At 39.8% G+C, this 70,986-nt stretch overlaps 5 protein-coding genes across 20 annotated transcripts in view; 2 read left to right on the top strand and 3 right to left on the bottom strand.

The window, feature by feature from the left end:
- LOC138943615 (dual 3',5'-cyclic-AMP and -GMP phosphodiesterase 11) overlaps nt 1–17,242 on the top strand; it is a 26,896-nt gene extending 9,654 nt beyond the window's left edge. For 4 of the 5 annotated variants that reach the window (XM_070314599.1, XM_070314591.1, XM_070314585.1 and 1 more), the window contains 14 exons: nt 10,910–11,162; nt 11,524–11,887; nt 11,950–12,333; nt 12,711–12,959; nt 13,039–13,149; nt 13,236–13,333; nt 13,415–13,478; nt 13,555–13,790; nt 13,870–13,969; nt 14,047–14,301; nt 14,380–14,489; nt 14,568–14,973; nt 15,056–15,139; nt 15,227–17,242. In XM_070314599.1, the coding sequence (XP_070170700.1) occupies nt 10,942–11,162; nt 11,524–11,887; nt 11,950–12,333; nt 12,711–12,959; nt 13,039–13,149; nt 13,236–13,333; nt 13,415–13,478; nt 13,555–13,790; nt 13,870–13,969; nt 14,047–14,301; nt 14,380–14,489; nt 14,568–14,973; nt 15,056–15,139; nt 15,227–15,406 (2,862 nt within the window). In that variant the 5' untranslated portion in view covers nt 10,910–10,941 and the 3' untranslated portion in view covers nt 15,407–17,242. Of the gene's footprint in view, nt 1–2,608; nt 3,154–10,909; nt 11,163–11,523; nt 11,888–11,949; nt 12,334–12,710; nt 12,960–13,038; nt 13,150–13,235; nt 13,334–13,414; nt 13,479–13,554; nt 13,791–13,869; nt 13,970–14,046; nt 14,302–14,379; nt 14,490–14,567; nt 14,974–15,055; nt 15,140–15,226 lie in introns of all 5 variants that reach the window. The other variant, XM_070314594.1, reaches the window with a different exon arrangement.
- A 1,450-nt stretch (nt 17,243–18,692) lies between these two features.
- On the top strand, nt 18,693–30,818 carry LOC138943574 (probable G-protein coupled receptor CG31760). Of its 6 annotated transcripts, none has more exons than XM_070314521.1 (19): nt 18,694–18,959; nt 19,519–19,616; nt 20,730–20,881; nt 21,542–21,681; nt 21,777–21,981; nt 22,389–22,623; nt 23,945–24,079; nt 24,162–24,324; nt 24,408–24,552; nt 24,623–24,755; nt 24,828–24,981; nt 25,062–25,171; nt 25,489–25,703; nt 25,797–25,935; nt 26,020–26,125; nt 26,368–26,511; nt 26,634–26,816; nt 27,094–27,333; nt 27,428–30,818. In XM_070314521.1, the coding sequence occupies exons 4-18, from the start codon at nt 21,550–21,552 to the stop codon at nt 27,310–27,312; spliced, it is 2,418 nt and encodes an 805-aa protein (XP_070170622.1). In that variant the 5' UTR covers nt 18,694–18,959; nt 19,519–19,616; nt 20,730–20,881; nt 21,542–21,549; the 3' UTR covers nt 27,313–27,333; nt 27,428–30,818. The 6 variants fall into 6 exon arrangements, with proteins under 6 accessions (XP_070170651.1, XP_070170622.1, XP_070170637.1 ...); XM_070314536.1 differs by having other exon boundaries at nt 21,529–21,681; nt 22,398–22,623; XM_070314510.1 differs by having other exon boundaries at nt 21,529–21,681.
- Nucleotides 30,819–30,923: 105 nt separating this feature from the next.
- LOC138943594 (zinc finger and BTB domain-containing protein 14) lies at nt 30,924–36,616 on the bottom strand. 5 transcript variants are annotated; one of them, XM_070314563.1, is made up of 6 exons: nt 36,533–36,616; nt 34,073–34,317; nt 33,335–33,726; nt 32,968–33,177; nt 32,460–32,822; nt 30,924–32,382 (listed from the first exon to the last, which is right to left on the bottom strand). In XM_070314563.1, the coding sequence occupies exons 2-6, from the start codon at nt 34,290–34,292 to the stop codon at nt 32,158–32,160; spliced, it is 1,410 nt and encodes a 469-aa protein (XP_070170664.1). In that variant the 5' UTR covers nt 34,293–34,317; nt 36,533–36,616; the 3' UTR covers nt 30,924–32,157. The 5 variants fall into 5 exon arrangements, with proteins under 5 accessions (XP_070170664.1, XP_070170675.1, XP_070170672.1 ...); XM_070314574.1 differs by having other exon boundaries at nt 36,519–36,573; XM_070314571.1 differs by lacking the exon at nt 36,533–36,616 and adding an exon at nt 35,259–36,238.
- A 2,240-nt stretch (nt 36,617–38,856) lies between these two features.
- Nucleotides 38,857–41,618, bottom strand: Hd (humpty dumpty). 2 transcript variants are annotated; one of them, XM_070310800.1, is made up of 8 exons: nt 41,391–41,618; nt 40,933–41,313; nt 40,670–40,851; nt 40,259–40,587; nt 39,946–40,160; nt 39,673–39,876; nt 39,375–39,561; nt 38,857–39,304 (listed from the first exon to the last, which is right to left on the bottom strand). In XM_070310800.1, exons 2-8 carry the CDS (start codon nt 41,305–41,307, stop codon nt 39,111–39,113), a joined length of 1,686 nt encoding a protein of 561 aa, XP_070166901.1. In that variant the 5' UTR covers nt 41,308–41,313; nt 41,391–41,618; the 3' UTR covers nt 38,857–39,110. The 2 variants fall into 2 exon arrangements, with proteins under 2 accessions (XP_070166901.1, XP_070166892.1); XM_070310791.1 differs by having other exon boundaries at nt 40,670–41,313.
- A 2,319-nt stretch (nt 41,619–43,937) lies between these two features.
- Nucleotides 43,938–70,743, bottom strand: LOC138943563 (lachesin). 2 transcript variants are annotated; one of them, XM_070314497.1, is made up of 10 exons: nt 70,120–70,182; nt 62,961–63,132; nt 51,036–51,157; nt 49,813–50,101; nt 48,239–48,397; nt 46,056–46,205; nt 45,342–45,492; nt 44,570–44,718; nt 44,419–44,478; nt 43,938–44,226 (listed from the first exon to the last, which is right to left on the bottom strand). In XM_070314497.1, the coding sequence occupies exons 2-10, from the start codon at nt 63,040–63,042 to the stop codon at nt 44,102–44,104; spliced, it is 1,287 nt and encodes a 428-aa protein (XP_070170598.1). In that variant the 5' UTR covers nt 63,043–63,132; nt 70,120–70,182; the 3' UTR covers nt 43,938–44,101. The 2 variants fall into 2 exon arrangements, with proteins under 2 accessions (XP_070170598.1, XP_070170590.1); XM_070314489.1 differs by lacking the exon at nt 62,961–63,132 and having other exon boundaries at nt 70,120–70,743.
- Nucleotides 70,744–70,986: the final 243 nt, after the last annotated feature.

Raw genomic sequence — 70,986 nt, 5'->3', positions numbered from 1 at the left:
TCAGACTCATCGTCGTTAATGCGTTATTTCCAAAACGTACAATTTTCTTGCCCACGATGAAAATACATGCCGAAATTGCAATAAATAAATTACCATAATAAGAGGGGAAAAACATGAAAAAGAGGGGAGGGAAATAATACGTACGTAGGGGAGAGCCAGTCCGGAATGCGAGCGCGATAAAAATATTTGCGTTAATTATGACTCTTGAGATAATGATCATGCAAGAATGTTAATCAGTCTCGATACATCTAGAATCCGTTGTGTTTGTCGCGGATCGAATCCGCGGGTAAATCATCGCTGAATCGTAGAAACGGATGATACATGCGGAAAAAGAAGAATAACGACGCGATGATTTACGAACGCGAGAAGCATACATATTCCTCGGCGAGTCGCGATTAGAGGAGAGAGAGGAGAGAGAGAGAGAGTCGCGAGCGTCGCTCTCGCGAAACGCATCATCCGCGAAGAGAAATCCGTCTGTTCGCGAGCCAGTGTTGCTCGGCTATAACGACGCGCGAAACTCTTCGCCGGGAGGAGCGGATAAAAGATGCGTTCTTCGAATCGACTCGTCGGCGATTATTACAGCTAAACGTGTCGGTGTAGTGACAATTGTAATCGCAAAAGTGCGCGAGTGTCTCGCGGACCGCGAGTTTCTTCCTCTCGAAGAACTCTCGCTCCCTCGCCTCGGCTCTGCTGACGCGCCCAACTCACGCCGGACTCTTATCACGATGTGTACCGTGCGATACCACGAACGCTACCTCATCAGTTGCATAATCCGACGCGACATGGCGCGTCGCGTATGTATGCGGGTACGTGCATCGGTACGGCACGCTCACGCGTGCTTATCGCACGCAAGTTTACCGAGTAACAGAGTGGGAAAGCGTGCGCTGCGTCTCTTCTAGCCTCGCTTTGTCTCTCGGTCTAAAGACGATTTTTTTTTTCTCCGTTTTAAATCCGCGAGCAGCGAGTGATTAACTCTTTTTTTTTTTTTTTTCTTACTTGATCATTCACGCGAGCGTCGCGGGGAGAAAAAAGAACCTGATTTATCTCGACGCCTCTGGCGTAAGAAAGAGATTTATAAAATTTTTCTCTTCCGACGTTGTAATCCAATATGGATGCGATGAGCGATGAGAAGTCTTGAAAGGATAAAAATGAAATGCGGATATAACGTATGCGTTATCCGAAAACGTAGCCTTAGATAAATCTATATCCTCTGTCTTTCGAATAGAACGAAGAAGGTGGGAGATGTGACTACTCGCTATATAACGAGGTCTTGTCTGGTATGGACGCTTCTTTAATTCTGCCTCTCTCTCTCTCTCTCTCTGCCTCTCTCTGCCTCCCGTTCTTCTTCTCCCTCCTTCTATCTGGTGACGCGTGCACGGGTAACACGCATTCGTACACGCGCGCGTACTTATCGCACGAATGTGACGATGCAAGCGCATTATGTACAATGGTGAGCGAGATAAAAAAATGTATTTATCTCGTGTCAGCTCGCGCTAAAGATCGACAAAACTTTTTTTCCACGAATACCGCTCATGCTCCGTGTAATGATTTTCGTTTGTCATTCGGTGTGTCACATGTTATACACTGATGCGGTTCGTGTTTCTCCGATAAGTCCGCAACATCTCGTCTTCCGATTACGCTCGATAATTTGATTTACCCTGAAAATACGATGCAGTACTTAATCGGAATTAGAAACTTTGTCTCCTTCTCTCTCTCTCTCTCTTTCTTTCTTCCCCCTCTTAGGGTTCGAAACGTCACAACGCGCCGCACCACGACTCGGTTGAACTCGACTCGACTGACTCGACTCGACTCCATTCGATCAGGCTCGTAACAGTCGCGACTAAACTTGCGTGCAGCTCGCCACGTGCGTAGTCGATGCATCGCGCCAGTGTCTCGTAACACGCGAAGCAGCGAATTTTGCTCGGTGCACTGACAATGAGTTTTCCATTTTTCCAAAGCTCGCTCAACGATGTGACTTTGTAGGAAAAAAAAAAAGAAGAAAAAAGCGATCAGTAGTGCGTAGACGAAGCGATGAAACGCGATTTCTCTCGCGCGACAACGTTCGCCGCCCGAATACGAAAACATCGATGATCGAGCGATATTTCGTGATACTCGCGAAAGAGAGAGAGAGAGAGAGAGAGAGAGAGAGAGAGAGAGAGAGAGAGAGAGAGAGAGAGAGAGAGAGAGGAAAGAGTGTACGCGCAGCTACGGAATCTCACGATAAATACCGAATTCTTCGAAGAACAAACGCGCCTTTCGAGCAGCGTGAAATCTTACGCGGTTGTTCGCTTTATAATAGTGTGGTTTTTTTTTTTTGTGATCGCATCGAGTCTTCCATCTTCGTTTTGGAGGCACGATTAAAAAATTGTCCTTGAAGGTGGACGGATTGTAAACGGATTCAGTTGACTTTTCCGTTGACTTTGTCGGTTTCCGTGTTGCATCGCGAACGTAGCGAGTCGGGCAACTCGCGTATACGTATATCAGGCGCGATAAGATGTGACCAGGGCGAGCTGCAATCGGTTTCCCAGAGCGAAACGAGCATATTCGCCAAGTGTAACTAGGCAGCTGCGATCACTTTGTCGATCGTACTTTAAAGCTCTCTCTGTAGCTCCGGTCCGGCCACGTGTCGATGTTATCGGATAGAATTCGCACGTAGGGAGCGATTATGCGAACGAGTTCATTCATCGTGCGGATTCCAGCTCGCCGGAAGTGACGACTTCCTCGCTACGTGGTGGTGGTGGTGGTGGTGGTGGTGGTACGCGCACACAGTGTATCCTCCAGTCGTGAATGCATCGTGCACGCACGAACGCACGCAACGAGCGCACGTATACGCGCGCGTACATACGGACACGTGCGCGCGCGCTCGCTCTGACCTAGAGGAAGCGAAAGGAGAAGAAAGAGAGGATGTCGACTCGCCGCCGAGCGATCGCGACCGCGTCGTGCGGCGAGATGCAGCGTCCTGTTGTCGGTCGACGGTCAGTGGCTCTTTGAAGGTTTCGCCTTATCGACGATGGACATCATCAGGATCGATCGAGCGAACCACTGTACGGCAGAGATCGTGCTTCGTATCGTTGTTATTGTTGTTCCTCGACGCCGCGCTCACCAGCACGATTATGCAGCTGAAGAAAGCGATGCTTAAGATATTCGATCAATGTAAGTTCATCCCGTAGCTGCACCCGCAAACGTTCCGCGCTAATAATAATAATTTTCTTTCCTCGTCGCTAACGAATCTCTCTTCTCGCTCTCCCTCTCTCTCCCTTCACCTATCCTATAACCGTTGCTAATCTCACCGCATGTGCAGAATTAGCTCGAAAATCGTCACCGCTCGCCGTAAGCGTGAACGGTGGGTCCAATGTCTGGATGCACGCATGTTTCTCGTTCATCCGTATGCGCAACGATGCGTTGAGACGTGCGTGCATTACGCGGCAACGTGATTCCGTCGTGCGTAGCATCGGCGGCCCCCGTTAAAAGCCCCCTAGATCGTAATAGCGTAATAACGTAGGGCGCGCAGGTCGGATTACATTGTAAGACACATTGACGAAAATTTTATAATATCCGTGTATACGCCACACGAACTTGGCGCGTGTAGCGTTATACATCCGGAGGTGAGATATCTCGTCTTTTAAATGCACGACTCGTTAACCTTCGCGTTGCATCGTCAATGTAGACACACTCTCGCGGCAATATATCCGTAAAACGAATTTTCTAGCTACAGAGAAATATATGTATATATTTATAAAAAGTATTTCTCTCTTTTTCTCTCTCTCTCTCTCTCTCTCTCTCTCTCTCTTTCTATATATATATAAATATCGATACGTAATGCGTATGTGTGTGTGAAGTTGTTTTCGTTTCTTGTTATCGCCCTCAACAATCCGGCGTTATCTTTTCGATGTAAATTACTAAGCTATGTAACATATGCTAGTTTGTGTAAAAAAACTGATACGTCATAAAGAATCGTGTCTAAAATAAAAAGTTGGCGACCGAAGGAAAGTGAGACGAGCGACGACTTCTTCATATATGTCGCTTTCTCTCTCTCTCTCTCTCTCTCTCTTTCTTTCTGTAATTAAATGATGGGCACGTTCCCGCAAAGGACAGGCTATTGCATTCGTGTGCACGAATACGCGCCGTTGCCGATTTTTGATCGGGCACGATGCTAATGTCACGATAAGATTTACAGTTAACGATAAGCGCTTTATATCTCCGGCACAAGAGAATCGCGTAAACTTTGAATTTAATGTGGAATTTCCATCGCGAGGAGAGATATCGGAGCGCACTTTTGCGCTCCGATCCGATCCGATATCGCGATTTATCGACGAGACTGTTTATTTACGCATTTGACGATTGCGTCAACAACTCCCGTTATCCGAAAGAATGACAACAATGGCCAATCCGTGTCATCGATTGACCAAATCTTATCGTCCCGTGTTTTCATACGCGAAAAAGAAACAAATAATAGATGATCTTACAAGTCGTGGAAATCTATTGTTTAGAAATTTTGTCCGATTTCTAAAAGTAAACTTGGCCTGATCTCGATACGAGAAAAGATTCACACGCGCGAGACGAGATAATAAATTTCATATAATTTTTCGCACAAGTACGCGGGGAAGGGGAAATGTGATCGGGATGATCTTGTTCGATTTTTGTCTTCCAAATACACCGCAACTAATCGATCGCGAGAGCGTGTGGTCGCGACGCTTACCGATTGCAGGAGCAATCGTACGGGACGAATAACGACGACTTATTTGCATTGGCCAAGGTAACTCCCGCTATTTCGTTGCGTAACTTGGCAGATTACGAGAAAAGCGTCGTTGGCTCCTCGACGACGTGCGATATTCGTGTGCAATTTCCTTCGAGTGTCACGAGAGCGTTGCTCTTTGCCTTCGATATTTTCTTCGCTCCACGTGTACGATTTAAATGAATTTTTTATCAGAAATAATCGCGAAACAATTCGACTTGGATTATCTCGCAATCTCTTCTTCCACGACTTACAAGATGACTTTACGTAACGGAGTAACTTTTTCACACGTACGAGTGAAATATCGATGAAATATGCGATGGAAGAGAACCGGGAGTAAAGCGAGAAAAGTGTAACGCTTTAAACTCAGATATATAGATATATCTCGTGTTTGTCGATCGTTTCGTGTGGGCTACGAATCTCTTTTGCAACGAGACGACGTGACGATACGCACGCTCACACGTGTTGGTCGAGTTTAATATAGCTGCGTGTGTCGCCTTGCGTAGCTCAAACGTTTACCTCGACGCATGCCGAAAGTGGAGCTCGATGACGAGCTTCCTCTTCTCCTTGGAATTAAAGCTGGCTGCGAAGAATGCCGCATACTTCCTCCAGAGTCGATTTCGATTTCCTCAGCCGCTATGCCGCTCGAATCTTGCGCTGTAAAAAATTTTCCAAACATTCAGACACGTTTTTGTCTGAATTTTCTCGGTGTCTCAAACAGGGTGTCTGCTCTCTGGAAAAACATGGAAAACCTGGAATTGTCGGGGAATTTTTTTGTACCTGGAGAAATCAGGGAATTCTCGTGGAATCTTTTTGAGACTCGGGGAATTAAAAAAAAATTTTTCTCTTTCATAATTTTGCTCTTATACTGTAAGCAATAAACAATCCGCTAAAATATATTATAAATATATATCTATCTCTGTTCAATATCTTAACAAAACATTGAATATGCAATAGATTTTCTTTATTTTAATTTTTAGTAACAAAAAATAAAAATGTTATACAAGTTAAAAATCTGACACTTGAAACTTAAGTGATTTTATGTTTTCCTTCGTATAAGAGAAAAAAACATTAGAAAACGCGTAGAATAAAAAAATTTATATTAGGAAATTGCATCGAAAAATCTTTAAATTATTTTCTTTACTTGGAATTTTGAACAAAAATATCTGGAAGATAAGGGAATTTTTTTATAAGATTCGAATATAGACACCCTGTGAAAGAAATTTCCGGCAATCTGTCTTAATCGTCAGAGTCGTTTCTCTAAAAGTTTAGAGGAGTTTGTCTGAAAATTGAAACGGATCTGAAAATTCAGATGCAAAAAAGCGGCAGACACTTTGTCTAAAGTTTCAGTCCAAATTTTTTTTTTTACAGTATGGATACAAGAAAAGTTCGGTCCAGCCAATCCGCATTACTCTTGACAGACACTTATGTATATATTTTAAATACTTTAGATATTTATGTTATTTGATAATTATTTGGTCACTTATTATTCAACGTACAAGAGAAATTTCTTGCGATATTAACATTTTTGGATTAGGCTGATTTTTCAAATCTCTTTTTTAAATGTATCGGAAATTCGACAACGAGATTCTTTGTGAAAGAATCGAGCAAATATATCGAAATTCTGAAAATAGCTTTTGCTAACTTTGCAGAAATTACGGTAATCACGATGAGATTGAACTTTAAAAGAAATCTCAAATGTATGTATCGCGATCTAAGCGGATCGTCTACAATACTAATCGCAGATTTAAATGAGTGTTCCATCGCAATATGTGCTGGCTTTAAAAGATGATTGATCCCTGTTTAAAATCGCGAACTGGAAATATTCTGGATATTTGCACGATACGTTTTCAAAGTAGAAATTGAAGAGCGTGCGTAGATGACACGCGATTACTAATTTCGCGGCTATTAATGACATAAGATTTGAGTGGAACAAACAACTACGAGAGATAAGATCGCGAATCGATTTAATTCGTTTTCATACGCGGATTTGAAAGAAAACGGTAGCATTGAACTTGACGGCAGTGACGACCGAGTACGCAGACTTGGCGGGTAGACGGCAGGGGGGGGGGGGAAGAGAGTCTGTGATGCTGTCAGAAAACGAAGAACCGGCGACCGGTCCGAGAGCAGGTTTCAACGGCCTCTTCTTGGTATCACGTACATTTGAACGCGAACGCGGGGGAATCGACGCCTGGCCAAAAGACGATAAATCCTTTTTTCGCCTCGTTGTCCTTCCACCTTTCGAGTCCTTCGACCTTGCCGACCCGATCTCGGTTACATGGAACGCGCGGTTTCAGTCGCTTCCGCTTTCTGGGAAACTGGTCCGTCCGCTATATTTGCGTCATCAGTTCTAAGAATCCATATAAAATTTGGTTCCGCCAGATTTCTATTTCGCTCTTTAAACGAAGCATCGAATTATCGTTGATCGATTAACGCGAAAACAGCGAGAAATCTTCCGACAATTTTCAAGTCCTTATCTATCTCGAATACAAGATTTATGATTCTTAGAAAATGATTTAGCGATTTATAGCTTCACTCAATTTTTCGCTTTTCTGAAAAAGTAGTAAATTTCCCATCTGGCAAGTACCAAATCGATGTAATCTATAGCGGATTTAATTCGATTCCCGAACTAATCGATCATATGCTTTTTATTATTCGCACGCTTCATCTCTTCAAGGTCTCGTTCCATAAAATCTCCTTATTAGATTAGTCGCGACACGCTTTATCTTCGTAATACGTAATTCCGGGAAAATTTCTTTAATGATACCTATAATGAGGAACGACGATCGGATGGTTGATCGATCTGCGACCGGTCGAAGTAAAGTAAGACCGCGGCCAGCTCGGTGGCGAGCAGATAGGTCAGCTTGGCGCCATCGGGCCTCGGGCCGAGGCGAAGGCGCGTGAAGGCCGGTCGGTCGGTTTCTCAGCTTTCCGACCGTGCCGTTTGCTACAAGCGTGCGAAACGCCAGCGTGTTCGCCTTTTGTATAACTGTGCCTTTCGTACTCGTGCATATAGCAGTCTGTCGTACGAGGAAGAGGAGCGTTTACGTATCCGAAAGACGAAATAATCACTTGGAGAGATGCGAAGATTCGAAAATACTCGATAAATTATGCGTTTATTTATTCATAACCATCCAATGTTCAATATTTAGCATCTAATTTTTTTAGTAATTTCAAGTATACTAGTGAGAGAAAATGTTTACGAATGTCTCTGGACCCTAGGCGACGACCGACGACGCATTATCGGAATAACTTTGCCGCATAGATAACTTCATCGAACTTTAAAACGGGTATGATTATCAGCTGACTTGTAAGCTTTAATTTCAGTGTTGTTTGGCTTCTACTATCTCCCAGTAGTATATCCAATAGTTATCGTTTTCCCTGTTGCGTGTGTCATCGACGAATAGCGAAAGCAATGACGTTCACGAGGACTCGTTAAACGTAAAGTGTATTCATTATAATCGCGATCGTCCTCAACATAATAAAAAGGCGTCGCAACGAAAAGAACATTCGTTGTAGGCGCGTATGGAGATACGGAAGCTGATCAAAACTTCGCGATATCTTCTGTCTTGTTTTCGTTCGATTATTTTATACTTCGCTTGTTTGATTTTTTTCATGGACATTCGTATAAAGGATGTCCTTCGACGCATTTTCTTTGAATCGCGGATTCTTTGAACAAATTTATGAATGGATTATTTTCTTTATAAAAATATCGAGACACGTAAATCTCGAATTATTGTATATGCGATTGTCGATAGAAAGGATTTTGGAAAATTTAGTTTTAGAGGGATAAAAAGATAATTATATTTTTCAATTAGATTCTCGAGTAAACTTTACTTTGACAGAATTTCTATGGAGATTTAATTACAAAAACATGATATTGAGAGTTTGTAATGAATGATCTTCCTTTTTGATATCTTCGTTGTAGAAAAAGTTACTCGAATTTCGGGTAAGAATTCGTAGATTATTAAATGACGTACGCTTTGGCAGGGATATCTCGTATAACGATTTTTAAAATGCACGTCGCGTTCGCACTCGCTCGTCCACACAATCCGTAACTTATTTAAGCGGACTATCGATATTCAGCACGCGTTTAAGAATCGAATAGTTTGAAATTGCTAGTAACATCAGAGAAAAAGAGAAAGAGAAAGAGAGAAAAGGAGAGGGAAAGGAAGCGCGGGAACATAGAGGAAAATCAGCCCACCCACGTGTACCATGCTGTTTTTACATAAAATATTGTCAATCGGGCATAATTCAAATCTAATTTATCGAAGGTTAAATTTTTCTAACACGAGATGATCTGTAACGTAATGTTCGGAGAGAAAAATGTATACTTCGAACTGATTTAACCCGTACAGAATCTTTCAGTCACACATCGCAGCAACATTAGAATTCTGCAAATTATAGCTACGTCGCAGAGACATTGTAGAGGAATTGCAAGATTCTGATAAAAATGCAGCGACATTGCGTAACGTATTTGCCTTGCTGCAAACCTGCAATAAAAAATTCCTGTGATTTTCCCGCGCGTGTGATATGGAAGATAATGAAACTTTGGGGGGGGAAAAAAAACAATTAGGCAATACATATCGATCACTTAATATCACGCAATAAATTAATGAATAAGAATAAATTGATGTATGTCTTGTAGCACGGAACAAACGGTATATAAAATATAATTCTACTTCGAACAAATTCGAAAATGTAGAACAAGATTTCGATCCGTTATATCGTGTGTGGAGAATCATTGTCTTTTCCAACGGGGTAATTCGTCAGTTACACACAGAGCTTCCTGCATTACGCTGCGTCGCCGAGAAAGCTAATATTTCACGCGATTACACTCCGCTATAGCCGATTATCGTGGCGACATCCGTACACGTATACGACATCAGTCGGTAGTTGATAATCGACAGTTCGAATGAGCAGGACCAATGCGACATGCGGCAACTCACCCGTGAAGAGAACGCGCGCTCACGTTTCGTAGGAAATTTACCCGGTATAATCCGTATCGTGTTTTTCCACGGATTTCGTTTACATTTGGTCGCCAGATCACTCCTCGCTCCTCCGACGAACTCTACATTTTCTTGCATGGATTTAAAAAAGATATAGATTTAGATAAACGAAAAATGAATATCTTCTTTACAAGATATTTCATATTGTATTTTATATCGAAATGTACGATACGTGGTACAATATAAAATATTAATGTATATTCACTTTATTCGCATCATTTTAATACAATACTACTTCTTTAATATCACGCGCGAAAGGAATTTATTCATATAAAATATGAAAGAATCGTAATCATTGAAAAAAGAAACATCGATTATAAAGTTTCGAGAAAAAATTGTGACCATGGAAAAAAAATTTCTTTACCACGATAAGCATCCGTTCATTCAAAATAATTTCTCCCCGAAATACATTTTCGTATTATCAAAAAATCATCAGATATATTTGAAGCACAATCACGATAAGAGGGATCGCGTATATATCAAAATACGAATCGACGATCGATGGGAATATCCCAGCTGATAGAGGTAAAATTTGGCTTCGATCGAACCAAAGATTAAAAGCCTACGAATAAAATACGCATCTTACACTTTAGACATCATGACGAGCGCGCGCCTTACCTTTGCGTCAAGTCGGAGCAGAGAAGTGCGAGGGGGAGGGGAGGGCGATGACGATGACGTTACCATGTGGTTTTCCTTTGATGTGCAATATCCGCTCTCACAGCCGTACGCGATGTGTCGTGTCGTGTCGTGTCGTGTCGTGTCGTGTGTGCGTGCGTGCGTGCGTGCGTGCGATGAGCGTACGCATGACGGAATCGCTACGTCGAGAGATGTGAGCGAATAAATCTCGTTGCCTCGAAATATGTTGAAAAGGAAAACGCGTTTCTCTTCGCGATTCTCTTCCATCTATCCACTTGAAAGATACGTTACAATTGTAAGACTTCTCCGGGATTAAAATTAACATTCTATTAAAACTTTGTTATAATTGATATACGACTTCTCAGAGTTCTCCACAGTTATCGAATTCTCGTTACGTTTCGGCAAGAGTGAGCGAGCGAGAAATTAAATTGCTAACTTGTAACGGATAATCGCGATGATTTACGTGAAACAAAATGTTCTTGATGAAATGATGAATGATTCTGTAATTAATACAACGGCATAAATGCAGGCCTGCACTTGCGGAGCATCGAGGAGCCGAGGATGACGGCGGAAACGGCGGCTCCCTGCGTACAGGGGGTGCAAGGAGCACAGAGCGGCATGGTCAACCAGAGTATGTTGCAACAGGTGCAAGATGGAAGTGGCGGCAGCGGTGGCAGCGGTGCTTATTACTCCTCAACGTCGACGGTGTACGATCCAGAGTACGCTCGTATGGAGGCTTGGCTCGACGAGCATCCCGACTTCGTTAACGATTACTTTTTACGGTATTATTCTCCCTCTGATTTGATGATTTAGACGAAAAAGATTCGCCCCAGGTAGAAAACGCACGTTATTTGGACGTTAAATAACGTATCATGTGCGTTTGTTACTTGGGGCGTTACTGTTTCTTCGACATCATCAAATCCTTTACTCGTTATCACGTTTGTTAAATGACAATTGAATCGCTTTGCTGTATACGTTTATTATTTAACAATGTTCTTTTTTTAAAGCGGTATGGTTTTTTTTTCTTCTTTTTGTATTATTGCTCCTTTTCTTCTGATACTATAATCTTAATCTTTAGACAAGTATTCCCAAAAATTGCTATTATTAGATTTTTACTAGTGTTTTTGACTTCTGGATCATTAGGAAGGCGACACGACAGACTGTAGACATGTGGCTGGTGTCACACGCGACGCCGACTTCGTCGTCCAGCAGCTGCATGGAGCTCTCTAGCCCGACTCACGGCGGCAACTCGTCCTCCGGACGTGGCGGTGGTTCGGGAGCCACGACACCCGTGCGCAAGATCTCGGCGCATGAATTTGAACGAGGGGGCCTTCTCAAACCGATCGTCAACACGATCGACGGAACGCCGACTTTTCTGAGTGTGTCGCCAGGTGAAATGGGTCAATCGGGTAATACCCAAGTCGGATCCGGTAATTCGAATCGACCTCAGAGACGATCCAGGCACGAGCTCAGGCATCTCGACGAGAAGGATCTCATTTTCGAGTTGGTAGGTAGTTGCGCGGAAGTACATCGTCGAGCTTCTATCCTTAAGACGTTTAATTCCATCAGGTCAAGGACATATGCAACGAGCTGGATGTGAGATCGTTGTGCCATAAAATCTTGCAGAATGTGAGCACGCTTCTCCACGCGGATCGTGGCTCACTGTTTCTCGTCCAGGGCGAGAGAAGCGGTACCGCTGTCAGTGTGTCGTCTTCTCGTGTCGAAAATCACGAGAACGCCGTCAACGACATTGACAACGGGGATCCGCAACGTAATGATCAATCATCCTGTCCGAGGAACCGATGTCTAGTATCGAAGCTCTTCGATGTTTGTTCGAGATCGACTTTGCTGGAGATGGAAAAGAAAGATGAAATTAAAATTCCCTGGGGCACCGGAATCGTTGGCTATGTCGCTGAGAGCGGGGAACCCGTCAATATACCAGATGCTTATAAGGTAAGGACTTGGAATTACTGTTTATCTATCTTTTCTATCTAATGAGAGCGCGTGATGCGTTTTGCACCACCTGGTCGATTATTATATATAATCATTGGAAATTCTCGATGAATCATGATAATTTGCGTATCCGAAATGCGATCGTTTCTGATATAAATAAATATGCACGAATATATACCTTATCTGATGCGCTTTTTAATCTCTATTTTGATTATCATTAATTGGCAAGAATAATTTGATTTAATTTTGTACTCCTGAAGAAAAAATCGAACAGAAATATTTTGATAACAGGAATACTTTGATGATATATGCATATATATAATGTAACATACATGTAATTAATATAATGTGTATAAAATAATTTCGATATATTCCAGGACTCCAGATTTAATCGCGAAATTGACGCATTAACGGGATACCGTACGCGTGCCTTACTGTGCATGCCTATTAAAGATTGCAATAGTGACGTCATCGGCGTAGCACAGGTAATCAACAAGCTCGGTGGCGAAGGACAATTCACTGCGCAGGACGAAAAGGTTTTCGCCGGTTATTTACAGTTCTGTGGTATCGGCTTGAGAAACGCGCAGCTTTACGAAAAAAGTCAATTGGAAGTGAAAAGAAATCAGGTAAATGCCGATTTTATTGATCAGAATTACGAGACGGAAGATATATAATTGTATTTTGTCTAATACATATTAACATTAGGTTCTATTGGATCTGGCTCGAATGATTTTCGAGGAACAAAGCACGATAGAGCACATGGTTTTGAGAATTCTTACGCATACGCAATCGTTGATTCAATGCCAACGTGTTCAGGTAATTAACATAAACGTTTACTGCGAGAATGAGATATGTTTATATGAGCGAAAGAGAACGTGTTAGAAGGTCATGATTGTTTTCAGGTGTTGCTCGTGCACAAAGCTTCAAAAGGCAGTTTCTCGCGTGTCTTCGACTTCGAGGCAAACGATCTCGCTGGCGAGGATTCTGATTCTCGTACTAGGTAAATAAAGGCATTTATAATTATCATTTCGGTTATTTTTTCGATAAATTCTACAAATCTTTTTTTTTTTTTTTTTTGCAGTCCGTTTGAGAGTAGATTTCCTATTAATGTTGGCATCACGGGTTACGTAGCGACAACCGGTGAAGTGAGTATCATTCTTCTATTTCGACACGATTGCGAAAATATTAGTGTTCAAGATGATAAAAAAAAGCGATTTATAGACTGTCAACATACCAAGCGCTTATGAGGATCCGAGATTCGATCCGTTAGTAGATGATGGTACCGGTTTTAGGCATCGTACAATTCTTTGCATGGCCATCAAGAATTCCTCCGGTCAGATAATCGGTGTCATTCAGTTGATCAATAAATTCGACGATCTGCTTTTTACAAAGAATGATGAGAATTTCGTCGAAGCGTTCGCGATATTCTGCGGGATGGGGATTCATAATACGCACATGTAAGTATATACGTACATCTCTTGAATCTACTCTTTGAATATACAATCTGATGTATTGTGTCATTTGTTTATTACTCAGGTATGAGAAGGCTATAATAGCAATGGCGAAACAGAGCGTCACTTTAGAAGTATTGAGTTACCATGCAACGGCGTCATTGGAAGACGCGCAGCGATTGAGGGTAGGTATGCTTCTAGCTATTTGCTTGCCGATATCTTGTAATTTTTTAAACGTTTATTATCCATTCTTTGCCAACAGAATTTAAGAGTTCCGTCATCAGTGCATTTTCAATTGCACGATTTCAAGTTTGACGATATACACATGGAGGATGACGAGACTCTCATCGCGTGTCTCAGAATGTTTCTCGATTTGGACTTTGTCGAACGGTTTCACATCGATTACGACGTACTTTGTCGTTGGTTGCTGAGTGTGAAGAAAAACTATCGAAACGTTACGTATCACAATTGGCGACACGCTTTTAATGTGGCTCAAATGATGTTCGCTATTCTGACAGTAAGTCCTTTTTTTAAATGAGTGCAATATCGAGATTCTTATTTACGAAATGAGAATATAATTTTTCCGTCGTTTTAGGCTACGCAATGGTGGAAGATCTTTGGTGAAATTGAATGTCTTGCGCTTATCATTGCCTGCTTATGTCACGATCTTGATCATCGTGGAACAAACAATTCTTTTCAAATAAAGTGAGCACTATTATTTATTTTCGAATCAATTATGAGAAATTCCTTACTTATACTGAAATACTATTTCATCGTTTTCAGAGCCTCTTCGCCATTGGCACAGTTATATTCGACCTCGACGATGGAACATCATCACTTTGATCAATGCCTGATGATCTTGAGCAGTCAAGGCAATCAAATTCTATCGAATCTTTCACCGGAAGAATATTCACGCGTAGTGAAGGTTCTCGAAGAAGCGATACTCTCAACCGATTTGGCCGTTTACTTTAGAAAGCGTGGCGCTTTTCTTAGTTTAGCACGCAGTGGTGGTTACAACTGGGCTTACAGTGATCACCGAGATCTTTTGCGCGGAATGCTGATGACAGTCTGCGATCTGGCCGCGATTACGAAACCGTGGGAAGTCGAAAAAAGAGTAGCCGAGCTCGTTAGTAGCGAGTTTTTCGAGCAGGGCGACATAGAGAGACGGACGCTCAACATTACGCCTATAGTGAGTAATATCAATATGTATACATAATAGATGTATAGATTTTGAAAACGCTCTTTTATGCGAACGCGTTTGTATTTTATAGGATATTATGAATCGAGAGAAAGAGGATCAATTGCCAATGATGCAAGTCGGCTTTATCGATTCAATCTGCCTTCCTATTTACGAGGTGCGTATGATCTGATAAATTGATATCATTTAATAAAATATTTTATCTTTCCGTATATTTTATTACTCTTCGCGTTTACTTTGATAGGCATTTGCCCAACTATCGGATAAACTTGTACCGCTCGTTGATGGGGTCAGGATGAATAAGCAACATTGGCTGGAAATCGCCGAGAGCAAGTGTCAAGCGGAGAACTGCACAAATCACGATAGGATGCCGTCAATGTCGGTGTCTGATAACGAGGAGACCAGCGAACAAGCGGACCAATAGTCATTATATTGACGCCACTGATTGCTAGAACGCACAAAACGGAGCCGTAGTGATCGTCCTACAGTTACATCAAAAAGAGAAAAAAATACGGCATATAGTTTATCTTTTACAGATCGTATCCAGTGGCAACTGGTTTCCTTGTCTCAATTATCAGGGCTTGTGTCCTGCGCGAAACAGGTGATATACATACATATATACATATATAATGTTTATATGTATAATAGACTCTACACTACTTCATTTCCGTCAATTAGATTTTTACGGATTCCACAGATCTGCTGATCAAATAGACCAAACATTCAACTTTTTCGCGTTGAACTCGTATATCTTAATCAAAATTGTTCTATATATTTAACATATAAGTTGAAGAAGTTATAAATACGTCGATCTTGCGAAATACGATGAGAAAAATTTTTGTTCTCTTTCTCTCTCTCTCTCTCTCTCTCTCTCTCTCTCTCTGTCTTACCTTGTCTCTTAATTCTCCTCCCTCTTCGTTCTCACCATCGTTCCCCCTCCTTCATCCATCTATTTCTCTCTGTTCGTCTTCCTAGAAAGTGATCAATCTCCATATACGCTACTATTGTACCTGATTGTATTGTACATATATTTACTACGACAGACTTTCGATGTAGAGAGAGAATGAAGACAGGGAGAGGGAGTTGATTTTCTAAAATATATGTTGTACAATAGTTTTCGACACAAATCGACTCGTCGAAGGACACAACTGAATGGAACGGCGCCTATACGCGCTAATTAGATTATATATTTGTATACCAAAGTGTAAATTTATATGTATATCGAGATCGATTGCGGTCAGATGGTAAAATAGCAATTTGAACGGTCTGTGACACATGCTAATTAATTAATTAGCGGTTAATTGCGGCGGACATGGTACCTGCCAGGCTTCTCAGTTGCTTTGTATTTGCTTTCTATTTCAAAAATAGATTCCTCGAATCGATCCGAACCCGAACAGCTGTTTTTCGTCTTTGCGTGGAGCTGTCATACCTTATTAGAATAAATTATACAAACATTCAGCAACAAATGACAGCACCTATATATCTTTTATTATAGTTGTAAAGTTTAGCATTTTTTTCATGTATGTTTTACTTTCTATATCAATAATATTTAATGATAAATAATATGTTATCATAGATACGACACGTGTCTACGATTTGATAACAAGAGAAATATGCATATCATTATATGTTTGCTGAAACAGGATAGCTTTCATATCTGTTATCATATCATAAGTGGAAAGCAGGACATCTGTGGATTATAAAAAGAGACTAATCTCGTATTCTTGTCGTTCGACAAATTTACTTGGCACATATACTATGGCTACGAAAAGACGAGAAACAGTTTAGGCATTTAGTAATCGCATGTGTGATCGTTTACTTATTATATAATCACAGCGCGTGACTTCCTCTATATGTTCCTTTAATCCTGCAATTTTTAAAGTGATCTTTTTGTTTATTTTTTACTTTAATATATTCGACTCCAAGCAGTACTTGGTTCTGCGTCGCCCCTACAAATAACGACGAAACGTGGGATAAAGTGATGAAAATGTAACAAGTGTGATAAAGTTTCCTCGTGTGCGCGTAACTGTATAGCGCGGGTGTATGCTCTCGAAAGGAGAATGCAAGAGCTATTGTACAGTTATTTTTTGTGTAAATTATATCGTGAAATGGCGTATCTCTATCGTTACGATAATAACGATGATAGCGCGCAAGTCATATGTTATATATATATATATATATATATATATATATATATATATATACATATATTCTACACGAACAATATCTAATATATTAAAATGAAAATAAATTATGCGAATATGTACGTAAAATATTCCTTATCGCGTTTCCTAAAGTCCCGCTGCGTCTACTCGATAATTAATAGATTTAATGATGTGTGGGCTGATCGTCGACACAGTTTCGCAACATTGTACCAATAGACCTTGATCGTTGCGATTGATGCGTGCCAGATGTACGCGACAGATCGGGTCAAAGCATATGGTATGCATATGGCTCGCTTAAAAATTAACGTTCGGTCTTTTTCACAATTTTATTTCGATTTCTTGTTACAATTCTCGCATCGCAATAAGATGCGAATCAACTTCTTTTTCTCATTCGCGGAAGACTATTATTGCGAAACGCGAATACGACGAAGAAATGATTCGTGGAGAATAAGTTTTAACAATAGGAGAATATCGTTACTAATGTCGTTGCGCGATTTCGTGATTTCGTATGACGGACAGAACGATATTATTGCCAACGCCGACGAGTTTATCGTGGACTTGCGCGTGTGTGAGTTGACTTATTGGCTCCCCGTTCAGTTTAACAATCACATCGCCCGCTTGCAGGCCAGCTGTATGAGCTACACCCCCGATCGCCACCTCGAAGAAGCATTAACGATAATTTAACGATAATGCGCGAGAATCGCGCAGAGATATTGAGACAGGATATCTTACCCTGACGACGGTTAAGGGAAATGTAAAGTCCACGCCTCCGGAGAGTCGAAAGCCCCACGATTGAACGTTAGTTCGTGATATTTTGACGTCTGTAGTAGTCGCCATGGTGAAATGTAAAAACTCGTCTTACCTAAAAGTAGATTAATACATTTTTAATTGCTCACAAATGGTTTTAATAGATGACGTAATCACAAAGACGAATATACGTTGTGTTACGCGCCTTTTCAAATAACAGGCACGGAGTTTCTTTTTTTATTCATTCACCACGGTACGATCCACGTGCTACTCAAACTGAAACGTAATCGGATCCAGATCCAGGTATACCCCAGGTTCAAGTACGAGCGACGATCGAAATCCGCTGATCGACTTTTCCTCGGCCTCTATATTATAGCGCGTCGCGCATTCGAATTTCGTTCGGTCGCAGTGCTGCGCATGCGCCGGACGTACATACTATAGGATGTGTTCGAAAATCCTACCCGTGAAAGTGACATTTAATTGACCAATCAGGGGCAAAGAATTCTTTGTCTTCTTGATTGGTTAATTCAATAATACTTTATCCTACGAGTAGGATTTTTAAACCTAGTGCGATGTGCGCATGCGCAAGAATCGCGCTCCGATTTCGCGCGACGACGCACGCTGGACGAGCTGCCCGAGGAAATTGTAAAACAATCATCGAGATAGATTATCGAGTCATCAAGGAATCAGCGTCTCAGAAGTTGCGACGAAAAAGAGGCGCGATTAACGCGCCAAATTCTCCACGAGGCGCTTTAATCCGGCTTTTCGCGCCGCGGTATCGGAGCGAGGATGACATTTGATGCCGCGCACGCCCCAACGGCGACCCCGGCCCCTGGCCCCGGCAGGAGACAGCTGAGTCCTCGCCGAGTCACGAATGAGCCTTCGATGAGGGAGCTTCGTTCCTTTCGTGAAATCTCGTGTACCTTCGCCGGCGCTTATCATTACACGCCAATAAATCGCGCGTCGTTCTCATCGGTTGGTTGATAATCGTCTTGTCGCGGACACGTTGGAGATCCTCCGTGTTTACGCATTCACGCGGGAAACGAACTGTGTTAAATGTCGAGGGTAAGTGCGTGGATTCACTGTCCGCTGGATCATAGCCGTGATAATATTTCGAGATGATGACGATGAGTTTTCGATCTCGCGCTCTTTCTTCTCGACTCTATCATTTTATCACTCATTATATCATATATATTCATAAGATACATTAATAAGATAATTTATCTATATTATGTAAGAGTATAAATATATTTAATTTTTTTGAAGATATATTATAGATTACATCGTGAGGCATCAAACTATCTCGATGCAGGACGTGTAGATTTTTCGCGCGCGCGACGCACTTTTCGTCATTTTTGCCTGTACATTTGATCTTAATCTAATACAGTGGACTATTCGATAAGGCGATAAAAATTTCGTTCATTCCGTTCGTATACGAATGACGGTTTCGAGTAGCGTTCGCTGAAGAGACCGAATCGACATTTTATATTCTACAATGATATGTCAAAATATTCAGAATTTTTGCCAACCTTCGAAAAAAAATAGTCGCTCGTAATCATGTGTGATAAAAATTGCAAATGCATAAATGAGCGTATGTACATTATAAATTATCGTTATATTTCAGTGATTGGTAGAATGTTATGGTTCTGGTGCATGGAGATATTCACCGCACACAAGTAGCCCCGACTTGCGTACGGATAGGCTTCCGTGCGACCTGCGCGCGTAAGTTTTTAATCATTTTACGTAATTATTTTACGCAAATAAGATTCTATTCACCGGTAGTGAGACACCGAGTTCCACGTAAAGTAAATTTTTATATAAAATTCTAAAGAAAGAAGAACACAGTCGTATAAGGGTAAGTTATGACGTTAGCCCCTCGTCAGCCTATCGCGGTTTAATTTGCGTATCGTATAAAATAAAGTTGAAGGGTGAGAGAGATAGTGGGGGAGGGGAGAGAGAGAGATAGCAAGGACACCTCGAGGAGGAGAGAGGACGCGAGAGTTCTGGGGGTGGCTGTATCATGCCGGTGGCTGCATCGATCGTCTCTACTACTTGCTATAGCGGCCATTTTCTACAGACGCAAACAATACGACTACGCCGCGCCAGAAAAATACCGTAAATCACGATAGCGACTCGTCGTTGCCGTCACGAAGGCCGCATCGTCTAGACGGTTGCGAATCGGCCTGACACGTGGACCCTTTTCGGCGATTCACACGAGCATGACAGTTCGCGCCTGTTTTCTCTTCAATCGCTTTCATCGATTCCATTACGTTGCGCTATCTTGTCGGTTATATATTTTTCAAAACTCATCTCGATTATTTCGCAATGATAAATACAATTGTTCTCTCCCCCTCTTGACTTTTATACGCGACTTTTTTTATTAACTCACGGCGAGCCAATCACGCGATAGAGATAGCTGGATGGGTATGCGAGCGCGAACGATGATATGAGGGGGTTGTTGAGGTTTATTCAAGGTTGAGCGAACCTCACGTGTCGCTTGTCAAAGGCCAGGTAAATCGCTGGAAAAAAATGAACTCGCCTATATATCTCTACATTCTATTTTACGACACGTCGAGGAAACGAGATACGAAATCGAGTGATAGCGGGGCGACAGCCGTGCTAGTAATATCGACGACTCTGCCTTGTGCGTTCGTTCGATTTAAAATAGCAGAGTACGCTCGCGAATAGCGGAGAAATATCTTCGTCTTATCGAGCGGCTAACGCGATAATTATAATCGGGGAATTAATTAATCCGGCGTATCCGGTTGTTTGCACTCAACGGGGAGGGATGGGACGTGGTATCGTATTGTATCGTACGTTTTGTGTTCGACGTAGACGCGAGACCTTTCGACGAATCTCCGATGGAAGATCGAGAGGGCTGAATCGGAGGCGAAAATATGCCCGGGCGATCACCAGCCAGGGCGTACGAGCGGCCCATTGCGAGCGCGGGCCGCAAGCTCGCCGCTACTTGAATGTCACCGCCGGAGGTGAGATTATTACGATAAAATATGTTATAAGATATTTTGGGATCAATTTCCCGCGACAGTTTATTTGCCTATCGCGCGAATTCCGTATCGATGAAGCTTTGCAAAGTTGCTACAAATATAGCGCTTTTACTTGCGTACAATTAATCAGTCCGCGTATAGGATTTCATTTTTTATTTCCGAGAGGGTTAACGCAATAACGTTTCACGCGTTTTTTCCACACGTGGATGATTTTTCTTTATTTTTTTATTACCGTCTGCATATCCCATCGTGTTTAATAATCTTGATAGAAATATAAAATATTTATTAATTTTTTTATTTATAATATTCTTATATTTATTTATATTTATTTATAATTTTCTTCTTTAAATCTATTGACTTTTTTAAACCTCGTGTTATATTTTCTTTTAATATTGTAGAATATGTACTTAGGAAGCATTTATTTATTATTCACATCTATATATTCAATATTATTTTGCTTATTACAAAAAAATAAAAGATTAGTTAATGTTTTTGATGATATATTTATTTTTGCCCGAGGTATAAAAGAGAGGGTTGATTAAAATTTTATCAAATTACCTTACCTATTCTCGTGGTAAATTTTGCTTTCGAATAAATCAAACATCTCGGAGCTTTCGTTTCGTTACAAGAACAAATGACCAGGGCGCGGGATGGGCGAATCCTGGCTCTCGGTCTTACTCGCTGCCACGCTGACAACGATGACGATGACAGCGATGACGATAGCCGATCCATTTTCAACGCCGTCGACGATCACTCGTGACGATATCGTCGATTCCAAACTGGTTTGTCTTCATCAATCCTTATTTTATACGATTTTGGTAATTTTCCGAATTTTTTATTGATATCGTGTCGTTCTTTTTTCCTCATTATCACGAAGTCGCCCATCGAGGAAGCGCTGGACGTGATAGAGGCGGCATCAACAGGTTCCCTGGGAGAGGTGTGCGTCAATTCAGCGGGATTTAAATCATTACCAGCTGGTGTAGCTCTAGATTCGAGACGTTATGACACGGCGCGTCAGAAGATCGACTTGACCGCGATGATGCTCCAAAATCTCGGGGCTGTTGAGGCGATGCGACGTAACGGTGAGTTAAAGCCGTCGTGTATAAAAAAGCTAGTCCTAGAAAAAAATATTTGACATGTACATATATTTAATATTTATGTAATGGCGGTTATATTGTAGCTAAATGTTAAAAAAATCTTATCTCACACTTAACTATTTATCGGTATCGTCATATCCACCAAAGTAAAATAATTATTAAAGAGATAAGAAAAAATGAAAAATCTAGCGAGATACGTGCTATTTGATGAAGAAAGGGAAACTAAAATCGTCTCTCATAAATGATTCGGTATTAGTGTCCGATTCACAATCTATAGCTTCTTTCTTTCATCTGTGGCACCTGTTGCGCGTGTAGCGAGAGCAACGCGCACACCAAAAGTCGATCGTCGAACAGGATGGCGAGTACGTATGGCCAATAACAGATTCACGCAGCTCTTTTAGATGCCTTGACGAAGTCTCTGCTCGTGTCGGTGGACGATGCGTTGGAGGCGAGGGTGATAGCGCTAAACGCCTCTACCGGTACGGTGATTACCGCGGTATGGCTAAAGCGCAGCCCTGGAAGCGTAGGCGAGCCCTCCAAGGTCGAGAATCATGCGCTCCAACCCGGATCACAGCCGGACTCCAATTTACCGTGGTTCGAGAATGCAGGCAGCAGTGCTGGATTAAGGTTCGCCGCGTCGTCTATATTCGTCTACAAAAGTCAAATTTTCTGAAAATCTTTAATCTTTCTGTCGAGCAGTATTGCACGATAGTCCGATATTGGCGATATAATCGGAAAGATAGTTCTAGATAAAAAGATAAAGTAAAGAATCGGAAATGTTTTTTAGTCCAAAAGACCTAAAAGATTAGCATTATAATATTTTTTGTCTTTTAGAAAGCTTTTGATAACGTTACTTTATTTAACGTATCTTAACATAGCTGCTATCAGAGAATATAGAAATTCACTCAATATTTTATACAATATTTTTAAAAAATAATAGAAATTAATTAAAGCTGCCAAATTAAAGTTATTTATAAGGTATCGACATTATTTTTATTTTTTTAAATATAGTAATATATTTTTACTTATATTGTATATATATAATATATATATATATTCTCTGATAACCGCTATTGAATGGAATCCATAAATTTATGGTACAACGTTATATGGCAAATACAAATAAAAAAAATATCTAATTTTTTAATTTTTCTCGATTCTGAAAAGTTTCTTTTTATAAATAATTTATTCCATTTTTTTAATATATTTTTTCGCGTATAATCATTTTCTTTTTACATCCCTAATAACGGACCGCGCTATATTTATTTAAAGAAATGTTAGTAAGCACGCAAGGCACGCACGCACGCACACGCACCTTTACGCAGCTCTGTTTCGCACCTCTATTTCGTCGTTCATGTTTCGCACGTTGCCTTTCTCTTCTCTAGTAAGGTCTCGTTTATCGGAGTGAATTGTATAAATGAAATCTCTATGAGAAAAAGATCAATATTACTCAAAATTCAAAACAAGAATTATGCGAATGATTGTATAGAATTAATGCTGTATATTTTAAAAAAATTTTAAAAATATAAGAAAAGTTGGATAAATGTCTTAGAAGAGGATTCTTTATAGTAATTAACATAAATAAATTTACTTGCGTCTTTTCTTTGAAAAATATTTAGATATTAATGGTGGACAGATCCATATATTCGAGACGATTCGCCGAAAGAGAATCGCGCGCGCTGGACTTGTACAGGCGCTCCACGATCATTCATCATTCTTCATCATCCCGTACGAGCGTCAAGTCATAGAAACTCGATATTCGCGAACGATATGTAAACGATGAATTTTCTAAGACCTTAGCCTTCGTATCATAACGATCAATGGCAAATAACAATAATTGGGATGACCGTGAAGTGCTGGGCATATGACTCGTTGCACGAAAGACACGTGTTCATCAAGAGATATCGAAGTTTCTACGGCGGCTTGTGGCGTTTGCGTGTGATCCCAGGTCACCGAAATTCATGCAGTCACCGCCGATTGAATCCTACAGGGGTTGGTGGACTATCCCGTACTTTTCTTGCAAGACTCGCCGCTGGCTCATCTCATACAGCGTCAACGTACAATCGCCGGATGTTCGTCCCAGGTTAATATAACAGATCGCTTGATGATTTTAACTTACTCTCGTAGTAATAATCTAATTGTTGCAATTGGCATTTTCATTGAAGGGTACGAGAATTCATCAGTATAGATATTGATATAAGCGGGTTGGAGGTCAACCAATGCTCAACTGCATCGCCGCAAAATCGCAATGACGAGCTCGAGCATCTTTCCAGTAATCAAATAGCCTTCTTCAAGAACACACATAAGTGTCATACCGACACTACGCAGGTAAATGTCAAGTATTTTTTTTTTTTTTTGCGATATTTGTGTAGAAAAGTAAATAATATTTTTTCATTTTTTTTGTGCTTCAGTGCGTGTATCAGGGTCCAGATAGCCGAGTGAACGAAAATGGCGTGGGCGCTGGTTGGACGAAAGGCGCGTACGTGTGTAAGTGTCGGCAAGGTTTTTACAGCCTCAGTCATCATCGGGCGGGTTTCGACGGGATTCTCGTGGAAGGTCAGAATTAGTTGTTACTTGTTTATGTGTTGTAATCTTTTCCCTTTCTCTCCGTACGTATTTGTTACAGCCGCGTGGAAGGAAATGAGGGAGAACAAGAGTGACTTCTACGAGAGGACATTTCGATGTCTGCGCTGTGCACCAGGATGCGCCAGATGCAAGGGTCCCGAGCCTTGCCTTGCAACATACAATTGGCCCTTTAGGTATTTTTTTATGCTGCGCTTTATTTTGTCGCTTGACACCGTTATTTCAATCATGTCTTATCACTTTTCAAGAATCACGCTGTTAGCCGTTTCAATTTTTTGCGCGTTTGGCACCATCGTCCTGGTAGCGTACATGTATCAGCATCGTAAATTGAAAGTATTCAAGGTTGCTTCGCCGATATTCCTATCCATCACACTCTTGGGCTGCGCCTTGATGTATCTCGAGGTAGGTGCGGAGAAACGCTCCTCGCTTTCCCTTTTAATAAAAATTCCGTCGAGTATTAATTTAAAATGACATTTTCGTAGATGGCCGCCATATTCCCGGTTCTCGATATGTATTCGTGCATCGCCACAAAGTGGACGAGGCATATGGGATTCTGCATCTCGTATACGGCGCTGTTAATGAAAACCTGGCGGTAAATAATTATGATTAGCGTTATCACATAGTTGAAGCACTGAGAATGTAAGTGAACCGAGTCATATGATATTTTGGAAAAGAACTAGATAAAGCTATTATGTTATAATCGAAGAAATATGTACGAATGTGAATGAAGCGATTATTGATTCGAAGTGTAATATAATGATTTTTTTTCAAAAAGCTTGGTTGCTATAGCGAGTACCGCTCTTCAACAAATTTATCGCAATTGTGGGCTTGGTCTGCTCGTATCTTCAGCATTTCAATTTTACATAAATTCGTAATAGCAACATTTACATCTGACACTTTTATCTGTAGGGTTTCGCTCACGTATCGGGTGAAAAGTGCTCATAAAGTTAAACTTACGGACAAGCAGCTGTTGCAATGGATGGTGCCTATACTACTAGTGATGTTAATTTTTCTTGGAACGTGGACTGTTAGTTCGCCGCCTTACGCGGAAGTAATCACGGATAATCACGACTTGAAGTTTTACCAGTGTTCGTATAACTGGTGGGATCACAGCCTGGCTATCGGTAAATATAAAAAAGAAAGAAGGAAAAACAGCGACATAAAATATCAATAGATTAATTTGAATTTAATTGGCAATCTGTTAATAACATGAACAGGTGAAATTCTCTTTCTCGCCTGGGGCATAAAGGTTTGTTACAACGTGCGAAATGCGGAGAGTCTATTTAATGAGGCCCGTTTGATAAGTTACGCCATTTATAATATAGCCGCGGTGAACATAACCATGATAGCCATTCAGTACGTAATCATAATATAATATATCTATATTATATACAAACCTGAGTTCCTGGAAAATATATGTCGAACGACGTTTATCTGCAGCCTCTTCATATTTCCCCGTGCCGGGCCGGATATCAAATATCTGCTTGGCTTCCTGCGGACTCAACTTTCAACGTCTGTTACGGTCTTTCTTGTATTCGGTCCTAAAGTAAGATAATTATGACGACAGGATGAGATTAATAATTGCAACGATAAAATAGATATTGAAAAGATTTGTTTATGAATCGATTATTTAAGCTGTATTTATACTATTGTCAATCGACATAATTTGATAATAGTTTTCATGTCTCCTGATATGCTTGAATCGATTTTTTCAATATCTATTCTGTTCTTTTTAATTATATAACGATACATATAGCATTAGTATTATATTTTTAATTCTTATTTAAGGTGATCAGAGTATTGCGAGGCCAGGGAGATCAGTGGGATAGTCGAGCGAGAGCGCGAGGCGTCACCGCGAGCTTTTCTCTGAACGGGATCGGCTTGGTGCCGGAGGAAACGACGGATTTATACCAAGAAAATGAAGAGCTTAAGGTTTATAATTATACAATTTTCAGCACTTTTATATCTGCGCGAATGATGATGACAGCGAATAGAAATATTGAAGCAATTTTTCTTAGCAATTTTTGAAGTTGTATCTTAAATTTTACACTTAGGAGGAAATCCAAAAATTAGCCGCGAGAATTGAATTTATGAAGATAGTGCACATGGAGGTACACAACAGGCACATCAAGCCAAAGATGGGCGGTTACTTTAGCACGCATGGTCACGGTCATGGACACCCATCCGCCGGTCAGAGTTCCATCGCCAAGAGTTCGACGGCCAGTTTTATTCTCAAAGTATGTACCTAAATCGTTCTATCACATTTCAGTTCGATTAACCCTAGCATACGTAGTGTTTTTAAAGTCCGACGACATAAAAATGAAGTAAAAGCTTCCGTCATCTTGTTTCTGAAATCTGATTCGATTTTTCTTGGTGGATCTTTCGGACACTGCGTAAACGCACAATCGCGTATACTAAGGTTAACGCGAAAGTTTATAACTTTCGCATCGACTCGCCTTCTCTCGAGTCTGCTACAAGAGCGTTTTGGGAAATAAATTGGAGTAATTTATTGAGCAGACGGCCGTGGAGCGAGGTGCAACGGCAGCCGCAGTCGCGGCCGTCGAGGATTCGACTTTCCCGTCCGGAAGTCTACACAGAGCGCGAAGAATGGAAATGTTGAGGGAAAGGAAAGCGGAAAGGGAGAGGGAGCGCGAGAAAGAGCGAAATAAGGACAAGGAACAAAAGGAGAAATCCCAGCAGGAGAAACCGCGAGAATCGAGTGGCGAGGTTTGACTAGTGATTAATAGCGAGGAGGTAAATAACTCGGTTCTTACTTAATCTTGGCGCTTTTTTATTGATCCGCCTATGCCTTTTTTTCTTCTATCATGATTTTTTCCTCCGCCAATAGGTATGGTTGTGACGAAGACAGTGTTTCGAAAGCAAGAAAACGAGGAAAAACTTATATCCGCGGAAGAAAAGGAGGAAGAAGAAATTGGAAAAATTCAGGTTGTATCCTCTAATGGACAGGAGACTGCCCGTATTTGTATAAAATGCCATATAATCAAAACCATCGCGTTCACTGTCTTCGCGCCATTATGATAGTGATATCTTGGTAATTACTAGAGTGATGTACGATATATATCTTAAAATTATAAAATCTCTATCGAATCGAGAACGTACGAAGAGGGAAAGACGACGACGATGGCATTCCATGTTCCTATCCGTCTTGCAGCAGCGACAACATCGTTGTCTTCAAGGACATGGCGTATTGTTATTATATAATTTCAATAATATTTTCTTTCCGATATAAAAAACATTCTCGAATGCAATGGACGTCACATCAATGCAACACGATTAGCTCTAAAACAAATTGAGTTTCTAAAAAACAAATGTGTTTCGTTGAGAATTTAGACGGAGCAAAGGAAAGAAAACTGTAATACCGAGCTGTCACAAATGCACAAAGAATGCACAGGCGAATCGTCGTGGCTTCAACGATACGATTCCGCTTTCCGCAAGTGTAATGTGTCGCTTCGTTGCGAGCATTCGATAGAATTGTAAAAAACGCGTGTGTGTTCTTAAGTTTCTCTTATTGAAATCGTTTACGTCCATTTGCGACGACGCGCGCGCTTTTGCCAAACACAGAATCGCAGAGATCTTTCTCAATATTAAGAACAAAAGAGGGGACGATAAAGGAATCCCTTCTTAAATGTTACATAAGCGTCATGTTCTCGGGTTTTAAATACATTTCTCAGGCAATTTTATCATGCCAGAATGAAACATCATCTATTCTTGAAAGATATACAAATATCACAATTTGAATGTAAATGTTAATTTAAGTAGTAATAATATACATATAATACGAGTAAAATAGGGACGTACTTTTCCGACTTGGACGTTTGACAGGCTTGATCAATAAGTGTCATTGAATGTATGGAATTTCTTTATTTAATTTTATCTCCGAATCATATTCGATGCAATATGTAATTCTTCTTTGCGCTCCTTCTTATTCTTTCATTTATATTATTTTTTATTTAATTTGAAATATATTTTGTTTATAGTTTTCATAGAGATTTCAAATGTAGAGTTACATTTAAAATTGCAAACAACCGAGCGATAATTATTCGTAACAAGATTGTATAAATGTTAACATAAATGTGACAATAAAGTTACACAAGGGCTGTAAAAGAATATCAACTTTGTTGACGATCGTAAAGTTGTTCGCGTCTGTGGTAAAGAGAAAAAGAAATAAATCAAAACGAGAAGAAAGCTAAAAAGAAAGATAGAGATATAAAAAATTGTACGATTAACAAGATCTTTGCCTTGTTGGTTTACACTTTTTTAAGAGCTTACGTTTTCACGATAGAATGCTGTTATTATAAATCGCGTACAGTTGTATGTTAACAACGACCGACAGATATTGCTGTTTGTGTCTAAGATATTTATCGTTAGTAATATCGTTGTTGTTGAATATATGACTGGATGGAATGGAGATGAGTGATGCAAATATGTGTGTTACAAGTACAATATAGATATATTCGATTGATGAAGAATTTATCGAACATAGTAAGCCCTGCGAGACTCATATTATGAGATCGTATGGATCGATTTACTTTAATTTCTTTAAGATATCACATTGCAATATCTTTGTCTTGAACGACTCTCTCTGTTCATTCTGCTACGATAATTACGTTTAATTAACGATTAACTTTGAACATCGATAGTCGTTTCCGTTTTATCGGAATAATTTTCAAATAGCGAATATAAATATTCGCGACATAGATATAATTTTTAATAAGCACACATTTTTTGCACTCTTACGTTTATCTAATCTAAATATATTAAAGACATACGAAAGTATCGATTCGTCGAGCAGATTGTCAATTGGTAAATAAGCACGGTGAGTCAATTTGAGGATCATCACGAATCGAATCTGTCGCGCGGAAGCCTGATCTCGAATTTTAAGCCGTAAATCGGTGATCCATTGGAGGGAGGGAGAGAGAGAGAGAGAGAGAGAGCGCATTTCGCGTATAAATAATATACAGATGTATATCCATTATTTGTTTAAGAGTATTATGGCGTAATGGACAGAAAGATTTTCACACACATTTACATTTCCCCGATTAAGTACAAACGACAATGCGATAATGATCCCGTTGCGTTGCCTTATGTGCGCTCGATGTAAATCGTAAAATGCGCTATATAGCTTGTGGCGCGCGCGATAGTTCGTGATAATCGATCGTAAGAGATGAATCTGCTTTCAGTGTTGCGTATTATACGTGTGAAAAATCCGCTTTGTTTACAAGAGAAAGGGAAAGAGAGAAGCAGTGCGATGTCTCTGTGTTAAAATCGACAAGCAATCGCGAGTTTGATCCATGTAAGATTCTATCCGTAAACAGTGTTATTTTCTCGATACAAAGAGGGAAGGAGTCGAGAGGCTTACGATCGCGCGGATAATCAAGTATCAAGCGCACGCGAGAGGAAAATCTAACGCGCTCGATCCCCATCCCTGCCTCGCCGAACAAATCAAAAACATATGTAGAACCGAACACATATTTGTAAAAAAGATATACTGTGTCAGTGAATACAATAATCTTGGAAGCTAATGTAATAAATTTTCTTTCTGCATTTCCCTTTTCAGTTCGATGATTTGAGCGGGTGAACGTACTCAAAATTAAATTGCAGAATGTTTAGAAGGCGGAAAGATTTTTCTTTTTTACTCGCTTGAAAATTTATTTTGTTCATTCATTTATTTACACGCGCTACATACTATATATAGAATGTAAGATATGAACCTTTCGCACCTCGTTGTTCGCTCGTATAGCGACTAAGGTATCCGGTATCACTGGAAACAATTGCACATTGCCAGGGAAAAATATAGAAATACGGATGATGAACAGTGATCTCCGTAAGATCGGGCAACAGCCATTCAACAAAACAGAATGCACAGAATTTGTACAACCAACAACTAATTATACAACAATTATAACCAATTATAAGGACATTGACATCACACTTCGACGTATGTACAAACGCGAATGTTTTAAAAATTAGGACTAAATTCGCGAATGAGTAGTGTAACTAGGACAAAATGTCAATGTCGTCGGCATTGCACGAAAATCTTAAGCTCTATGAAAAAATACCGCTACATGTGTCCCGAATCTAAACGAATCGTAAGGAATCCTAGGCCCATTCATTTACGCTAAGGATGCGCGGATATTCACGACGATCTTAAAATCAGGTCAGATGTGACTCGAATTTTTCCTCGAATCTTTTCGATACTACGATGAATTTTATCGGATTACCCGAAATAAAATGGTTATGCCAATTATTTCGATTGTTTTCAGATTTTATTTATTATATACATATATAAATAATGTATGTATGGATTTTATATACATATACATATATATATATATATATATATATATATATATATATTTCATTTATATATACATCTATAAATAGAATATATATTGTATATCTAATCTCTATTATATCTGAATTTTTCTTTTTCTTAAGCTAAAAGAAAAAAATACTCTCTTAAACCAAGAAGGAAATCCGATAAAATTGTACATCCCGATAAGATTCGAGTGAGCCGAGATATCGAGCACTCTCGAGATGCCTCGAGTATCCAAAGAGTTTCAAAATTCGTTATCAAATTCGATTCGATTTAAAGACATCGGAACCGAATGTGCATCGGATACGCGGAAAATTTAGCGAGCACTCGCACATCCCTGATTTACGCCGTTACGTGATAGAATATCGTACGCGTATAGTCTAATATTTGGACATTTGTACTTGACATATTATATACTCGCGCGTATGACAAAATATTATTACATAGGCATGACTCACACTGTATCAGACATCATTGTGTAATACGCTCTGGCTATTAAATTATGCGCTTTTTGTAAAATTTTACGTTATCAGATGAGATAGTTCATGCGCTTTTTCGTACAATACGACTGCTATACGGTTATCCCCATACGTAAAGATTATCCCATGCATCTTATTATATTATCTAACTCGATTGAATTGAGTTGGCCATCAATTGGCAGATTGTATGGATTTTATTGAAAATTATATTATAAGTGTACGGTAATGTGTGTATCTTCTGGGTGAAGATACATCGAGAGACTGAGATTGTTTACAGTGAAAGTCAGGCCGCATTTCTTCACATTATTTGGTCGGGTTAATAGAGCGCAGATATCCCTTGATTCTTTGATCGTTTGATACTAGCGGTGACGATATGTCGAGTCGATTATAATAATCGATTTTCTCAACCCTCGTTCATGCCGTTCTAAATTCTTTGGAGGCTCGTGCGCTTTGGTAATAACGTTAGTAGTCGATATCTCAGGTACTTACGTTAAACTAACGTTAAATTCGCAGTAATAGCGCGAGTGTTCTTGTGACTTTTTGCATACTTTTATACGTATATAACCGATTGGAACAAGGAGGCGTTTTATAATCCTCATTGAATTAAAATAAATTCGAAGAAAAGGATACCACGACCTTTCGTAGAAGTTCGATAGATTTCTTCCTTCATTACGTTGCGTTGATCTTTCACGCGGCGCGGTCTTGTATGATAGAAAAATATGTTTTACGAATATTTAAATCCAGGTTACTAAAAAGATTCTATTAAACAATATCCTGACCATTTTCGACTTGGCAACTACGGTTATCCTTTTCCCTTTGAGACAAGTCGTCCTCTTCTTGAGGCGCTTCTTTCCTCTTGCCGTCATCTGCGGCATTCCCAGCATTTTCGCTCTTATTTGTCGAATTCGCAGAATGCGATTTATTCAATAGCGAGCTAAATTCGCCAAACTTGAGAATCTCTTCCATCGCGGATTGTTCTAAATTAACCTGAAATGTGTACAGTTATCTAATTATAAAATTATTTTTGAAAAATTTTCTAAATCATTCTTCCATTAACGTACTACCTTACGTGGTCTGCCACGTTTTCCCTTTCCCGGTAACGAGGATACCGTCTGACTGCTACCCTTCCTCTTTGGCCACTGCAAATGTGAATCCAGATGTTGCTTGAGCTTGTCCTGTCTAGCGAACATTCGCGGACAGATACTACAGGCGAACGGTCTTTCGCCCGTATGCACTCTTCTGTGCCTCGCCAAGTGCGAAGCTCTCGTGAAAGCTAATGTGCAAAGGTCGCAGGAGAAAGGCTTATGCTGCGCCCTTTCTGATTTGCTGGGTATTCTGGCCTCTTTCCCTTCGTTTCCTCTCTTCAAGACTTCAATCTTTCTTTTTATTCCTGTTTTTGACGGTTCCTCCGAGCCTTTCGAAGTTTCCTATACGAGCAAATTTACAATTGTGCCGTCTTGAAAGCATCTTGCAATTATTAGAGTCGAAAAAGCATTATTTTACATCAGTAGAGGAGATGACAGAGAAAAGGAAGCAACTTTCTGATAAATTTTCATAGACGATAATTCTCACCTGTACCGCACCCGATATTGCGACATCCGTGGATCCGTCATTGAAATTGGGCTCAAGTTTGACGACTCTTGAGGAATCCTCGTAGCTCGATTCTCGCGAGGAGTCTTTCGATTCTAAAGGGTCGCTGTTTCGTGTCACACGACCTACAGATACCCTCTTTTGCCCTTTGAATCTAGTTTCTCGCTTGTACATGGGTGGTGGTATACGTCTCTGGAAGTCATCGATACATTTACATCGAGAGAGAGACACAATTGCCTCTTGAATTAATTAAGAATGATTCTCCGTATTGAGGTGGATTAAAATCAAGCGTAAATGACGAATAGAATCTTGGAAGTAAAAGAGCAAAGCTAAAAGTGGTCAAGCTTACAATTTGCGTTTCTGTGGATCGCGGAAGCTCGTCGAAACTATCCTCGTGCCCGTCGATTACCATCGGATCGTCCTCCACTTCGATATCCTCCACTTTAATATGGTCTTCTATGGAATCAACGGTCGAGTGTTTTGGCAAAAAAGGAATCACCGATGGTTCTTTGATATATTCGGTAGTGTGTACTCTGGTTTCAATATGGCATCGTTGCATCCGCGTTTCGACCCTCGTGTAGAGATTACGGTTACTCTCTTGATTTTTCTGTTCTCCGGAGAGACCGCGTATCTCCAAGTCTGTCGCAGTTTTTATCAGCGAGGGTAGATGCTCCTCCGCTACATCGATGGATCCTCTGTACATGAAGTCCAAGAGACATTCCATCTCTTCCACGGCTACGCCTAAACATTAAATGTCAAATACATAGAGTGCTCATTTTACAATTCCCCTTAATAAATTTAAAAATAGTGTAAAGTATTGCAAGCTATTTATTTCAAAATAAAAAATAGCAATAACTTTTTCATTTTCTATGCAATATATAGAATACTGTTGTCATAGCACATAATAGCTTTACCTGTGAAAATACCTTGTATAAAAAATTCAACGAATCTCGAGTATTCAATAATTTGACTTGCAAAATCGAGATTTTTTTTGGCAATGTCAGTGAATTCGCAAACGCGATTTATTAAGTATGCGTTTGATCGAAATGTTACAAAAGTTTTGCTAAAGCACGTCATCGATGTATACCTTTTAAAATGAGAATGGGTTGTTCTCCATAATGTTCTTTAAAGACTCTTTCGAAGTAAGGGCTACATGCTGCCAGTACCAGCCTGTGGGCCCTCAACATGCCGCCTTGACAAGCTAACGTTGCATCTGTCAATGAGCCGCTCTTGTAAAGAGCCTCGAACAAACCCGACAGGTTCGCCAGGTGATTGTTCCACGTAAGATTGAACGTCTTCTCGCCCATATTTTTATCGAGTATTATCAAATCCCTAAAATATATTATATACACATAAAACTTCTTCGTGATTGTGTATAAAAACAATATATATTATGTATACATATACACGTTCTCTTATAATATGTATAATAAATAGAACATTCTAAGAGATTCTCGAATTATCAACGATCTATTATATCGTTATGTATTGTTGTATGCAATTTTAATTAATCATAACATTGAGAATATTTGTTTTATACAACTTTGTGTTGTTCTAAGAATGGTCTTAGTGTACTCCATTTTATTTCGTTTATTGTTGTTACATCGCTCTTAAATAATATTTATATAATTATATATTTATATATTACATTATATTATAATTATATATTTACATTACACATTTATATATTTATATAATATATAATATAATTATATATTATTAGTAAAGACAAAATCGCTTGCACTTTTTTCTCTGTCACGGAAGATTTACAGAAAATAAATAAAAAATCTCGAATATTTTCACTTACAATTAAAATTGCGGATTAAAATATATTTCCCGATACATCATAATCGAGCGGAAAGAATCTCTCTTAATCGAGTGTAACTTATAAACTCGCGTAAATGCGGCGCAAACATGCCGCACTTATTATCGTAACAGTAGGCACAGCAGTTATTAATCGTCATACACGCGGAATATTAATATCCTCGCCTTCCGCAATCCGTAATCGTTGCATCATAAGTGAAATAATCGCGGTCGTGAGTCGCGTGTAGTCGGGGGACGCGGGGGCGACGGGGGAGTCTCGTGTCGTTTTAATTGACACGTTCCGCACAATTATTCCGATCTCCGTACACAGACATATTCACGAATACAGTCACATATTCGTAGTCGATTGTGTATCGCGGAACTTGTTGTACATAGCCGTTTGAATGTCATTGAATCACGACGATCCCGATATTTAAGTCTACGTAAAGATTGGTACCGCGCGAGCTCACCTTGGAAGAGGGCACTCCCGACTCCGCAATATCTCGGGATCTCGTATTAAAATCACGCAGTTTCTTCCTCGAATCTTTTGTCTTTTGTAAACATATGTGGCCTCTGTGCGATTGTAATGCTGTAGAATTCACGATCTCCGCGATAACAACGGATTACCCTTGTGAATTGAGCATAACAGACGTTGTTGGTAAACTAGCGGGGATGGAAATATCGCTCGAGAAAGACATGTCTCGAAAGAGAGTTCTCCAGGAGGGCTACCCAGTACGCGACCGAGAGACCGCGTTCAGCGTGTGCGTGTATACGCGTGTGCGTGTATACGACTAGGCTTTAAACGAGACGGATAGTCATGCGCAGTCGTGAACCCTCGCGTTGCCTCGATCCATAATTTTGTTGCTGGACCCCCCCACGAGCATTTCCAAGGGATTCCCGTTCCGTACTCGGGAATTGGCCAAACGCACCCTTTTTTTTCCATCATCCTGTCACGACCGGAAGAAACTCGGATGGACGTGGTTCGGTCGAAATGGACGATGCTTTCGCGAAGCGAAGACAATTAGCTTCGTCGCTTTGCAACGATGAATTTTTCTTTCTTTTTTCTTTTTTTACTTCGTCGAAATAAGAGGCGCTCGAGGGAGATTTCGCGGAATTTATATATTCAACTGGAAATCTCAGTTGAACGAAAGGAGATAAAAGAGAGAGAGAGAGAGCAAAAGTCAACAGTGGGAGAGAATCACGTGTGTATAGTCGCTCTTGATATAGGTATACGTTTCGAAAGTGATCGTGGCAGCGCTCGTAGAATCGTCGCTCGAATAATTTTGCCTTAAATGACAAGTCCCGGGAAGACCTTGAGGCCACGAGCATTTCCGTTTTAGCGTCCGATCGAGACATCGATACATAAAAGTTGATTCGAGCGAAGAAAACGACGAGAGAGATGCTGACGGCGCGAGTGCGCCGATAGAGCGTCGCTCACGTGCGACTTGCGTATACATAGGCGAGGGGGAACGCGAAAAATGACAAAAAGCAGAGGAGAGCGAGGCTTATACACGTGACTAACGTGTCGAGGAATGCGCGAGTTTAGCGCGAAGGAGAGAGAGACGCTCGACGTCGCGTCGCATCGCCGCGCCATTGCGGTGCCCCGCGCGCCCCATGTTGCCTCTCTCTCTCTCTCTCTCGCCGAGCTCTATTAATATCCGCGCCTCGACGTCGACGTCGTCGTCGCGCCTCGGAAACGCGACGAAGGCGAGATCGAAGGCGCGGCTTACCTCTGACCACGTACCTATTCGGTGTCTTACAGATATCTCTCGCGACCGATTCGCCGAATAGGGATAGTCGTCCCGGCCACCCCGGATGCTGTCTGCGACGTATCCTCGGCGTATTCGAGGACAGGTAGACCTCCCCGCAGGTAGACGAAGCGATGGAGCCGGGCAACGATGATGAGCGCGATATTTTTCGTTTGGAGGGGCAGTACCCGTATATATCGAGATGTATTATATATATATATATATATTTTGTATATTACTATGAGAGGGGCACGGCGCACACGGTGTAACGACGTGCTGGGGCTCCCTCGACCGAATCGCGACTGATATCATTTCCAGCGGGGGACTATAGGATCGGCAGCCAGAACCCCACCAGGGGGTCTTCGTGCAACCCCCACGCGGTGTCGTAGTAGTCGTGCACATCGTCGACATCGTCGTCGTCGTCGTGTGCCGACCTCTCGAAACCCCCCGCGCACGCATACGCACACGCGCACACTGTACGTGTAATGCGTGCCACAGGGAGAGTTATCGTCTCCCTCTTTCTCCCTCTCTTCTCTTTTCCCTCATTTTCTCTCTTTCGGCTCAAGCCCCGATTTCACGTCGTTCATCTTTGTCTCTTCAAATCGAATAGTCTCTCCGGTTGTGTACCCGTCTCGCTCCCGCTACGACCCTCTCCCGCCCCCACCCCACCCCACCCCCCTTCCCCTCGTGCTCGGCCCCCTTCGCTTCGCTACGCGTCGCGCGGGTGCCTTACCAACGCCCGGCGCGTCGCGACGTACCCAGCGACTTTATCCACCCTGAATCCTCGCCTATACAAGGGGTTGCCTCTCGCCAGGCGAAAACGACACTCCTTTCTCTCTTGGCGTATAACGAGCTCGAATTTTTCTTTTTATTTTTTCTTTTACATTGTTCCTTCGCCCCGCGCGTATATAAGGGATGGTATCCGGGGGAGATATTCGAATATTCCCGATTCGCGCATAATTTACATCCGTTCGTGTATAAACGACTATCGACATTTCGATAATGCAAAACTTCGATAAAGATAGATAATAGGTAGCTCGAGCTTACTGTTACGCTTTATTAAAATTTTATCAACATATTATTTATTAAATATCGTTAATATATCTCCTTGTCAAGTGTATATACGACATATGCAATATATTCGAATACCGAATTGTCTACGAGACAAGCGTACTCTCGTACTATCATCTTCAAATTCCGCTCGAGAGCGAGATATCCGCTTTATGAGAAGGAAAGGCAAAAATTTGTTGGGAAAAATAAAAAATACACGACTGGGAAGCGCGTCGACGACGGATGGCGTCGCGACGAAAATTCGAGCCGCTCCTCGTTGCAGACCTTGGAACGTGAAACCGCTCGGTATAGTGTCGCAATACGACGACACGGGCAACTGACGTAATTCCTGTACGTAAACGATTACGCGACCGATTGCCGTCTATGCATTCTGCCGATGCGCATATCGCGAGCAGACGCATCCGACAACCGCCCGTCAATGCCGTCATGCGGGCACGACACGGTTTCCTTTAACGATCCCGTTTATCGTCGGGGAATCCGTGATGTTTACGCTGCCTTGTACGGCGATCTCGGTATAATTGATGCGGTTTGCACGATGGGAAACCCGCGCGACACAGGGGGGATAATACATCCTGATGTTAATAAATGAATTGATTTTTCGTATTGTGACTCTCTCTCTCTCTCTTTCTCTTTCGGTGACTCGGCGAGTCCAGTGAGTCCGGCGACTGATTTGGGGGCAGCGGGCGAATATCGATTCGTTATTTTTAGGGGCAGTCCATCCGTTATATGGACCCCACCTACCTCGTTCCCGGGGACCTAGAACGGTTCTTTTTAATGGATATTACCGCGCGTAATTTACACTCGAACATTGAAATTTAAATTAATGTCAAGAGTAAAAAATATTGTTTTCGATCGGATCGAACTGAATCAGTATATATAATAACAATCTCTTCGTTTCTATCAAAATTTTCTTCTTTCTTTTCTCAAACGCATATATATTCATGATAGTATAAACATAGTAAAATTTTATTTATTTATTTTTTTTTCATAAATAGAATATCAAACAAGAGAGAAGCTATATATTTATAAAATATAACGTTGATTTTTTGTTGTAATGGAAAGAAAATTATTGTCAGAATTATTCACATCAATCGTATTGTTATGTCGTTTTTGATGTAAACTTTCTTAGCTGATAACGATAATATTACCTAAAGTTTTTATCTAATATCGATAATATTATATAATGTGTTTATCTTTGTCAATAATTATTGTCTTACATTGTATTTGCGCCGAATATTACATCCATGTCAATAAAAATGAATATAAATTTCATTTTTTACATATATATGTACATTATACAATTATACAACGCAAACAAACTGTATGTTTGTGCGCATTTTATATGTTCCTTATAATGAATATTACATGCCGCCAGCAATGTAATATTGCTCTTATGCTTAGGACAAAATATCTAGGCTGCTTTTTATTAATTTAAATTTGACAAATACAAACCTGTGCGTATTTAAATTCGTGTTTATTTCTATATTAAAATCATTCGTGTCATTATGACCAGGTATATAATCCATTGAAGAATTTAAAACTTTCAAAGACTTCTATCCTGGCCGGGTCAGGATTGCAAAAGTAGCTCAACAATTCCTCGTTGAATCCACAATCGCTCAGATTTTCTTGCCCAAAGACGTTAGTGGGTACTTTTGTAACATTATTACGATCCTCATCTTTCGTGACACTCGTATAACCTATGACAAAACTCTTTTCGTTATTTGGTCCACAAAAGACATCGCGCCAACATGTATAAATATCACATACCTGTGCCATGCTTTGTCGTGGAAAATGGAGTTGTTGATGCCAGTTGTGCGCAGCTTGCTGAATATTGTTCCAATTGACTAGATGTCATCAAATGACAGAGAGAAGGTAACACATGTGGTAAAAGAGGTCCTTTCAGTTCCAGAGAGTAATATCTATCGTTATCAACGCGTACTATACTTTCTCGGACCTTCATTAAGAAAAGTAATATAATAATGTATGTGGTAGTGTAATGAAAAAATTGATTACAAGCTGTATTTTTTTATATAAATGTGTTTTTATATAAATAATTATGCAATACTTTAAGCGCTTTTAATGTGGCACCATGGAAAGCCGTCGGAGCTAAAAGCGTAGGAGGAATGCCAGCTAACGCACCGGTTGCCGCGATAGCCGATTTGCAATTAATTAGAAAGTTGAATAATGCCTGCGTCTCTACGCCTTTTACGAAGACGAGCGATTGTTTCAAATTATCTATCTCACTCTCCTTCTCCAAAGCCATCCTCGTCTAAAACAAAACGTAATGTTAGACTGAATTGATATTAGACAATAAATAATTATAATATATATATAATACCTGTGAGTAATTAATTCTTTTTATTTCTGAATTTTCTACTCCAAGACTTTTGAGCCATGCATCTTGAGTTTCTTCTTCTTCTTCCTCTTCCTCTTCACAATCGTCTTGTTGATGATTCGTTGTGTTAGACGTAACATTTGTAGTCATAGAAGCAGAATCTCCCCCATCGGATCGTCTTTTAGAATCCTTCCTTAATGGCATAGAGTATTCTATTTCTGAAAAATATTAAGGAAAACAACTGATGGCACACAGCTAAATTATATTAATTTTTATCATATTATAAATAAATACATAAATAAACAGAATTTTCCACCTTCTTGTTTCAACGATTGACGAAATCCACGTGTTGTAGGTGTAAGAAGAGCATGAATCTCCGACAATCCACAGATACCAGCAGCACGAAACAGTACTGTAAATGTGTTAGCGCATATATAAAAGTATGGACACTGCCTTGCTCGCAGCAAATGAAACAATGATCTAAAGCTATCGCACCATTCTCTGTGCAATGCATCTTTCATACATTGATTGTTTGCCAGTGATATATTATTTGCAAGGCTAGTGCTCACTTTGCCCGCAGAGCGAGGGAATAACTCTAACCATGGTAAAGATGGATGCTGCCATATCAAGCAGCATTGATGAAATCTAATCAAAAGAGTCAACAAACATTATTAATAATAAACATTAAAAAAAACAAAATTAGGCGAGCAAAGTTAATAAAACCAACCTTGCGTTTAGACTAGTATCCAAAGTTGTCTCTTTTTCCCCAATGTCTAGACATCTCACAAATCCTGTGGTACCTGATGCTTCTTCGCTTGTTTTAAGTTTGCCATTCCATGGAAAAGGTTTTGGAGACATAAATCTTACTTTAGTTTTTAACGTCCAATCTATAGGTATATGCTTTTCTCCCTTTGAAACATTTTCATCAGGAGTTTGACTAGTGGATTCCAATTTTGAAAGAACATTGGCAAAAGTTAAAGAGTTATTTACGGATAAATCTATTGTCTGCTTCTCTCGCTGGACGTCAATATTTAGTAATTCAAACAATGTGTTGTCGCTACTTATTTCCAATCCAGCTGACGCTATATTCTTTTGTTTCTTGCACGATTCATTAATTGCAAAAGGATTTTTACGTTTCTGAGGCACATACTGTATTACGCTACTATTGGAATTAATTCCGTTTAAGTTTGTAGGATTACATTGAACTTCCCCAGCGTTAATATTTGTTTTATTTATACGGGCTTGAAGTGCGCGTTTCTTTAACTTCATACGATGTAATTGCATCACTTGATCGGGACGCGTCCACTCTAATGTGCTTGTATTTCCCGATTCTGCCATTGTTGTGCGTGATGTCAATCTTGTCATATGTTGCTGTGCCAAAAATTTATATGTATGAGATAATAGAAAATATAATCAATCTTACGTTATATTAAAATTTTTATACTTACATAATAGTTATTATTAAACAATTTCAAAAGTTTATCTAAAAATCTAACCGTAATTTCTTCCTACGAGAATAATATTCAATTGAATTAGTTTATTAGTCCGTTTAAAATTACTGTAAAAAGAGAAAAAGATACACATTGTTCTTTATTATTCGCCGATCATTCATTAATGTCAATTAATCGTCAAAATATCAGCTTATTGATAAAGAGGTTACATCAAACTGACTTGAATCAAAAATTACTACGCGATGTTGCGTGACGTTTGGCATCTGTCAAAGATACCGATACCAACAGCAGGTAGCAAAATGTAACGTGCGAAACTCACAGCTTGGATGCGCAGCCAATCGCTGTGATTGGTTCGTTAATTCGACTATCGATACTTCGATACTTTCGAGAATCGCAATGTAGCTCATTCGACAGTTTCAAATCATTCACAAAATTCGCGTCCCCGAATCGCTCCTTGTATCGCTCCGCATATTTTTCGCGATTATTGTCGGAAAGTGAGTCTCCCGCGTGCGAAAGATTATTGCTAGTGTCTCTTATAAAGTGTTAAACATCGCGTGAGATCGCTATCGTGCGACAGTATCGCGATTTTAGTGCCGATCCGTTTGTGTGTTCGCGGAATCCCGTTCGTTACATCACGCGAACATTATCAAGTACGTATATTCAATATTAATTTTTGCATTTTTAGTACCAAAGATAACATTTCGATATTGAAAGTTTTATATCTGATTTAACATATAAGCGATGTATGTGTAAGAGAGTAAGTAAAGAAATAAATCTTTACGATCAGAGAGAAGGCTGAGTGACGTCATAGCCTGTGTTTTAGACGATCCCTCGAAATGATACGCTTTCTGTGGACATCGGCTATATATTCAATGTCCACAAAAAGCGTATCGCGCGCGGTTTTTTTTTTTTTTTTTTTTTTGAGGAATCATCTAAAACTGGACCGTGACGTCTCTTGGGTTTCTCTCTGTTACGATATAAGAGACGTATGGCACAATATGGCGGAGAAATATATCTCGTTCCCGCCGAATTATAATTTCGCTACAAGATACTGGAAGGTGACGCCACCTTGTGAGCAGGCACGAAAATAAAATACAGTATCAAATTTGAATTTATTTGCACGAGACAAATCTCTCAGGAATTTATGTGAGTTTCGATATAATGTTTTATATAATATTCTAAAATTACACAATAAATTCTATATTTATGCAATAATTTCTAGTTATTGCATAGCGAGAATTAAATAAATCCTAATATAAAGAAAAATGTTATAGTAGGTTTGTGTTCTTTTTAATGGAATAATTAGGCCAGAATAAAATAAAATATATATTTAAAAGTCGAAAAGAAAGAGAGGAAAAACGAAAAGTGCAAAAAGTTTAGCTAAAAAGAACAAACCTAGTCATCAGATCGATCCATACTATCGATATAGATATTCATGTGTGTATATGTGTGTGTCCAGGGATTTATTTATTATAATCAAATAAGAATACTTACCTCACACAAATATATTTCTGTGTGTGAGTATTATATATATATATATACACAATATGAGTCTCGTTGAATGCAATAACAATAATGAATAATGTATCATTCGTATTAATAATATTATAAATCCCCCGTTTAAATAATCTATGATTTGCGACAAAATTTATATATATAGGACAAAAATTTATTCATATTGTAATTATGTCGTATAATTCAGAATGTATTTGAATAAATAAAAATACATAAATATGTAAAATACATATCAGGATACATTAGAAAATTACAAATAAGATTTTGTCCTAAATTTTGTCGCGAATTATAAATTACATGATATATATTATAATTATCTAGAAAGCAGGTTTAAGGTAGGTTGAAATGATTAAACGCGAAATAAAGTACAACGTTCGAGCCTTACTTTTATTTCGAAACATCAAAGTTTTCCGACGTTCAAAGTCAGTCAGAAGCGCATAAATCAATGACAAAATGACCGTTGATTATTATCGTCGATTCATTAAGCATCTCCGCGATGGCGAGTCCCTCCCTTTCGAATTCCTCGATTCGCGTGTCAACGGTTCAAGTCTGATTCACACTATCCGTACAATTATCGGTAAAACCGATTATCAATATGAAAGATTATACATTACAAAGATATTTTGCGATGATCGCAAATACATTCCGCGATGTTACTGTAACGTCCTCGAAAAATTGCAGCAACGTTGAAATATCCGTGTTCTGAAAGAGAATGCTGTGTGTTATTTTTAGCATAAAACATAAAGTATGTTGAAATGGCAAAATTATTATATAGCACAATGTTTTATCGATTCAGCCTGTTTTCTGGCGACGACTATACGGAGTCGTATGAATCAAGCTTACTCGATCGATCCGCGAAAAGCGAATCTAAAGCGACGCGTACATTGACAACATCCATTGATCTAAAAATGTCCTCGGGAGTGGGAAAGGAAAGTAGGAAGAATTTGGAGCATTAAAGACTCCGATTTATTATCTTATTCTCATTCTCTCTCTCTCTCTCTCTCTTTTTCTCTTATTTTTTTCTCTCTCTCTCTCTCTCTCTCTTTTGAGCGCTCTTTTGCCACACGTCCCTCTACTACAGTACTTTTCTCGCACTCGCACATTCTCTCTACATTCTTGTCTTTTTTTTTTTGTTTGGCACAAAGTCATCCGGCACTAAGTAGCTTAGCGGTGACCAGTAATGGATGCCTTCTTCACCGTGGCCACAGTATTGGTATGAAGAAAAACATCGATAGGATGTGCGACAAGCTGCTACCACTTCCGGAGAAACCTTCGACGCCGTTGCTGGCGCCGGAACTTTGAGCAGCCTCGGCTAATCCTACGAAAATTATATCTTTTCACTGAAAAAGAAAATGCGAAATCGGTTCTGCGACAGCGGAATCGATTGCGCTGAAAATCCACATACATACACACACACACACACACATATATAGAAGCTTTAAAGAGATTATGAAATTATATTATGACAATTGAGTTAGTATCGTTCGCGAGAATAATTTGCTCTACTTACCACCGATAATGGATACGTGATCTTTTCCACGTGATGTTCTTTCGAAACCAATTTTAATCTCTGAAAATGGATATCGGACATAGTTTTGAAAATTTTCATACAATCGCAAATCGAAAACCATAAAAGCACATTCACACACGCTTAAACTTACCGTATAATCTCAAAGTTCCGTCCGCCTTTCCTAGACTATTCGTTGAAACGCATTTATAACTACCGACGTCTTTCTCCGTGAATTTTTTGATTAAAAGCCACATCAGGACCGTGTATCCCGTACGTTCCTCCCGCACGTTATATTTAGGGCTACGCGTTACAGGAATAAGTCTCAGAATGTTTTCCAAAAGAAAAATAGAAAGAAAAATGTTCGGCAAGTAGTAAGGAATCTTTATCGAACGAGTGCTTTTTTTAGTTCAATTCCCATATGGCACAGAAAGTTTACAGAAACATTGCAGAGAAATATATTCGTAATATATTTGTAACATATGTGCAAAAATTGCTACAACATTTTACGATTATAATAATGTTGAAATATTCATCTTTCGTATTAGTTGCGATCAGAAAACGTAACGATTGTGATAACATACTGATATAATATTAATAAACATATTAATATAATTAATAAATACTTTTCAATCTATTATAATTTAGATATTTTTAAAATTATTCTTGCTAAACAAATTTCTCTTAGCGAGAGGATCCAATATCACATTTGATTATAATATTATTTAACATCAGATTTGATTGTAATATTTTTATTTCAATATTGCTGCGATCCTGTGTATTAGAATTTTACAATCTCGATGCGCCTTTGTACGATGTAGCTGAAAAGTTCTGTGCTATATGGATTTTATCGTTATTTCATATCTCGAGCAACGTTATAGCGAGCAATTATTTGTATTAAGAAAATAACGAGCGAAATAGCTCACCCCTCCAATAACATTTCGTCTTCCGTGCCTCGTTGATTCTTTACCCAATAATTGATCGTGTTCGGAAACGCTTCGACATAGCACTCTAACTGCACGTCCGTACCCAGAGGTGCGCCCAATAGCTGGTTGGGTGCTTTTACAACGGGTGCAACTATGGACATAAAGCAAGTTTAAAAACCGCGAACAAATTTTTTTTTTTTTTTTTTTTTTTTTTGTCGAATATATGCGTACACGAGAAAAGTTTCAAAATAAAATATCCTTCGCGAGAACGAAACGAAAATTTGATTTTTATAAAATGCTGAAATTTTGCTGAACATACATATCGAAACGAGAAGCTCACGTCTTATTTATTTCTTCGTATAATTTCCAAATCAAAAATTGAATCGGAATTTTTATACAAAGAAAATTTAAAAACGTGCACTGAACATTGAGATATACATACAATATTTAACACGTTTAAAAACAAGCTTCGCGTTCTCGGAAAAATTTTCGTGCGTTCGTTAAACGAGAATCAAATTTTCACTTACGTTCTCAAAGTGTGCTTTAGCTTTATTCTTGAAATTATCCTTTTTGAAGCAATCGCGACAATTCGCGTCGATGGAGCAATTGTTTTTTCGAGTCGATTAGCGAATTATTTTCCGAGAAACGATCGGCGAATCGAATCTGATTGAATCGGAACGAATGGAGCGAGCGAGCGAGCGAATTCGAGCTTACAATTCACAGCGAGCGTCACCCGCTTGCTAACTGCTGGCGGCACATCGTTGCTGGCGATGCAGAGATACGCTCCCATTTGTCGCCTCTCGACACGGTGGAAATGCAGCAGCGAACCGTTGTAGTGGTCGTGCCTCTCGAAAGTGCTACCACCTGCGTACACGGGAGAACATTTTATCATGCCCGAAAACGAAATAAAATAAAAAGAAACGATCGATCGCGATCCCGTTCTTAGTTTCCTGTTAGTCTTCTTAATGAAAACAACAAAGTTTGATTACATCGGATTTTCATTATTCTACCTTCCGATTACAGTACCGAGAGAAAGACGAAACAATCGTTAAAAGTTTAATTGGAAACGTACAAATTAGACTAGGAAACGGGAAAATATACGTTTAATTCTTTTAGATTATTTATACTTGGAAAAATTCACCGAATTTCTTAGACATCTAAGACGAGCGCGCTCGTGCCGAAGATAAAAACTCCTTTGATGAATCGTTCTTCAGTATCGTTTGTCATTTATCGATCTCTATTTGAATTTTTGATTGTAGCAATCAATTTTGCACAGGTTAAAGTTTTTAATACAAAACGTACAATTTTAATATATATTTATCAGTGAAATTTAACAAGAAAAAGTTCGCGCACCAATAATGTCTTGGCTCTTATTTGCCAATTTTCCCACTCTTATAATTAGTATTGATAAAAACTTTGTCGATAAGAAATTATAGTGGCACAATTACGGATTCGTATGGATAGCCGGTCGTATGGATAAGATAGATAATTATAGTCGATTAGTTTGATAACTCGAGAGGGGGAGAGAGAGAGAGAGAGAGATTCGCGACTGTGAATACGAAAGCGTATGTGCGCCAATTTGCGTTATATAGCCGGGCTCTCTATGTAACGTACACGCGCACAAACCGAAATACGAGAGAGAAAATCCTCTCGATTTTACGCCCCGCACCCTCCGCGTTCCATCGCCATCGTCTTCGAGGCCAGTTCACAAAGAGGAACTTGTTTCAACGAGCTTACTCGTTACATCCACTCGTCTACGTACTTAACGCCCAATCTAGGGGCAAGAATACGAGTTCAAAAAGTCTCCCGTTCCCTCTCTCTTGACTTATTATCAACTCTTCTCGTCCGGTTTCTTACTCTTTGAGTTGATCTTCGGGATCATCGCGTAAATCATCGTTGTCTCATTTTTTTTTTTTTAGATACGAAGGAAATATGAGTAAACAATTGCGATTTTTTGACAAGATTTTACATTAAATTTTTCTTTTAATAGAAGTTTTTAAAAAAATTTTGCGCTTAAACTATATATATATATATATATATATGTATTTATTGCAGAAGAAAAATAAAACAAGTGCTTTTCGATATAAGAGCCTTATATACTCATGCGTTAGTATACAATCGAGTGAAATTCCTATGAATAAGTGAAAAAATACTTTTCGCGGCTGAGGAAGAAAAGGCGATTTTACGAATATTGTCTTTCGGTATGGGAAAATCGATGGAAAGACGACAATAACGATAAGTGCAATCGGGAAAGGATTCGTTCGCATTCCCGGACTTCGATAATAGGTCGCGCTTTAACGCATCTCGACCAGGCAACTACGAGGTAACTAAGATATTAGTGGCATTTAATTATCCCATTAATATTGAATTACGTGTTGGAGCGCGTGTAACAACTACCACTCGTGAGAATTTCGCATCTATCTTTAACGCGCGTTGTGTAATCTCGTACCTCGAGTCGATAGCGGGCGAAAAATTGGAGTTTTAATTTTTTATTTATCCGTATCATCATTTTTTATCGTTAACTTTTTTATGCCCTCCCCCCCCCCCCCAAATTAATTTTATATCCAAATTGACGAGAGATGTCGCGTCGATTATCATATACCTTTTTAACATTTTTAATAAATTATTTTGCATGAATAATAAATTTCAAAATTTCACAAGTAACATAAATTATAAAAATTGATGTTTCGATAATGCATTATAAAAATATCTTCAAATACTTTATCAGAATGTATCGTTCGTGTATTCGAAAGACGTGTATATTTTAGGACATTTACTTGCGGATGATTTTCAATCTCGTGCTTCGTGGCTACGATTTATAATGATATACATATACACAAATGAAAAGAACCGAAATTGCAATTGTTCGCTTTGTCTTAATCGATAGTGATTGTTACCGGCTGTATGGGCCCTTATGACGATGGGTTCCCCGTCCTCCCTTCGCCAGGATACTCTCGGAGATGGATGTCCCGTCGCACGACAGCTCAAAGTCGCGTTGTCGCCCTCGGCCACTGCCAGGTCTGCGCTGGTATCTCCGTAAACGATATCGGGTGGCACTGCGGGGCAAATGTTCGTACCGATAAATAATACATGATGGTCCACTTGCCATCTCTCAACGTGCGACAGACTATCTTCTCCCTCTCTCTCTCTCTCTTTCTTTCTCTCGTACAAGTACTTTATGAAAGTCATTACGTAAAACTAGCACTTTGTTGGACCTCGTCTTTGAAAGAACGAGAGTATCTTTAAGGAAATATTTACGGTAAAGGCAAGAGAAAGAACGGATATAGATAGAGCACAAGGAGCGAGGATAGGTACACTTAAGCGAAATGTTCGAGACGAGGGAGGTAATTTAACGGCGGGGAGATCTTTTGTACGTTGGCATACGCGTTTTCCGGTTGCTCGTTCGTTGGAGCAAACTCAAAGGATTTTGCATATGGGACGTTCCGTCCTCTCTCCTTCCGCGTATCGATTTGCATGTTCTTTAAATAAATGTTTAAATAAACGCTTATGTTATGCATTACTTTTCATACGTTCAACGTTCAATTTTGCGGCGTTCAACATTACCTTTGATGTCTATAATAACCGGCATAATTAGAATCAGTTTTTTTGCGAGAAATGGGAAGAAGAAGAAGAAGAAGAAAAAACCAATATATTTTGATACGTGCGATTATATCATTAGAAGCGACAAATATTCGAAAAGGTATTTTTTGGGGTGAATCTTTCGATTAACTTACACATCACGGATCGTTTTTATTTTTATATATATTGTAGAGGGTACATTTCTAAGTAATACATACTTTGAATTTTGTGACGCTCTCTTCTGCTTCCAGGGATATGCGATTTTGAAGTATCGTAAAAATAATATTTTAAGAAAATGGGATTGGAAGGGACTCGCCCAAATCTTTATTTAAAAAGAGATTTACTTGTTATTTTTACATATATAATAATAAATATTTTTTTTTTTAAATAAAATGTTCAGGTAAAATAAGAAAAATATTACAAAACAAAGCGATACACGATTGTTTATATCTTATTAAATCATATTAAATAATTAAATGTGAAGAAGAAGAAATTCTTAACTAAACAGTAATCCGGAAGCGTACTGACAGTGACGCAATAACAAAAGTAAATGTAAACAAAAAAAAATATAAACACGCAAGTAGAATATAACGAAAAGATGATACAAGTAAATACGAAATTTATGATACTTCAAATCTCTGGAACCAGAAGAGAGCGCCATAAAATTCAAAACGTATTACTTAGGAATGTACCCTCTACAATATATATAAAAATGTAAACGATCCGTGATGTGTAAGTTAATCCAAACATTTACCCTTTTTTTTTTAGGAACCACGCGAGCTGTATCAGATGATTCTGAATTCTCGATCAATCAATTATTATACATTCTCCGCTACGCTGTTAGATTAGTTTGATACGGGGACAATGGGGAAGCAGAGATAACCGAGCTTACCGTGTATGTCGAGACAACCGAGCTCAGATATCATCGGACTGGTGTTGATCTGGCACATGTAACAACCTCTATCGGTCTCCTTCAACTGACGAATGTGCAGGCGCCACGTGCCGTTGACGACTTCCTCCGTTGCTTGGCTACTCCCTGTCACTCCGAAACTGCCGCCGGACGCTCCGCCGGACCCGGAACTTCCGCCACTCTCGTAGGAAACCGAGATACGCGCATTATGCGTCACGATCCGGGTGTGTATCGAGAGGATTGTCTGATCCGAGTTACGTAGCCATCCAACCTGGAAAGCCCGGCAACGCGACGCGAATATGCAATTGTCGCTTCCTCCAGTAGTATTAAGATCGAATAAAATTGACGATATTTTATTATATTCTAAACGAACACATTGTCTCCTTTCTGAAAGATGACAAGTACGGAAAAAAGAAAATACAGACCGTAGACGCGAAAAAGAATAGTAAAGTATAATTATTAGGAGTATAAATTAAACTTAAATACGTATGGAAGAAAAAAATGAAAAGTAAAATGGAAGAAAAAAGAGCTTATGTACAATCTTGTTAGGACGAGGGGAAAAAAAATTTTTTTTTTTTTTTCTTACTGATTTTGTATTTAGTCGTGAGATTAGTCTCGCCAGCAGGCGCAATTCGACTTGATCTAACCACGATTTGTTTCACTTCTGTCGGCTTTATTTTATTTTATTTCTGATGGAGAGGAGTGACGCGATATGAAGATTAAGCGCGAGTGCGAAGGAACAAGAAGTGATACTACTTTTATGGCGAATTTTTCACTCGCGGCAATTCAATTTTGCCACGTAGCACGTCTCTAGCGAACGTTACGTGACCTTACGTTTACGATATCGGGATAGTCGACATTTGTTTATGTTGCGTTTTGTGTCACATCGTATCTTGGCTTGTACCATTTCCGTCGCGACAAAAATCTGAACGATTTTCGTCGACGCAAGCGTCGCGCGTTGTTTTAATTCGAATTTACATCGATGCGATTCATCGGCAACGGTAGTAATTTTTAGCGCCACGCAAAAAAAAAAAAAACGTGAAAGAGTGTAAAAACGACTCTTCGAAATGCGATCACTCGCGGGCGGCGATAAAATCCTATTACGGGATAAAGGGCCATCAAGCGCGCGGCAAATTCGTGGGCATTTTAATCCACTTGGCTATCTTACTCGCGCTTACGCACATTACCTTTTCCAATGTCATTACCTTGTACTTGCGAATGCTTATATTGCGAACGCTGCAGGAAAAGACGACCTCGCGGCCAATCGCGGCAGTTTGATTTCCAACTGGTGATACGAAAATCGGGCCCGTGGCAGTGCTCGTTGAATCTGAAACATTTAATTTTGATTGAAATAACATTCAAGTTTCGTCGTTTGATTTAAAACGAGATCACAGGGAGAACTGGGTCGTCGTCGGCGGTGAATCCTTCGTTAAGTTACATTCAAAAGATTTGCATACATTTCTAAATATATTTCTACATACATATGATTGCGGGCAACGATAGCCCCTTTTCCTTCCACACCTCCTCCGCCCCCCCTCCTCCCTCTTCACCCCTCCTCACCGTTGAGCACACAGTGAGTAAGAATAATAATTTAATGCCACATTACATTCACTATTTTTTAGCCCGTCCATCGACGGCGAGAGATTAATGGAAAAATATTGAAAGACGGAAATTTCATCGTCACCCCCATTCATTACGTTGACAGTGAAATTTCCTTTGAAGATATTTCAACGGGCCGTGCCACCGGGACGGTAATAAGTGCATGTCGCAAAGTTTCTTAAGCACTATCAAGGGTAGCTAATTATCGCATGCTTATTCACGCCTGTTGGTGGATTACGACGTCCCCAAACAGATAATGTCAAGTGGTTGAAAGTCGCAGGGGGTAAACTTGGTCTCGAAGCGTCAAACAACTTCGGGAACGGCTTCGTACGTGAAATTCTCGCTCGAGAGATATAGCGTTGAGCGATCTTTTTATTTTACACGCTACGGGACGTGTTACGAATACTCGATAAATAAACAGTCTTTGCGCGCCGTGAGAGAATAGATATTTATCTTATAAAATATTACGAACGCTCTTTATCGTTTACCGTAACTCGCTTTGTCGCGCGTTGTCTCTAATGCGCAAAATATAGCGCGCGCGAAAATATAACATATCGAAAAAAAAAAAAAGAAGAGAGAAATGAAAAAAAGCGGAAACGAAAAGCGAATGTAACATTCAAATTTAAATTGCTATGCATGATCGTCTTTATTCCACATATCCGCTTTATTTTCTTCCGACTTGTTTCGTTTTCGCCGTCTTGGCTTCCACTCGACCAACAGAAGCTACATTCTACAATACTTAGGCAATATCCAAATTGCCCTTCTACGGATTTAAGACGTTTCTGAGATGACATCGCGGGGACAAATCGCCGGGGAAATGAAACGAGCTGCCAGATTAGACAGTAGCACAGCGGTATCCTCGTAGCCGTAAAAAAAAAAAAAAGAAAAAGAAGAGGAGTGAGCCGCGCCGGTGTAGAAACTCACACTCTTTTGTACCGAGTGAACGACCCAAATTCTCCGAAAGACATGGAAGGATAGATGAGTCGAGAGAATGTAGCAAGAAGAAGGAAAAAGCTCCGAGTTTCTTATTGTTCACGTTATCCTAAAATATTCTGCTTTATAACGCGTCAACGCGATTTAATTTCCGTTATCGTGGCAGTTTTTTATTTCCCTCGGAAAATATATAATTCCCTAAAAAAGAATATTTTATAAAAAGAGAATTCAAAAAATATTACAACGAAATAATATAAAAGAGGGACAGTACATAACAAAGTAAAAAATATGTATGAAGAATAAAAAGGGAGAGAGGGAGAGAGAGAAACGACCGCGAATAATAAACGTATATACACAAAAGTAAATTAATTAGTTAAATTACTAAATGTATTTGGCGGTCAATATTTAATTAAAAATGTATGGCCAAGTAATTTCCGACAGTAGCTATTTATAATAAGTATCATTCCCGTATATTTATGTTTACGTTTTGTTCTTCAACAGGGATGCGTTTTATATCGTGGTGAGTTTGAAAAAGTGTACTCTGCCCTATCCGAGGTATTCGAGGCAATCAACGGCTTGACATTCCTTGCATTTTTATTACAGACAATTTACTTGCCATTTTCTTTCACAACTTTGCAACTGGCGATACGATATCGCGGAGCAAGAGTAACTTTACATTTGGAGTAAAATTTTCGGTTTTTGCATCTCGCGAAAAGTATTGGCGTATGAAAGACGACACATCTATCACATTAATAATGATGAAATCTTTGACATTTTTGCGTCCGCGTGTGAAAGTACACTGTGACTGGAATAATAACGCACTCCCGTTATATATGTATATTACTATGCTTTTCGTGCGTCAGCACCGATAACCGAGAGAAAATAATCAATCATCCTCGACATTCTGCAATTTTCTCGCCTTCACTCTCTTCTTTCTCTTACATCATTTCTTATCTCGAGTATTTCAAAGTGAAGTCAAGGAATCAATACGGTCGCCGCGTACCGCGCGCAATCATTTTCTCGCCTCAAACGGGATACCGACAGGCATGTCGAAATCAAATTCCAAGCGCAACGTGTATTTCGATATAAATATATATTGATACGCGCACGCGCGCGCGCGAGAGAGAGAGAGAGAGAAAGAGGATGACGAAGTTTTGATACGCGTGTGTATGAGTATATATATGCGATTGTTGATATTCACTTTCTCCGCTCGGCTCGATGGCCAGTTTCCGGTATGTAGCGAGAAAGGAAAACACCTTTTGACAATTCCTTTTCTCCTTCGACCTCGATCGATTTGTTCGCGAAGCGCGCCGCGTATTCTCATGGAAATCACTAAGTTATAAACTCGGAATCCTACGTGCGTTTGGGAAACAAGGAACACGTATCTCGTATTCTATCTCGATTTGTGGAAAATCGCGCGACACGTTTCTTCCATGCCCTCGACGTATATTAGTTACATTAATGCTAGTGATTAACAAATCAAATTGATTATGAAATTTGTCAAATTCGCTTAAAATATAGAATAAAATATATATAACTTTTAAGACATCGACACATCTCTGAATATTTAAACGGGCGTAGGGGACGAATGGAAAGGTATTACGAGAGAAACTGCAAACAAAACTACTTATTATATACTCGTATAAATCGCTGAGAAAGGTATACCTATGTACGATTCAACTGGTGTAACGTGCAATGAAAGTTATTATTAAAAACGTCGCACAGTGATTTCCTAAGCTAACGAGGAGCGCAAGAAGTATAAATCTCTCGCGTGTCTCGGTATATACATATATGTATGTATGTATATATGCGCATGTTCAAGTACGCGTATAAACTTCTCGTGAAACTTCAGACATCTCAGGAATATTCCAATCTCTGAATATACCGTGAAGGCAGACGGCTCTAAATATGAAATTTTCTTAAGCGGAACGGGCACGCGAGGGGAATTCTTCCCCAGCTGGCTATATATATACATGTTGTAGCAAATTTTTACTTTCGTTCCTACGTAACGGCATGTGTATGCGATGGTCCGTTGTGGATGATAGGGGATGATTCTACAATACATGAAAAGAGATGGGTCGAAAATGAAATCTTTTTGTGTCGAATCTTTTTTATAAACTTTTTTTTTTATAGAATCTTTTGTAAATTCTCTCCCTCTCTCTTTCTCCTCCATTTTTTTTTGTGCGTGTATCGTAATGGTTTCGAAACGATTGTTGAAATGTTAGTGTCAACATGTACAATATATAATATGTACATACATCTGTCTATTAAAGAGGAACGTGAGTCGCTTCACGAATTATCGATACGATCGTTTTAGTAACGTGTAACTATAGTTCAACAATGTCCGTGAGCGAAGGATAACCAACAATTGATAGTCATACTCCTCCTAGTTTCTGAACAACGATACATCGATATACAGATATATATATAAGCAGGATTGGAGCGGATAACGCGCGCACGCGCTCGTATAGTTTGATAGAACTTGGATGGAACTTCCGATTATTATGCCAATTCCCGAGCGACTCGCTCTTCGACTACTCCGCTCTCAGAGATTAGATTCATCCCTCCGAAAGATATAATCTCCGGCGTGTGCTTCTGGCTAATAAAAAGACGCTCACAGGGATTGCGATGCGCTAAGCTTTTTGATATCGGTTCGCTAGAAAACGAGCAATTTCTTTTTCCACCAAAGGAATCTTACGATATTTGTGTAAAATCAACTGCAATTTCACGGAGAGAAAATTTTACAGTAAATTACATGGAAAATACACATTCTCTTTTATTAGATATTTATCGTAAAGCTGGAATATAATGACATTTGAGATATTTATTATTATAAAAATTGTAAATTATGTACTTGTTCTATTGTTTGTTAATAATTATGCATTTGTCTGTGCATATACAATATTATGTAATATTAAAATAATATTATTAAAATATATCGCGATTTCCTTTATATGTTAGTATGTTTCACGATTACGAAAAGTATATTGTAATTTTTACTATAATCTTCTCCTTGTTCAATGAAAGTATTACGAGAGCGTTACAATGTGTTATTTAAAATTCCAGTTTTTGAAAACAAACGGAATGTTTGTTTGATGTAAATGCGGACGCGAGCGAGCACGAGTGAAATGCGGTGAATTGACCTGATCGGAAAATTCTGAGATAATCGCATAACAAACCTGTGTCAGAACGTCAACAACGGCTCGGCATCTAGAACAGTATACCAGTTCGATATGCCATGTATATGGCATGATATGTGCACGCGTCGAGTAGCCTGGCTGCGTTTGCAACAGGTTCTCCTCGACGTTCCAAGTTTCTCTCGTTCCAAGGTTCTCTCTTTCCGTGGGACATGGCGCTCCCGTTATAAAACCGCCGCAAAATCGAATAATTAAATCCTCCCGTAAACGATCGAATATCAATTTACAAATCGAATATATAGGATAATCTTCTACTGTGTTGATAAATACAATCGCGCGGAAACGCGATGACTCGAAAGGATGGATTAAAACATTTTCATGCAGGACTTCGTTTTCGGAAAAATCTATTTTGATAATCAGATAATAAAGGTGTCCTTTATCTTTTTTTTCTCTTTCTTTTTTCTTTTTTCAATTTCAAACTACTTTGCGATTTTAATTATTCGGTCGCAGTAATTATTAAAGAACAAAAAGGAGAATTCAACATCGTAGTATTTAAAAATCTGAAGTAAAATGAATAAAGCTATTTGAATAAATTATTTCTCTATAAAATACTAAAAGAGAGATATTTTGAAAGAAAATTTAAAAATATATAGTAATTATATTTACTATAACGGATCCAGCTCCAATGACGTTGACCTTGATATATGTTATGTCAAGGACATAATCCTGAGTAACATTTCCTTATAACTTAATCATTGTTGCGGTCATTGTTTATTAAAAAGTTATTAACAAATAAAGTTTGAGAAATAAAACGTAATTTTTATACGAGTTTATAATTTTCACGCAAGAAATCCATCCGCATCAGGACGTTGTGTAACTCAAATCAAATTTTCAGAAATAGATTAGGTTATATCCTCCGGAAGTGGAGCCCCCCTGTAGGGCGGAGGGGGGGGGGGGACAGAACCCACTGCGTTCACGCATACACTTTCCCATTCACACAATAATCGTGAGATGAATCTTGTTTCGCGTTTTAAAGTATATCCGTGGACATAGAGGGTTTCGGCCCGCCCCCTCCCCCCCCCCCTACAGGGGGGCTCCACTTCCGGAGGATATAACCTATCCCGAGCCTATTTTTGATTTAAAACTAAAATTTGATTCAAATTGCGTAATATAATCCAAATCAAATTTTCGTTTCGAATCTAACTTTAACTTTAAATATCTCAAAAATTATAAAAGACCGCCGATTGAATTATAAGGAAAAGTTACTCAGGATTATATGCTTGACAACATATGTCAAGATCAATATGGAGCTGGGTCCGTTATAATAAATAATTACCCTTTCGTATAAAATTAACTTTGTATAAATCTTCAAACAAGAATGTCTAACGTTTCCAATTATAAATCCAATCATCTATGAAATATAAACTTGACGATCTGATAAATCTGATAAATTCTGAAATATTAAAAAGAATAAGTACTTTTCTCTGAAATCAACGAGTGATTATCTTACAATTTAGCTGATCACGTCGGAATATCTCGGAAAAACTTGTAAAATTGTGGAAGTGACTCGGGAGCAATGAAATACGATGAAACATTGAAAACTGAAACTTTCAGTTAACTGATCTCTTTTGTATCCGAGGAAAGTTTCCAGGTCATTCTCTGTCTCGAGGGGAAGCGACATTCGTAAACAAAAAGGAGCGTGTCGGTAATTATAGGCTATTTAAGCTCTCGATTGAATTATAAAGCGAATGACGATGCGTTCGCGAATGAAATATCCTCGATATGATATTTTCTTGTAGAGATTAGAAATCCGGATACAATCCGCGCTCGAGTTCCGTTTGATAGATTTTCCATTATTCGCTATTATTAGCAATTGATTTTCGATTATCCGCGGCTTCGATTATGTCATGTATTAACCTTCCATCGGCGTCGTCAAATTTGATCGAACGAATTAATGACGCGTCGATCAAACCGCATACACATCTATGTTTTAGCGCGAGTAATAAAAAAAAAAGAAGAAAAGAAAAAAAAAGTGACAAAAGCAAATATTTTTACGATATTTGAATTTTCCCGAGCGCTTCGGTGACGGAACGTCGGCTAAACGCTGACAAAGTGTGGTTTGTCTTTCTTGCCTCTCGCGAAACTATAGCTCGTACAAGCGCCGTTGTAATCCGCTCGCTAACGATGTCGACGTGCATCGGGATCCGTACTTAATTAATCCTCGAATGCGGATTCTGGAACGGGTCGTGAGCGTGAGCGCGGAAGCGCGAGGAATCAAAGGATAGAACGCGCTTGTACCGCGTTGAAACTTGTTTATTGAATTGCTACGTCGTACTGTGGTTAAATGCGAGGGGATGTTTAAACTCGTGGAAGTGAATTAAGAGTATCGAGTATAACCTCTGCGAAACTTTCCGAGTTTCAAGAAATTAGCAAAGTTTGAGGCGGTACGATGGCAGATATGCGCACGGAACAGAGCGTTCCGTGAAACGCGGCGGGATGAGGAAGGGAGGGGAAAGGGAGGGATTCGATGTTTCCAAATAAAGTCCGCGCCTTCGGCCAAATAAAATTCCTCCGTTACTACCACCACTCTCTGTTACTGTACGCGGCGCCCGATCGGTGCTGTGAAATTACCCAAGTTTTCGGTAAAACGCAATATTTTTCGCGGGGAATGTATATCGCGCGCGAACGCCAACGCATTTGCCGAGCATTTAGCGGCGCGTATATATTTTTCTTTAGCGGAAAACACCGAAGCACGAAAACCGCCATTTGTCAATTTCTGACATTTTGACGCGATAGACGTGAGACGGGAACGCAACGCGAAGAGGGGGCAAGAAAATGAATTTGAAATTCGATTCTGACGCGTTTCACCGTGTGCATATTATTCCGCGCGCGTGTCATTCGTGTTGAAAAACTCGGAAAAACGCTGTCAATTCAACGAGTCAATGGTAGGATGGTCGAATCCATTGAACACAATCATATTTGAAAAACCGATTCTCCGCAACGGCGTTCAAGTTTCACTACACCGATGGTATTTTGCACTCGGGATTTGTACAAGCTTTCAATCAAAACAACATCGATGAATAGAGTTTTCACCTCCGTACGTGTTTAAAAAGAAACGTCGCGCATATCTTTCATGTATATCTTTCATTATTCAAAATATATATCATTAGAGGATTTATCTCGTTGCACGTATTCCATCTAAAAATATACTCTTTGGGGATAGAATAAAATCAAAATCGCTCGATAGTTTTCGTTGTCGTTCGCATATTATAGTCGTATATCGATTTTGCGATTCATGAGATGGATATATTTCGATGGAAATCGTGTGTATATTCGCCGCGCGACGTACCCATCGAAATCCTAAAACGGTGAAAAAATGCGAGTGCGAGGGAACAGCGATTGAAGAATTGAGAGTCTTGACTACTGAAGCGCACTTTAAGCGCACTCGCGATGCACACTTGAGCCGAACGCCATATCTATTTACATTTCAGTCAGTGGATACGTCGAAAAGTGTCGGGCCCCTTCAATACCAAACGCTCGTGCATGTACAGAAAACTTCCCAATTTGCTTCTCGTCTCGGATAATCTTCCCGCGTCTTCTACTTGACGAGAAATCCGATTTGAAAGTATCACGATTATTTAAGGAGATTTAAGTAATTGTTACCGTGTTTTTTTTCTTTTTCTTTCTCTCTCTCTCTCTTTTTTTGTAAATTGTCAGAAACTGCGATTTGATTGACATCAGAGAAAAGCTCGTCGTGGATCAGTTTTGTACAGAGTGATTTGTCATTTGTGATATAACAGAGAAAAGGTCGATTGTGATTCTACATCAATAAAAAAAGTCGAAAATATAGAAATAAAATTCTTTCATGCCAAACTTTGCTTTCGATTCTGAAAATCCATTGGGAAAATCGAGAAATTAATATCTTCTGTCATTTTGAAGTTTGAGTGATTTTGAATTATATCGCGAAATCGACAAGTATAGAAAATTTCAACATTTTATTAAAAAAAAAAAAAAAAAAAAAGGTAACAAAAAGTTATAAAAATTATTTATAAAAAAAATATTAAGATTATTTTCTTATTTTCTTAAACTAGAATATTGTGTGTTATTTATTATTCATATATTTAATATTCTAAAAATCACTGTAGAATAAAATTTGTTCATGGCACGATACTGTTAAAAATTGTGCGAGAAAAGTCATTAATCTTGCGACAAATTTGAACATTTCTTCTTTTTTTCGAAAGTAAAACTTTATATAAAGTAAGACAGAGTTGACTTATTTTTCATTCTCCAATTATTTTGTTATGTAAAATCATCTTTTCTTGCCGTTAAATCATTAATAATATACATAATCGTTCTACGCAATAGAAACCTAAAATATGATAAAAATGATATAAAGCGTTTAAAAATGCTTTAACAATGAAAGATTGTCAAACCATAAAACAAATAGACAGATTTATTTCACGTATGATATCGATGCGATTAGTTTGATATTTTCCAGATATTCGATACAAATATTTGTCTTATGCGGGAGCGCGTCTACCCGTCTCACGGATTTTAAATCAAAATCACCCCTTCCTCCCGTGTTGGCGTGTATAAAAAGCTGTTCTACTCGATCCACCGTACTCGAGTACGGTACTCTAGCGGACCATTCCTATATTTCATACTGATTTACACGAACAAAAGACCGATATAAAACCGACGACAAACGTCGCGGCGTAGCGTATAGCGAGAATACCCTTGTTATCAAATTGTTAACCATTCGGAGTTTTTATATTGTGATATTTGCTGTCGCAAGATCGATAAAATTATTTCAAATAATTTTTTTCAGAATACAAAGTTTAATGCTCTCGTGCATCGACGGTGCAAATATCGCGGTCTTGCTATCGTAAATAAATTTTAACGGGTATAAAAATGCTCTCTCACATAGTTGGATAAATCGTGGAACAATTTTCCGTCGTTCGTTTTACGCCGCGCCACATCTAAATTAATCTGGGAAAAATCATAGGAAATATTTCGTTTGACGTGCTGCGTTCAATTCGATGAATTATCGGATATATAATATAGTACAAAGTTTGGAGATGAGAAAACGCGCGAGCTCGACAAATGAACTCAATTCGCGCATCGTGTACAATTTCGAACGAGTGTGTAGTATTAATAGCAAGTACGTTCATATACGAGCGAATATAAAATTCTCGACGACTATCGAATAGAAAGCAAAATCGTGTAACGTGAAAATGCATGCCATAAAATTCGCATTATAAAAAAAGAAAAGTATATTTGCGTATAACCGGCGCGACGTGGTGGTAAAAAAAAAAAAAAAAACACGTATCTCGTGAAAAATAATCAGTCGTCGCTCGAGGAGAGCCTAGGGTAAGATACCCTTTCGCTAGAATATTCCTACAAATAAATCTGTTTTATATATAACGTATGATTAAATATCTTCTTTATAAAATTACATATTTATCCGGCGGCTGATGGTACGAATTTTGTAATATTAATGTTTTTGTGGGAATGTCCTGGCTAAGGAAAAAAAAAGAAAAAAAACCCAGAGAGGTCGTTTCCATCCCAAGCGATCGCAACGCAAAACTCTAGTCTTTTTACGCTCACTGCACTTAATTACGTTAAAAATAAGTTCGGTCGGAGTAATTAATTCTAGATTCACGTAAAAGTTTAATCACAAAGTTTTGGCCGGGCGCGGTAGTATTTGGAAAGTATCTTTTTAAGGGGCTGTAAAGGCCGAGGAGAGCGACGAGTGAGTTTAAAGATATGGAGGAGTGGATGTGCCAGCACCTTAATCTTTTCCCCGGGAAAGTTTCTCCCGTCGCAAATCTTCCCGCGCGAGTGCGAGCGCGAGCGTGAGGACGCGAAGCGCGGCCCTTGTATCCACCTTCCCCAAGGGAATACGGGAACGGGCGTGTAAATCAGGAGACACTCGACTTTTTAAACAGTAGATTACCTTCTCTCTGTTCGTTTGAAGGTAGATAGAATCGTCGTATTTTACCGAGCGCGACAGCCGCACAAATATTCGTTATAAATCGATATGTCTTTGCAAAAATTCTCCCGTACTGTCCTATTGTTAATTATTTTTCGTAGCGTTGCGAGAAAGAGAGAAAGAGGAAAATCCATTGTACGGGAGATTATAAGAAGAAGAAAAAAAAAAAAGAAAAAAAAAGAAAACAAGAAACGCGATTTATATCTGAGAGATTGAAAGATTGCGCGCTAGCGGAACTCATAATTCCGACACGCCGGTTATTGATATGGTGGATGCTTCGATATATCAGAAGGATGCCATATAGAAATCCGGCGCGCGGGATATAGATCGGTAGGCGGAAATAAATTCTTATACGTCCGGACGCGGATTAAGCGACGGGAGAAATTTACGTCGCGCGTCGCCGCGCTTTGGTAAATCAAGATCCTCGGTACGCTTATGGATGCGCTGGATACTGTGTCGTTGCAACGTTGCGACATAAGGAAGGAACACGCTATTTTCAAATTGACTCCCTTCTCCTTCAGGATATATATGCATATAGGTTAAAAAAGGAACGTTGTGTATTTTAAATCGAGCGTACACATATCTACACGTATGTAGACTTTTGTCTTGATACGAGGTGACGTTAGAGGTGACGATTTCGTCTGCCGCGTTTGGAGAACGAAGAGCGAGTTACCGATAAATTACCTTTGCGCTTGCAAAGCAAAATCAATTACGCCGAGTATCAGCGAGTTCGCTTCGTACGATCACGTAGCAACGTAATAAAGGGAAGTCCTTCGTTTATGTCGCTGCGCGAGCGCGACTCGTCACACATTTCGAAACACATCTCTTAACTTTATGAGCTCCTGCCGGAGCCAAGGAACGAACAATTAGAGGAAAAGCTGCGAGGAGGATCGGAGCCGCGTGACGATACATTATGAAAGTCGAAACGAACGTAAATCCGGATAGTAAAATCCGCGGAGGGGAGAGGGATAAAGGGTTATTCGGAGGATTTCTCAATTACCGAAATGGAATGTGTGACAAACGGAGGTAACGGGGAGCGAAAACAGAGAGACGACGTAGACGACGACGGTGACGGTGAAGTGACAAGCAGCCCGACGGGATTTTAAGCCCGAGATGTCACGTGAGTTTGGCGAAACGGTTAGAGAGAGGCTATCTAACGAGAAATCCTTTTGTCCCGCAGGATAATCTTTCCTTTTCATCGCTGGTCCGATCGAGCGCGCGATGAGAGATCTTTCGATATGAAATTAAATCGTACGATCTTTCTCGCAACGTAAACAAGTATATTATAACGAAAGAATAAACAAATATAATACAAACGTACGCGCGCGCGGACAAAGATTGGAGAGAGATGCGCGAAGAGCGGAGAGAAACGATTCTTTCCATTAACTCGTTCGCGTGGTCTTACGCCATATCGGGGAATCTCTCAGGAAGGAATTAGACGGGTCCTGGTGTAGACATCGAGGGCTTACCGTAGAGCACGGGAGCATCTGATAGGGGCGACCACCTGTCTCGTATTTCAACTTCTTCCCGGCTCAACCGGCTCTTCCGCATTGTTTGTCCCCTATGCAGCGAAAAGCACGTTGCTACGAAAAACCTTGCATTTTCAGATGTACCATTTCCTCTTTCCGGAATGCCCCGACTCTGTATGATATATACATACATATGTACAATATATATATATATATACCGAATAACTCGCTTGAAAATAAATGCCATTATTGTATTTACACGTTCAATTTTGATAAAAGAAACAAGATTATATATGTATAACTATATGAGTTGAGAGAGAAGAGATTATTAACGCGTCAGGTAACGAGATAGGTAATAGGAAAATTAATTTGAACGTTACTCCCGAAGATGAGCCTGTAATTCAAGTCGCTCCTTCAAACGTTTTCGCTAAACTCACGGGAGGCGAAATTAATTTTGCGGTTATTCTCACAAGGGCGAGTTCTCCGCCCTCAAATACGCATCTGCAATAATAATATATCGTGTAATATAAAGGCGCGCGAGGCAGATGTATCGCTAGACGAAGAAGCAAGATTCCCGGGGATGAATCGACTTTGCGAGAATTCGCGGCACGCGATAAAGCAATATAAACGCAAATATTGTATTTCTCTCTCTATCGGGGAAAGATGACAATAACAATTGTCATAATCGCGACAGGATTTTTGCGCTGTCTCGCGACGTAACCCGAAATCAGTCAGCGCCGTGATTGTTGCGTCGACGACAGAAGAGGAGGAGGAGAAGAAGAAGAAGAGAAAAACGAAACGTTGGTGCATAGGACGAAACATCACATCACATCACATTCGATCCTCACATCGAATCGGAAAATTGTGCCGCGCGCGAAACAGACGCTCGCGAACCAACAATTTTTTTTTTTTTTCTTCTCCTGCCCATTTTCCTCCCTCACTTTCCTCTCTATCCCCCGTTCCCAAATGTATCCTCACCGCGCGGCTTCAAAACGAAAATATATGTACCGATCGGCGGCGGGGGTGGGGTGGGGAGGGGGGTGGGGGTGGCGGTGGGGGTGGGGGGAATCGCTGTTTGTTCGCGACTGCGAAACGAGATTTTTGCGGAAACGGAGAGAAAAATTGCAATCGAGATTTGTGGAGCGTTTCGATTGACGGAGTCTATTCCTATTTTTTTTTTTTTTTTTTAATTTCTTTTATTTCGAATAGGTTACTCGCGATACACCGAGATCTACGGGGGCGACGTGCAACAATCTCTTGATCGTTATGCTCGCGGCGATATTCGTCACAATTCTAAATTAGCTTCGATGGGATTTGGAAAGAGAGATTCGTTCTTTCCAATACGACAGCTTCTCGTTATAATGATCCTTTGAGAGAGGATGTGTCTTTCAGATTAATATAGAGAAAGTCTTTATTATTTTTCGCATTTTAAAGAGACGAAAGCGTGAGACATTATTTTTTTTCTAAATTATCGTCGTTGCTCTCTGTCTGAGTGAATTAGTAATTTTATATCTATCTTAATATCGGTTGACGCATTTCGCTGCCATATTTAACAATATATATTAGGACGAGACACGAAGAATCAATATTCGCCGTGATTCTAGAACTGCGTAGATTTGAGTGATATTGTCAAATAACTTAGAAAATTAATTATATTAACAATAAGTGAAATTCTCTGTTGATTATATATCATATATGTTCGGATTCTTAATGAAAATTGACATTAGAGCGACAACGAATTTAAATGCATATCCTTCGCGAAATTAACTGGCGACGAACTTTCTGAATGTTTAAGCAGATATCGTTCTCTCAAAAAGTTCTCGAAAATAACGGAATGGTAAATTGATGGAAAATAATTTCTTCGTCGATAAAAGAATAGACTCCGTGTATTCGATAAATTTTTTCGCGATCGTACGGAATACATTGCGCTCGATATGTACATACATGCATGTAAGAAGACATTTTCGATTACAATGGAGAAGTAACATGCCGTACAATTTACATACAAAGCAACAAGAATTCGCCGGAGATAACCGTGCGGTAACTGTGCCTTATTTTACCGCTTTGCTCGTTGACATTATCGAATCCAGACATAATTGGGCATTTGAATACACTATTATTATCATATATTCCGCTAAAATGTCACACTTTACGCGTGTGCATCGTACGTACATGTAATTACTATGGTTTGTCTCTCCCTCGTACCGTTTTACAATGCCTTTGAGAAGAAAAAGAATTAACGCTTACGCCATATCGCATCCTCATTTGTGAAATTGGATTACGATCGTCCATCCCAGCCGAAGTTGTTAATCAGCGCCGTGAATGTTTATTTCTATCAATGCAATTAGGCAACGTGACACGACACACTCGGAGAGATTTTAACGATAGACTATACGATAATATTGTAACATTTTATTCTCCTTTTTCGCGTCGCGACCGCGTTTCGCCGTTATTATTTTACATTTTGTGTTTCGCGCGATATAGCTAATTAACGTTTCGCGTACCTTCTACGTAGCGTGGCGTTAATTATTCCCGTTCTCGTTTATAATAAATTTATCAACAACCGTATATTATTTAAATCGCGACTGAAACTAGGTCTTTCGTTCTTGCATTCAGCAGAGTGTATTACATCAGTTCTCTTTGTCACTCGATGCTCAAACTTTTCACGCATAGATTATGTTTTTTTTTAACACGCAAGAAATTATTCACATCGCATACTTTATATTTACACAAGATGTGTGTGTATATAGATGATAATAGAATTTCTCGAGAGTATCGAAATTATTGTACGTCTACGTAAAAATGTTCTCGTTGCCCCGCGTGTCTCGACGAAGAAACGCCCACATTCTCGTATACCGGTGTATCAATAATTTTAATTATTTTATTCGCTGAGAAAAATAATCGATCGATCGAGCGGCCGGGACAACGCGCGACGCGCCCTGACGGAAATAGATCTGGCAGTTGCTCTCTACGTCAGTTTCTGTCGTCGTGCTCGAGCGGTTGCAAAATTCATACCCGGCCGAGGGCGTCGAAGTTTTCTTAATAACGGAATCCTGAATTCCGGCTGTTTCTCGAAGTAGGTCGTGCTCGATGCGATTTCCTAGGTCGTATCTCCATTTCCTGCGCGCGCGACTCCTCCGTATCTATCCAACCAGCTTCGCGTATCCGAGGAGCTTCTCCTCGGGGACATAATTTCAAAACAGGGGCTACGTCTTTATAACGGTTAGAGACGCGCATCCCTCTCCCTCTTCCTTTCCCGAGTTTTAATGAGACAATCGATAAGATGCCGTTACACTTCCCTTTACTCGAATCAATTCGCTTATTCGTTATTTCGGGTTTCCTATTGAAATTTTTTATATTTATCATTCCTTCAAAAGGGATAAAAAGAATCCACGCGCCGGTTGGGGCGCTAAAGAAAAAAAAGTGCCCGCCAAAGTGCACGTGACGGTACGTGTAAAAGCGCGGGTACCAGCGACAAAAAGTTTTCTCGTATATCAAGGCGATGACTGCGGGAAAAAAAAAAGAACGCACCGCGCCACGTCAAGCCGCCGTGCGTGCCTGCGTGGGCAACGAAATAAATTCAAGCGATAAAGCTCGCATAAAACGATCTCGGAGAGATCGAGAGAATTTTTTCTAACCGGATAAACAAATAAAACGTCCTACGAATCAATTTTGAACAATTTCCGGTTTGCATATTTAAAGAAAGCGTGACATCAATGAAGAAGATCGTCTGAGAAGATTATTTTAAATGTTTAAATATTCGCGTTGGTGAGACATTTCGATACGCAATAATATTGGAAATCTTTATTCGCGTCTAATTAAATGTAATATTTAAATGTATAAATCAAATTATATTAAAAGAATAATTTAATTACTTATTTAATGATGTTTCCTTGAGTAATTATATATTATTATGTGTAATAGACTGCGCCACTTAATTATTAATCGTGTAAGGAAATAATAACAATATTAATTCATCAAGCACGAGTGCACATGTAAAGGTAAGGACGGGGAGGAGAGATTTAAACTCTCCGTTTTTCTATTTAATTGGAAAAATTTATAATAATATTTATACGACGCAAAATCATATTAAAGAAATCTCGCTAGACATCGTTAAATACATCATTATTTCACAGCTGATTGATTCGAAATGTTTCCGCTAACTATACGATAATACTTGAAATATCATAGTGAATTAAATAGAGATGTCAAATACAGTATTTTCTGGTATGTAACATTCCTATTACATCGTGTGAGCGATCGATATGTTAAAAACACAATCTCTTTCATCAACAGTAACTCGAAATTTGTAAAATGAAAAATTTCATATTTTTTGTCGTTTTTAAGCCGATATTTGAGATATATATGTATATATATTGACAAAATATATGACTGAATAATTTTTAAAATCACCATGATGGTTCCCCATTACGTTTAAAAATATAACTATACGCGCGATAGATGGTACATAAATAAAAATTGATAAAATTAATTAAATATGTGTATATTATAGAGAGAAAAAGAGAGAAAGAAATTATACCTGACTCTCTCTCTCTCTCTCTCTCTCTCTTGTCATCAATATATAGGACACGCAAAAAAAGGGACTAGAAGGTGAATATGGACTCTGTAAAATATAGTTAGCGGTGCCACATGATACGTTTTATGACAGTAAAAAGTCTAACCATCAGGAATAACTTTTTGTGGGAGAGAAGGTTAAACGGCGAAGAGTCGAACGATCGCGCCTCGAGGGGGATACATTTCGGCTTTTTCTCTTTCACGTAAAAGTTGACCTTACGCGTTTAAACGGTTCGTTAAGTTGATTCTCTCGGTTAGATTTTCATTTAATTTAACGAAAGGAGGAGAGAGAGCGGCGTTTTTCAGTTCTCAACCCCGCCTCCTCTACCACCATCGCTCTTCTTTAGCTCTCGAGGTCCCTCCGGTGACGCTAACGAACGTGTTTGCAATTTTGACAAATTTCGCGCTAGAATTTCGCCTTTCGCGCTGGCCCCGCTAACAATGTATACTCGTCGTTATTCATCCGTCACACGGTTTTATAGGGAAAGTCGTCTCGTCGTATTTTTACAGACACACATCGCATTTCGCGCACATTCACGCGACGTGTACCCGACGTGATATATATATATATGTCGTAAACGTTCTTTACCCTTCACAGACCTATTACGATTAACATATACGGTTGTTATCCATTTTAACGCAACGTGTTGCGCGATACGCGCATCGTGTGTACGTATATCGATGGGAACGCGAATGCAGACGGGTTAATTCAACGAAGCGGAACGGTAAAGCGTGCCGATAAGCGTGAAACCGTTGTAATGCGATGGAGAGCAGCAGGGAAGGAAGATACGAGAAGACGAGGAGAGCGCGTTTACTCGATTTCACTCCCGGGATCATCGAAAAACTGTCGCGCTAGCAACGATAGACGTTTATCGACGAGCTGTCAAAAATTGATCTTCGCACTTTCCACTTGTCGATACGCGTTACCCGTGCACACTTTATTCTTAAGACTCGATCACCGTATATAGGCGCGATCTGGAACACGTGAAATATCGCACGATACATGTATCGTCGTACGATATATGTATGCGCTTAAGAAGAAGAGAGACGAAGAGACGCTTAAAAAAATGAATCGACATTATTCCAAAATGATCTTCTTGAAGCGACCTTTACCGCGAAATCTACTTACGGTGGACTTAACGACTTTGGCCGCGGTTAAAGCTATATGTATGCCACGCAATTAATTCTCTAAGTTTTCACCGGCAAGCAAATCGATGCAAATCCTTGAACAAAATCTCTTACGACGGACCGTCTCGTAATAATTCCCGACATCGGATTTGCCTATCCAAACTTCCGTTAAAAGCGCGATCAAATGACCTATGTCATGATAATTTAGATCATTTTGACAAGAAGAAAGAAATCATGTCGATATCGTTGAAATTCCTACGGGTGCTATAGATCGTATACAGATCGCTTAACTGAAAGACACGCGATTTTATATAGGATATATAGTGCTATAGTGTATAGTAGGACAGAGTCACGCAAATATCGACGTGTATATTTTGTAAATGGATATGCATATGGATATTATTGTTCTCCCAATGATCGCCAATCATTTCGATTACGTTTTAAATATATTCCCGTTTCGATAGCAAACTAGACAGTAATATCATAAACGATAAATATAGCGGGATATGTTTACGCGAAAAATGATACGCGTCCCGGAAATTCCAATTGTAATCAAAACTAGTCTTGTAAAAAGAAAACAGCAAAATGAGACAAATTACATGCAATATATTTTTAAGATTGATTTGACGCGAAGAATAGATCGAAAGAATCGAAAGAAATTTTCATCGATCAAATACCATGATTTATACAATTATGGAAATTATGACGAAAGACAAAATCTTTTGCATCTTCCGTATCTGTACCTGTCACGTGGTTTACGACGACAATTTAAGCCGGGAGCAAATGAATGAGAAAAAATTCCGTCGCTCTCCAGCGTTGTAAAAATTCGTAATTTCGCGAGTGCGGGATTTTATTTCTCGAAAACTCTAAAAGTCGCGAAACAACGGAAAGAGAGAAATGCGATTTGGTAAAGCGGACGAAACGAAATTTACTCCGATAAAGGAAGATGCTGTATACGTCGCCGGGACAAGCTTCTCTTTCGAGAACAGGCGAGTCAGCGAAGATGCGAAGGATAGGTGGCGAATTTGAGCGAGCAAACAATACCGCAATAAACATCATCGCGAGAATTTTCCGCGTGAAATCTCGTCTATTTCCGTTTGTATGGAAAATTGACGGCAAATGCGGAGAAAATGTTTGAAATTCGTAGCATCGTCGGCTACAATAGCGAGTTGCCGTTGTGAATTCTTTTAGTTCTCGCGACTCGACGAAATCTGAAGGAAGCGCGATAAAAGTCATACAACTTTTACGCGCGGTAAAATTTTCCTTATATTTTCGCGGTTGGACTCGTCACTTTCCGTTACAAATAAAGATAATTAGACGAGAAATTTAATTATCGCTCGAGCTAATGAAACAAAACGTCGGAACGTTAGATAGAGGCGAGCTCTCTCTCGACTCGGTGGAGAGTGAAAAGCGACTCGCGTGCCACGACGCCGCAATCTCCCTTTGACAAATTTACCTTGATGAAAGGCGGAACGCGCGACGCCGTGCACGACGCCGTCAAAGCCGACGAATATGAGAAGCGGTGCGAGCGCTGCGAACATGGGGACCGTCCTGGAACGCGCGGCATTCGCGCCGCGGGCCTGCAGCAGCGTCATTCCTAATCCCCCGGTTAGACGCGACGCACTCGCGCGATTCTCCGATCCCGCGATTCTCCCGGGGTGCAATGTCCTATATCACCCGCGACCCGCGATCCGCTCTCTTACCACGCGATTGGTCCACGATTAGCGCACCTGATGTCGCCTGGTGCGCCTTACGCGCGCCTGGCACGTGCTCGGAGCAGCTCCCGGCCGAGCGTCTCCGCTCATCTCCGTGCGTTGACGCGCGGGCCGCGAGACACACTCTTCCCGCGGGATAAGCCGACAGCACCGTCGTCGGTGTCGCGGAGCGTGACACGCCGGCGGAGGCACGTCGGCTCGGCACGCATCGACGTGGCTCAAGGTCACGAGCGCGCGCGCCAGACAATCCGCGAAGAACACTCCGATCCGACACGAGACGAAGCTCTCGCACCCCTTCTCTCGCCGCGAGTCCTGGTCCTGGTCCCTCTGTCCCGGGCCGTAGACTGCTGCCTGGAAACCCTCGGAGTACGGAGTACGCTCGTGCCTCCTCCAACCGTTCCCCGTTCACCCCCTTGAGCACCCCCCGGCTCCGCGTTCCGTCCCGCGACTCGCCACCGATAAACTTCCTACGGGCACCCTCCGATACTCTCTCCCTCGCTCTCTCTCTCTCTCTCTCTCTCTCTCTCTCTCTTTCTATTCCCCTCTTCGTTGTGCAGCCCGCACCAGGAACATCTAGCGGCGCTTGCGCCATCGTAACCGTGCCCTGA

The sequence above is a fragment of the Polyergus mexicanus genome, unplaced genomic scaffold, assembly GCF_030449975.1.
Source record: "Polyergus mexicanus isolate NDT 795.1 unplaced genomic scaffold, iyPolMexi1.0 SCAF_2, whole genome shotgun sequence".
Classification (NCBI taxonomy): domain Eukaryota; kingdom Metazoa; phylum Arthropoda; class Insecta; order Hymenoptera; family Formicidae; genus Polyergus; species Polyergus mexicanus.
This window is presented reverse-complemented; position numbering and strand designations above follow the sequence as displayed.

Excerpts from the sequence above, each read along its gene's own strand:
- LOC138943574 (XM_070314521.1), top strand. The coding sequence starts at position 21,550 with ATGGGCGAATCCTGGCTCTCGGTCTTACTCGCTGCCACGCTGACAACG. Across the intron at positions 24,080-24,161 it reads TCGCCGGATGTTCGTCCCAG|GGTACGAGAATTCATCAGTA; the intron begins GTTAATATAACA and ends TTTTCATTGAAG. Across the intron at positions 24,325-24,407 it reads GTCATACCGACACTACGCAG|TGCGTGTATCAGGGTCCAGA; the intron begins GTAAATGTCAAG and ends TTTGTGCTTCAG.
- LOC138943594 (XM_070314563.1), bottom strand. The coding sequence starts at position 34,292 with ATGGGCGAGAAGACGTTCAATCTTACGTGGAACAATCACCTGGCGAAC. Across the intron at positions 33,178-33,334 it reads GATCCACAGAAACGCAAATT|AGACGTATACCACCACCCAT; the intron begins GTAAGCTTGACC and ends GATGACTTCCAG. Across the intron at positions 32,383-32,459 it reads AACGTGGCAGACCACGTAAG|GTTAATTTAGAACAATCCGC; the intron begins GTAGTACGTTAA and ends TACACATTTCAG.
- Hd (XM_070310791.1), bottom strand. The coding sequence starts at position 41,307 with ATGACAAGATTGACATCACGCACAACAATGGCAGAATCGGGAAATACA. Across the intron at positions 40,588-40,669 it reads GATACTAGTCTAAACGCAAG|ATTTCATCAATGCTGCTTGA; the intron begins GTTGGTTTTATT and ends TCTTTTGATTAG. Across the intron at positions 39,877-39,945 it reads AAAGAATTAATTACTCACAG|ACGAGGATGGCTTTGGAGAA; the intron begins GTATTATATATA and ends GTTTTGTTTTAG.
- LOC138943563 (XM_070314489.1), bottom strand. The coding sequence starts at position 70,258 with ATGACGCTGCTGCAGGCCCGCGGCGCGAATGCCGCGCGTTCCAGGACG. Across the intron at positions 45,493-46,055 it reads GGTGACGCTCGCTGTGAATT|TTGCACCCGTTGTAAAAGCA; the intron begins GTAAGCTCGAAT and ends TTATGTCCATAG. Across the intron at positions 44,719-45,341 it reads GACGAAATGTTATTGGAGGG|CCCTAAATATAACGTGCGGG; the intron begins GTGAGCTATTTC and ends TGTAACGCGTAG.